Source organism: Podarcis gaigeae (genome assembly GCF_964106915.1).
Source record: "Podarcis gaigeae genome assembly, chromosome: 13".
In the NCBI taxonomy this organism is placed as follows: domain Eukaryota; kingdom Metazoa; phylum Chordata; class Lepidosauria; order Squamata; family Lacertidae; genus Podarcis; species Podarcis gaigeae.
Window position 1 is genome coordinate 24,096,268 of NC_139689.1, and position 70,819 is coordinate 24,167,086.

General features: G+C 42.4%; 4 protein-coding genes across 6 annotated transcripts; 1 reads left to right on the forward strand and 3 right to left on the reverse strand.

Moving 5' to 3' along the window:
• Positions 1 to 3,010: 3,010 nt before the first annotated feature.
• LOC310829714 (vomeronasal type-2 receptor 26-like) lies at positions 3,011 to 8,288 on the forward strand. Its single transcript, XM_083708454.1, has 4 exons — positions 3,011 to 3,913; positions 4,244 to 4,471; positions 5,287 to 5,413; positions 7,379 to 8,288. The coding sequence occupies exons 1-4, from the start codon at positions 3,032 to 3,034 to the stop codon at positions 8,275 to 8,277; spliced, it is 2,136 nt and encodes a 711-aa protein (XP_083564580.1). The 5' UTR covers positions 3,011 to 3,031; the 3' UTR covers positions 8,278 to 8,288.
• Positions 8,289 to 8,312: 24 nt separating this feature from the next.
• On the reverse strand, positions 8,313 to 27,392 carry LOC310829554 (von Willebrand factor A domain-containing protein 5A-like). 3 transcript variants are annotated; one of them, XM_083708172.1, is made up of 19 exons: positions 27,166 to 27,371; positions 26,216 to 26,341; positions 25,608 to 25,707; positions 23,872 to 24,074; positions 22,592 to 22,814; positions 20,847 to 21,019; positions 20,403 to 20,520; positions 19,702 to 19,874; positions 19,115 to 19,203; positions 17,710 to 17,854; positions 17,069 to 17,148; positions 16,650 to 16,764; positions 15,844 to 16,008; positions 14,866 to 14,969; positions 14,006 to 14,208; positions 13,119 to 13,346; positions 10,853 to 10,980; positions 9,571 to 9,694; positions 8,313 to 9,257 (listed from the first exon to the last, which is right to left on the reverse strand). In XM_083708172.1, the coding sequence occupies exons 3-19, from the start codon at positions 25,681 to 25,683 to the stop codon at positions 9,178 to 9,180; spliced, it is 2,427 nt and encodes an 808-aa protein (XP_083564298.1). In that variant the 5' UTR covers positions 25,684 to 25,707; positions 26,216 to 26,341; positions 27,166 to 27,371; the 3' UTR covers positions 8,313 to 9,177. The 3 variants fall into 3 exon arrangements, with proteins under 3 accessions (XP_083564298.1, XP_083564297.1, XP_083564299.1); XM_083708171.1 differs by lacking the exon at positions 26,216 to 26,341 and having other exon boundaries at positions 27,166 to 27,388; XM_083708173.1 differs by lacking the exons at positions 8,313 to 9,257; positions 9,571 to 9,694; positions 10,853 to 10,980; positions 26,216 to 26,341 and having other exon boundaries at positions 13,230 to 13,676; positions 27,166 to 27,392.
• An 8,814-nt stretch (positions 27,393 to 36,206) lies between these two features.
• On the reverse strand, positions 36,207 to 45,117 carry LOC310829692 (erythroblast NAD(P)(+)--arginine ADP-ribosyltransferase-like). The gene is made up of 4 exons (XM_083708427.1): positions 44,885 to 45,117; positions 41,252 to 41,960; positions 38,611 to 38,646; positions 36,207 to 37,135 (listed from the first exon to the last, which is right to left on the reverse strand). Exons 1-4 carry the CDS (start codon positions 44,954 to 44,956, stop codon positions 37,122 to 37,124), a joined length of 831 nt encoding a protein of 276 aa, XP_083564553.1. The 5' UTR covers positions 44,957 to 45,117; the 3' UTR covers positions 36,207 to 37,121.
• A 3,612-nt stretch (positions 45,118 to 48,729) lies between these two features.
• Positions 48,730 to 56,360, reverse strand: LOC310829691 (erythroblast NAD(P)(+)--arginine ADP-ribosyltransferase-like). Its single transcript, XM_083708426.1, has 4 exons — positions 56,109 to 56,360; positions 53,771 to 54,485; positions 51,131 to 51,166; positions 48,730 to 49,655 (listed from the first exon to the last, which is right to left on the reverse strand). The coding sequence occupies exons 1-4, from the start codon at positions 56,178 to 56,180 to the stop codon at positions 49,642 to 49,644; spliced, it is 837 nt and encodes a 278-aa protein (XP_083564552.1). The 5' UTR covers positions 56,181 to 56,360; the 3' UTR covers positions 48,730 to 49,641.
• Positions 56,361 to 70,819: the final 14,459 nt, after the last annotated feature.

Genomic DNA, 70,819 nt, shown 5'->3' on the forward strand with positions numbered 1-70,819 from the left:
CAAGAATACAGGGAGGAGATAACAATATGCTATTGAAAGTCACAGATTGATAAGGAGCTACTTTTAAATATAAGACTGGCACCGAAATTCCCTAGAAAACCACTTGGTAACCAAGTGTAGCAGCAGAATAAACCACAATTCAAAGAAGCCTGTACCAAAACTGGTAATATCCTCATATGTGCTGTAGATGGAAATGTACGTTTGGAGGGGACTTTTTGTCAACAAAATCATATTGGTGGTAGCTTTGCTGCTTGCAATGCTATGTCATACTGTATGCAAGACTCATTCTATTAATTGCTCCATATATAATGATCCTCATCCTATCCCTCATGAATTTTACCAGTCAGGAGATTTTGCCATTGGTGGGATTGTTTCTCAAGTCTACTTCCTTTATAACAACCTCTCCTTCTTGGAACAGCCAGAACAGGCCTTGATTGAGGAATCCATGTAAGATTTCCTTCCTTCCTTTATTCGTTCCTTCTCTCTCCTTCCCTTCCCTCCCCTCCCCTCCCCAACCTTCCCACACACACCTCCATCTCTCTCTCATTCAACAATAGTTCAGATCTCAATATCTGAGTGCATATCATTAAGACATTATTTCTTCTCCTTCATGATGCAACTCATCGAGACTACCTTACACTGGGACAATCTAGGCTTTGTGTTTGGATATTAAAGCACCATGGATTGGGGCCATCAATCAAATCTGACTCCTAAATGGGAGTATACGTATGATAAATAGGTTTTCAGGAATACTGTAGTCTTGTCCCCCACTTGTTCTTAATATTTTAAACACTGCACAGGGAAAATCATGGGAGTTTATGTTTTCTGAAAAGTAATTTCTTAATTGTCTCTCAGGCACTTTGCACTACCCTGACATAACTGAAGTATGGTTTTCAAATGCAAGTTAGTTTATGGAGGTTTGATAGTCTCCTCTTTGCAAATGGCAGATGCATTTAAGTTACACTAATATGTCCCTGCCTTTCAGGAATTAAAGGATCCATTATTTTTTGCTTGCACCTAACTGACTTGATTGTATAATATATTTCTTCATTGATTGAAATGGTTGTTATAGAGGCTTTCAGGCATGTTCAAGGCTCAATGGGTGGACAAGGGAGAGGCACACATTCAATTCCCACTCCTAATGTCCTTGCATACATCATGCCTTCCCAGTCCCCCGTTGAGTAATGTGACATGGTGCATGATTGTGAGAGGGGTTCTATTCACATTCAAGCAAACATGAATAAAATCCTCCCTCATGAGACTATAATGTTTTGTTGACCCCAAAACATTCAAATGTTTCATATAGCTTACTTTCCTCTAACTTCATTCTATTATCTCCTTGGCCTTTTGAACTTCTGTAGTATTGAGTTAAATCTCAATATCAGAAGTTTGCTGTTGAATGATGATGAAGTGTTCAAATGTATTTCTGTGGCTGATTGGCTATTGTTTTATTAAACAGGTTGTACCTATTTTTACAGTTCGCTGCCTAAGAACTACCAGCACATTCTGGCTTTAGCATTTGCTGTCAAAGAGATCAATGAGAATCCCAGCATCTTATCAAACGTCTCTCTGGGGTTCTATATCCTCAATAGCTACTTCAGTGCAAGAATGACCTATAAAGCCACCCTGAGCCTGCTTTCCAAACAACAACGGTTTGTCCCCAACTTCTGTTGTGATGATGATCAGAACAAGCTGATTGCTTTCATTGGTGGATCTATATCTGAAATCTCTGTCAATATGGCCATTATTTCAGCAATGCACAAGACTCCACAGGTAAGCTCTTGGTCTAGAGATACCACAAAAGTGTTGCACCATCTTGATCAGGGATGCTGGAGAATTCCACTCCAAGCACACATGGAAATGGAAATTCACATGTTCATTAGTATTTAGAAAGGTAAATCAGGCAAGCACATATTATCTGTATTCACAGTTCTTGTTTTCTTTTTTCTTTTTACATTATTTTTATTCATTTTCCAAATTATTACAAATCAAACCAAATTTAATTTAATACAATTTCTTAAAATCCGGTTTCCTGTTCCTGTTCCAAACATATGATCATCATCATTCCCTCGCATAGCTGCATAATTTTTTATTTAGAGTCCAGTTGAAATCCTTCACTTGCTGTTAAACCATTTGTCCAGCTGGCCATGTTTTTCACCATACGAACAGCACCTCCGTTACATCTTATTAATAAATAATCCATCTCAAATGTGTAGTTCTTCATATACATTGTTGTTCCGGACCTGGTGTGCTGGGAGAGTTAATTTCTATCTTCCATTGTTCAGTTATTTGCAGTGTTTATCTGGATGGTACAAGGTCACATTCCATTCCTTACTCTGTTAACAGACTAGCGTATGAGCTGCAGCCATAAATAACTCACAGAGTGCATATCCAAACTTCGCCATTAAAATTCCACTCTGGAGTTCTTCCTCTGAACACAGTTAAAAAGCAAGATGTTTTTTCTCAAATTCAGCCTCTTTACCACATCTGTTCAGCAGCAGTTCATTCTCTCCCCACACACAAACATACACACACATTCCTGCGACAGCACTCCTACTCCAGTCCATAAATAATTTTAAATAAAGTCCATTCAGCCTCGGTTGAGGGGGGTCATAGTAAAACCTTGTTAAATTACTTGTTGAGCATAAATCAAAAGCCTCCCCCCTCTTTTCCAAAATAACAAACAGAATAACATAGTGGCTACACACAGAAGAGAAGAGAAGAAAAAAGGAGGCCATTTGAAAACCATAAGAAAGCACAAAGCACCTTGTCCTCCCCCTTCCTTTTCCTGTTGCTGTAAGGATTCACAAGCTTCAAAGAAAACATTCAAATACCTTGAAAGAGTGTCTGCATATGTCAGTCCAGTTCAGATGTAGAACTAATTATCAATGGGTACTTCCTGGAATTCTTCAAGCAGAGGGATGAAAAGCTATAAATCACAGGTGGTCAAATGCTTGATTGCCTGCATCATACTAGATTTTGCACTTGATTGCCTACAGGACCATGGGATACAAAGACACACTTTTTTATTATGTGCAAAAAAACTTATGTTTTATTTCAGCTCACTTATGGGTCATTTCTAGCAGTACAACATAGCAAAACGCTATTTCCATTTTTGTACCAGATGGTTCCCAACGAAGCCTACCAATACATGGGAGCTGTGCGGTTACTTCAGCATTTCAGATGGACATGGGTTGGGCTCTTGGCTGTGGCAGATGACAAAGGGGACCAGTTTTTACAGACCATGGTGCCAATGCTCTCCCAGAATGGCATATGTTATGCCTTCATAGTAAGAATACCAAAATGTAATTATGTGGATAAATTGATAGAATTGCTTATACAGCAGCGGAAAAACTATGAGATTCTCATGGAGAGAAAGGTCAGTGTGTTCTTTGTATATGGAGAACCTCCATCCTTTCAGGTTATGAGAATGTTACTATTTCTAGCACCTTTCTTGTCACTGCCACCTCTGGGCAAAGTGTGGATTGTTACATCCCACTGGGATTTTGAATCACTGTCCGTTCAAAAGATCTGGGATATACAAACCTTTCATGGTTCCATATCCTTCAGCGTTCATTCAAATCAGCCATTGGGATTTCAAAAGTTCATTCAGGGGGTAAGACCTTCCTGGGCCAAAGGAGATGGTTTTATCCAGGACTTTTGGGAACAGGCATTCAGCTGCTCATTAAAGTCTAATGAACAGGAGGAGAATAAAATATGCACTGGAAAGGAGAAGATGGAGAATATTCCTGGAATTCTGTTTGAAATGGACATGACTGGCCACAGCTACAATGTCTACAATGCTGTCTATGCTGTGGCACATGCTTTGCATGCCATGTACATGCACAGCTTCAAATATAGAACAATGGAAGAAGGAAGGAAATTAGCTGTTCAGAATATACAACCCTGGCAGGTAATGACAATTAAATACAATGGCTACAGAACAGATTAGTTTAAGATCCAGAAATAAAGGCACTTCTATCTTTGCATGAAACAATTCCAGCAGTAGGGGACTGTTTGGGGATGAGGGTATTCATTTTGATAAGTAATGTTACTAATGACCTTTTCCCCATAATGGGCCAAGCATTTGTAGCCTAATAGAGAGAAACGACAGCAAGCAATAGAAAGTGAACTCATACATAGAAGAAGACCCAGACAGACTTTTAAAAATGCTAAATATTGGAATACTTGGGAGGCCTAGAATCATTATTTATCCCTTTGTCAATATACTCTTCCAAATTAGGTCCATCACTTTCTAAGTAGGGTCATATTCAATAATAGTGCTAGAGAAATTGTGCACTTTGATGGAAATGGAGAAATGGTGGCCAGTTTTGATGTTACCAATTGGATGATGTTTCCCAATGGCTCAGTGATGAGAGTAAAAGTTGGAAGGCTAGAACCTCAAGCTCCTCCAGGCAAAGAGTTAACAATTCATGATGAACAAATTCTCTGGCACCAAAGCTTTAATCAGGTGAGACTTATCTTATGAAAACATATCATTGCAGTGGAGCTTTAATTCTTCTAAAATCTCACAGAATCTCTTTATTTCATGAACAAGGCCTCATCTCAAAGATGCTTCATCATCTTGATTTATATTTCATGAGGGCAGCAACACCTTTCTGATGAACTTAAGCATTGTTCTTATTAATCAAACCCATCAGTTAATTAAATGTAAGGAATTAGTTTTTTGTTTACCTCCATGTGAAGTCCTCTACAATGCACAAGTCCCATCATTCCTGACCACTGATTGGAGTTATAGTTACGTCTAGAGGGCAGCATTTTGGCTACCTCTGACTTATAAGCACACTGTAATCTCCCTCAATCATCCAGCACTTGAGACTAACTACCTTTTGTAGTTACAGATAGGTAGCCATGTTGGTCTGCCATAGTCAAAACAAAAAAAATTCCTTCCAGTAGCACCTTAAAGACCAACTAAGTCAGTTCTTGGTATGAGCTTTCGTGTGCATGCTTCTGAAGAAGTGTGCATGCACACGAAAGCTCATACCAAGAACTGACTTAGTTGGTCTTTAAGGTGCTACTGGAAGGATTTTTTTTTGTTTTACCTTTTGTAGGTCCATGGCTTGATGCAGAGCTAATTGAATGAGAGAGATAAAGGAACTGCAGTTTTCCACCTTTCACTGATCTTTTTACTTCTGACTGGTGTAAAGACTGACAATTTTGGTGCATGGGGACCAATATCAGGTCATGTTATTTCTGTTTGCCATACACCCCATTGTGTAGAATGGATGACTGGTCTTGCTAAAAATCCTTCATGTTTCTGTACAGGCGCTACCAGTTTCTATATGCAATGACAACTGCTATCCTGGCTATAGCAGGAAGAAGAAGGAGGGAGAGAGATTTTGCTGCTATGATTGTGCTCGGTGTCCGGAAGGAAAGATCTCACACCAGAAGGGTAAGAGGAGTAATTTTATAAAATACACAGGGAACAGAACATAAAACAACATAACCTAGAGGCACAACCCTCCAAGCAGATCTTAATGGGAGGTTTCGTCTGTGTGTGTGTGTGTGTGTGTGTGTGTGTGTCTAAAAAATCTCAGACTTTAAAAATTATCAGTCAGTTTTTGAAATGGGTCTGCAAATGTACTGGAAGCTTCAAGAGAAGAGAAATATGTTCCTAATATTTACTTCTGAATAAGATATGAGCTGCCACATTTTGGAACAAGTGAAATTTCGAAATCTTCAAAGGAAACCCCTGGTGGACTGCATTGCAGTAATGCATCCTCAATGTATTGAACACATGTATTGCCATAGCCAGATAAACCTTCTTTAGGAATGGGCACAGTTGGTGTACCAGCCCAAACTGGACAAACATACGCACCCAAGGCTACAATGCCCACCTGGATGTGAAAGAGCAAAACTATTACAAAATTATAAGTAAGATTTAGCAAAGCTAAGCATGTGGTGATTGGTGCAATTTGCATAGACAGTGGGAACAACCAAATTGCATGGGCTTTCCTTTTTCATGTATAATATTCAGAACTGTGTGTATGGCTTGATGTCATCATTGAGATAGAAAGGGAATAGCATTTTTTTATTTATTATACCAAACTAATTTTGATTTGTTTATTCACATATAGCATCCCTCATAGAAGACTTTCACCTAAAGCCTTCACTTCTGTGGCTTCCCCAATAATGGGAAGTAGGTAGATGGTGATTTAGCAGTAAATCACTATATTATTTTAAAGTACATTAGTGGGAATTTTTGACTCGGTTATTTAAAAATGACAATAGAAAGGCTTTTATTCTGAACTAGACTGTTAGGATTTCTAGAATCTCTTTATTAAGAAGCAGATTTGCATTTGAATATAAAGCTGACCTTTCTCCCCCTCTTTCTCTCTTCCACCCGCAAAAAGCAAACCACTTTGCAAAATTTTCTTCAAATATTCTGCACCATATGTTGTGGCTGCCTCAATTTCCCCCACTCAGTGCTCTGGAATGATTCAAGTGGTACAGACAAAATAATGCACAGGTTGCCAAGCAGTTGATGGCCACATCTTTTTGGGCTGGTTATACAGGAAGGAAGGAAGATGCTCTAATAGGGATTAGAAGCCCAACACTGAGGGACAGGCATAAAATTTCTACTTCTGCTAGACAAATTTGGTGCAATCCTCTTCTAACTTCCCCATTACTCTGCTAGGTTATCCCAAGTATATGCAGTGTATCCCATCAACTCACCAGTAAGGTGAGACAGCAAATTTTCTTCATCTGTGAGACATGATCTTATTGCACATGTGTTCCACTGAGATAAATGTCACTTAAGTCAATACATCATTAAATGTTCATATCCATTATAAATGAATCAATGTATTCCATTCTTTGCATTCATTCCACAAGCAGAATCAAGTCAGTGTGCTTCAGAAACATCATGGATGGTCCACCATCCAGGAACTGACCAGACCCAAACTATTACAATTTCAGAAGGCTAGCTGTGCAATGTGCCTTCATACCATGCTCTGGGATTAAAGGCCTCTCCAAACTCAAATACAATAGTAATAATAATAATTAGGCATGTGAAAAGTGCTTTTTGGATGTTTAAAGTGCTCCACATACACTATCCCAATAACATCAATAACAATCTTGTAAATTATACATGAGAATTAAGACTAACAAAGAACAGCATTTCCAAGAGTCACCTTCTATGTTCATGACTTGAGAAGAGGTCTGCATCATACAAAAATTGTGTCACAGAAAACATTTAGTCATTACCAGATCTGTATGATCACCAAGCACTCTCACTTTCTCTTTGAAATTATGGGAATCCTTTCTCCTAGTGTTGGTCAATGAAATGCAACATTTAAAAATTAGGGAGGTGTTGGTTAACATTTTAAAATACTTAAACAATTCCTCCTTTTTTCAGACATGGATGCCTGTGTCAGTTGTCCAGAAGACCAATACCCCAACAACAGCCAAATTGAATGCATTCCCAAGATTCTAGTCCACCTTTCTTATAAAGAAACGTTAGGCAGCATTTTAACTATCATGGCTATTTCTTTCTCCTTGATCACAAGTTTAGTACTTGGAACTTTTATGAAGCACAAAGACACTCCCATAGTCAAAGCCAACAATGAGACCCTTACCTGCATCCTCCTCATCTCTCTCCTCCTTTGCTTCCTCTGCTCCTTACTCTTCATCGGACAACCTGGAAAGATCATCTGCCTTTTTCGACAAATTACTTTTGGCATCATCTTTTCTGTGGCTCTTTCATCTGTGTTGGCAAAAACCATCACTGTGGTTCTGGCATTCATGGCAACCAAACCAGGATCTAGAATGAGGAAATGGGTGGGGAAAGGACTCGCAAATTCTATTGTCCTTTCCTGCTCCTTTATTCAAGCAGGCATTTGTGCTCTTTGGTTATTTACATCCCCTCCATTCCCTGATAGAGACATGCACACAGTGCATGGAAAGATAATACTAGAATGTAATGAAGGTTCAGCAATCATGTTCTATTGTGTCTTGGGCTACATAGGCTTCCTGGCCATTGTCAGTTTGGTTGTGGCTTTCCTAGCCCGGAGGTTGCCAGACAGTTTCAATGAGGCCAAATTTATCACTTTCAGCATGTTGGTGTTTTGCAGTGTTTGGATAACCTTTCTTCCAACCTACTTGAGCACTAAAGGAAAATACATGGTGGCCGTGGAAATCTTCTCCATCCTGTCCTCCAGTGCTGGATTGCTTGGTTGCATATTTTTCCCTAAATGCTACATCATTGTACTGAGGCCAGAGCTGAATAACAGGGAGATACTAATAAGAAGAAAATAATAATATGATAAGGCTTATACAAATGGATAGCTCAGTTGGTTAGAGCATGGTGCTTATGACATCAAGGTTGCAAGTTCATTCCCCATATGGAAAGCTACATATTCCTGCATTGCAGGTGGCTGAACTAGATGATCCTCATGGTCCCTTCCAACTCTACCATGCTATGATTCTATTACCTGGTTTTATCTGTGTTACCTGAAAATAGTGAGGGAAGGGATGTTATGAGAATTTATGCATGAGTGCTTGCCTAGGCAAATGTTGCTGCTCAAATTCTCAAGGGGTCCTTGTATCTTGATCCTTCTCTCTCACACACACTTTTGGCTTCAGCTCATCTGCAAGATGTCCTCCTCACCTTTGACTATTAGTAAGGTAAAAACAGTGTTCAGCATAGTGTTACTATTGTCTTTTTTCCACTCAGCATCATGGGATTTGTAGCTCACCATGACATATCAATTGATAAGTCCTTTGCCTACACTTCATATGACCAAACAACATTGAGGCAAGTAACTGTTGCACTTTGCATAAAATACCTGCACACCTTTTTCTTTATTGAAACTCACCCAACCCCTAACTCAAACTGTGAACATGTTCTCCCAAAACATTTCCCACACACAATCCAGTTGCCTATTACAGTTCTCTTTCCGCTCTCTCAGTACATGTTTATGAATGGAGTGCATAGGGAACATCACTGATATTACTGCAGTAAGTTAAAGCATCTTTGAAGAACTGCTACCCTATTGAGGAAAAGAAACACATCTGAAATAAGTCCAAAAGACAGAAGGCTCATGAAAGTACAATAGGCATGCAGATGGAACAATGAGATATTCTTGAAGAGAAGAAAAAGCAAGTGCCAAAACTCCAGCGAAATATATAAGGCTTATGCTGGCAAGAGGGGGCAGTTCAGAGCCCAAAGACCTCAGCACTGACGTCACATCCCAAGAAGGTATTGCCAGCCTTCACACACTCAGCAAGTTTAGGCCCTGCAACAAAAAGGGATACAAGATGGTTATTTCAGTGTGGCACCAGCAAGCAGTTTCCTGACAGACCCTTAAGCTTTCTATCCATAGCAAACACAGTAAGAATGGCAGTAAAACTCACACTAAGAACAAAATAAATAAATCAACAATTTATGTTGCAAGCTAAATGACAAATTAAAATGCACACTTTGATTTCCTTCCTCCACCGTTCCTTTCTCTCCTTTGCCTTTGTATATCCATCACTATTGTCCTTATTATTATAGGCTGTTTGCCCCCCCCCCCTCTCTCTCTCTCACACACACACACACACACTCACCTGTGCTCTCATGGAGCCATCCCACGGCTTTTGCCTCTAATAGCTGCCAGATATCACTACGTTCTGCAAAGTGGACATGTAGCCAGAGAACGACAAGAACTGTTGTCCATGCAGTTTGGACCACCTGAAATTATGTGCAAGGGAAGGGGAGGAAAACATCAAATGATTCTCGCTCATCCTGTCAGGGACACCTCCAATGCCCGCCCCCATGGGGACCCCCACCTTGGATGGATCCAAGAATGATTTCTATCTTCAAGGGCCCATCCAGGTGAAGACGCAGAAGAGCGTATGAGCTTTCCAAAGGGGGTTTGGGCTGGGTATTCATCAGTATGCAGATGACAACCAGCTCTACCTCTCCTTTAAATCAGAACCAGCGAAGGCAGTGAAGGTCCTGTGTGAGCGCCTGGAGGCAGTTGGAGGATGGTTGGCGGCTAACAGATTGAGGTTGAATCCTGACAATACAGAAGTACTGTTTTTGGGGGACACGGAGCGGGTGGGTGTGGGGGACTCCCTGGTACTGAATGGGGTAATTGTGCCCCTGAAGGACCAGGTGCACAGCTTGGGAGTCATTTTGGACTCACGGCTGTCCATGGAGGCGCAGGTTGATTCTGTGTCCAGGGCGGCTGTCTACCAGCTCCACCTGGTACGCAGGCTAAGACCCTACCTGCCCATGGACTGTCTCACCAGAGTAGTGCATGCTCTAGTTATCTCCTGCTTGGACTACTGCAATGCTCTCTACATGGGGCTACCTTTGAAGGTGACCCAGAAACTGCAATTAATCCAGAATGCGGCAGCTAGACTGGTGACTGGGAGTGGCCGCCGGGACCACATAACACCGGTCCTGAAAGATCTGCATTGGCTCCCAGTACGTTTCAAAGTGTTGGTGCTGACCTTTAAAGCCCTAAACAGCCTCGGTCCTGTATACCTGAAAGAGCGTCTCCACCCCCATCGTTCAGCCCAGACACTGAGATCCAGCACCGAGAGCCTTCTGGCGATTCCCTCATTGTAAGAAGTGAGGTTTCAGGGAACCAGACAGAGGGCCTTCTCAGTAGTGGTGCCCTCCCTGTGGAACACCCTCCCTTCAAATGTGAAGGAAATAAGCAGCTATCCTATCTTTAAAAGACATCTGAAGGCAGCCCTGTTCAGGGAAGTTTTTAATATGTAATGCTGTACTGTTTTTAACACTTGATTGGGAGCTGCCCAGAGTGGCTGGGGAAACTCAGCCAGATGGGCAGGGTATAAATAATAAATTATTATATTATTATTATTCCAAATGTCCTACCTGAGTAGGCATTTTGCCCAGAATCTCTGCTTCACTCAGACCTAGTATGCTGAGCAGGTTGGCATCAAGGGACCAGGAACCATCAGCATTCTGCAGGGAGACTAGCCTCAGGAGAAGTGATTCATTTGCTGTTGGGGAAATAAAGAAAAAAATGCACACCTTGCAAGCATTTCCTTTATTCTTCCTCTATTCTCCAAAGGGTTTTGAAAATCCACGAAAACAAAGAAAGGTCACGATCTGTGGAATTCAGGAAATAATGTATGAAAGTGTACAGCATTGTTTACGACACCATTCTGGAACCATTTGATACATGTTGTGGGAGCCTTTGGGAAGCCTTGAATGCTGGGGCCTTAGAAGAAGAGGGATTCAGTACCACATGATTACAAAGAGAATAATTACCTCACTGCCAGCTTCCAAGGTCTGGGCATGCTAGCCAAGCTTTCAGGCTTCCCAGATCTACTTTATGCCTTAAACCAGGGGTGGGAAACTTTTTAAAGCCACACTGATACCTGCCCGACAGGTAATATATGACATCAGGTATGAGGCACATGACCATGGTTCAGACCAAATGGACAGGCCTAGTAGGTCATATTTGGCCCATGGGCCAGAGGTTCCCCACCAAATTATGCCTTGGATGGGAGCACATTTCTTTCTGTATCTGCACCCATTTGAACCATTCTTTAAGATTGGCCTCCAAGGCTCATTGACCTGGTGTCAAGTAGGGTCAAATTAGCAGGCACTACACATAGCACCTTTTCAGTGGTGGCCCCAGCTTACAGTCTCCCTCTCTGAGCACATACAGGCAAAACTCTGAATGCTGTTTGTGCCAGCTGGGAAGGAGAAGAGAGATGGGGGAGTCCAGCAAATCCATATGCATGTCTCTAGCTGGCAGCTCTACTGACCCTGATGTCTGTGAGCTTCCTTGGGATGGGGAAGAAGAGAGAAACACCAGCTGTAGCTTATTGCTACCCGTGTGTGTGTGTGTGTGTGTGTGTGTGTGTTCTGTTGCTATTGTGGATAAGGGAGAGAAGTGTATTACGGTGAATGCTATACTGCTCAGGGTGAGAGCCTGGATAATTTGGAGAGTAAGGGTAAAAGATGTTAAGTTACTCAAAAGCCTCAGGGTGAGAGTCTGTTGGCACAGAGTGAGCCCTCCTTGTGAGAGAGACAGAGAAGGGGTGACTGCCAAAGTGGGGAAATGAAGTGAGAACTGTTGCTAAGACTTTTCATTCTTTAATCTGTTTCAGTCTGTTTCTATCTAGGTATTTGGTTAAATTTGAAATATTAATTTTTACTGCTGTTTTGCTTGTTTACCTTGATAAATTGTTGTTTATTGGACCTGCTTATAATTTTTGTATCCTGTTTTTCTCTATTTATTTTCGTTACTTTGCTCCCCACTCTGGAATTGAAAAGTAAAAGTAATAAGTAAGTAAATAAGTAAATATGAGCCCTGCAGTGTCAGCTTTAAAAGCAGACCTTTCTGTTCCAAGCTGCATTTAATCTATATTTTAGTGCTCTGTATTTAACTTCTATTTTCAATTTCTCATTATTGGCTACCTTGATGTTTTAGTCCAAGTGTATTTTTAATAGATTGCGGCTTTCTAGATTAATATGTTGTGAGAGCCACCTGGATGGGCTTTGAATTAATTATAAATTATACAAATGATAAATGCAAACAGAATAAATTCCACATGAATCATAAAGAACTGAGTCATCCCCACCTGCAAAGTTCCCCTCCTTCACTTTCATAGTCCTTTCCTTCTTTCCATATATTGGAGAGATAAGGTATGTGACAGAATCTAGATTTAAGAGTGGGATTTTATTATGCATGGACACTTAAATCTTCTGCTTTTTTCCCAATAACATATTATTAATCAACAATACATGCTGCTAAATAGAGGTAAGTTATTGTCTCAACCCTCAAGCATGCTTATTTTGCATGCCCAAGCATTTGTACACCACATAGTGATTCTGAAGATCTCTGTGACTTAATCTCTGGAAGCAGCAAGTGGTCAGAGGGTGGGAAATCTCCTGTCACAGATCCTAGTCTCTTAGCAATGACTTCTAATCGGTGGCGCCTGATTTCTCCCTGCAATAGACATTATCCTTCCAAGTTCTTGGCCAAGATACTGATAAGAAGGAAAGGAGGGAGGAGAATCTGTAAATGTTAAGACTAAGAAATTCAACATGATCTGGAGTTTCTTAGCACATAAATCTAGACATGTATACAGTGCAAACTCACATCCTGTTGCAATCCTACACTTACTTGGGAGACTGGCATGGTCAAACACTGCATTTTCAGCATTAAGGAACTCTCCAGTAGTGGAATAACTTCTCCAGCCTCTGGTACTGCTGGCAAAAAGGGTGGATGCTGAGAAATAGAGCTTTGAGGAAAATTCTAAAGCTCTCAGCAAAATACTCTCGCATCTGGAAGGTTCACACTTATATTCATAACAGCATTTATCACTTTGGAGTATATCAGCCCACACAGAGCCTAAAAAGAGATAGAGTACAAGTAATACTGAAGATGATGTTTTCTACCATATCCCAGGCACAAGACAAAGAAAATAGAGCAGGGGTCAGCAACCTTTTCCAGCAGGGGGCTGGTGCACTGTCCCTCAGACCTTGTGGGGGGCCGAACTATATTTTTTTTGGGGGGGGGGATGAACAAATTCTTATGCCCCACAAAAAAACCGGAGATGCATTTTAAATAAAATCACACATTCTACTCATGTAAAAACACTCTGATTCCCGGACCATCCGCAGGCCGGATTGAGAAGGTGATTGGGCCACATCTGGCCCCTGGGCCTTAGGTTGCCTACCCCTGAAATAAAGGGACAAATAGCCACCTTAAGTGGAGAGGCCTTTGTGAGGAAGCCAGTCTACAACATTCCTTCAGCTTCTTTTACATCCATCCTACCAAACACAAAAAATTCTCTATAGTCATTCTTAGCTCTTCTCCAGCTTTCATACCATCACCAAAGCCCCTTTTATTTGTTTCAGTATAAATCTCAGGCCCCCAATCTTGAGGTTTATCTACTGTTGTCATACCACACTGCTCTGCTATTTTCCTCCAAGTCCCAGTACTTGTTGATTTCTCTGGGTCAACTTTTTCACTGTTCCCCTCCCCTATAACGCTTCAGTGCTCCGTACTATTTGGATATGGAATCTCTCTGAATTCAACAGGGGCTTGAAGCGGCTCGCCCCGTTCCATATTCACTACCACGTAAGCAGTCTGAGCACACAGCACCCCAGAGCTCAGGCTGGTCTCCAGCACCAGCTGCTGCTTTGCTGTCGATCTTGTTTCCTCCAGTTCTTTCAAAACAGCCTGAGCTGCCAGTCGGTGAACAGGAAACCTGTAGAGAGACAAAGGGTGGGGAGGAAAGTGCAAGGCATAATTTGAAGTGGAAGGTGTGATGGGTGGTGTTGGTAATGCCTTCATGGCCCACCCCTTTCTGGTATTCCCGGGGGGAGGGACAGCATTATAATAGACGGCTGCTAACTTCAAAAGTCAATTTAATTGAAGATAAAACCATGAATGGCTACTAGCCTTTATGACTGTGTACTACCTCCAGTTTCAGAGGTAATATTTAGGGAATCACAAGTGAGAAGAACGCTGTTGGACTCAGATCCTGCCTGCATGTTTCCTATAGGCATCTGAATTGCCACAGTGCTGGATTAGAAGGGCCTTTGGCATCATCTCACAGGACAATACGTTCCTAATCATTAGACAGGATGAAGCTCCTGCCTGAGTCTGCTCTGTCAACTGCGCCTCCTATCATCCCTGACCATTGGCCATCCTGACTGGTGCTGGTGGCAGAATGAGTCCAACAACAACCAGAGGGCCAAAGGTTCTTCATTCCTCCTTTCTTTATAATTTCTGTTTAATATATCTGGTCTCAAATTTTAGCTTTCAGGAACGAATACATTTTTGAAAGTTAGACAGTACTTTCCAATGCAGCTGCATGTAAAGAGCAAAGTGGGGAGGGGGGAAGCAGGGTGGGGAGTCCAACCTGTCATTCTCCTCTGCCTCAAGTCGAATGTCCATCTTCTCTGTGAAAGTCTGGCCTTGCATGCTGTACTGGAGCACAACAGAACCCTCTGGGAGGTCAGAGGTCTGCAGGAAAGAAATAAAAGCATCAGGTGAAGTAGTGTTTGACAATGGTCAGTAACCTGGGTGGTGTAAAAGGGCCATTAGCTCACAGGGACAAAGCCTAAAGAGAGACTGGCACTTTACATTCTTATTTTGGCAGACTTTAGAGAAATGAGCATAAATGTTCATGTGCAGGGCCAGCCCTGCCGTTTGGCAAACTGATGCAGTTACCTTAAAAGACAGATGGATTGGGGCAGCAATTTCTAGTTAATTTTAGGTTTAGTACAGACTACACATGGCCTTCCCCATAATGAAGAGAGAGCATCCCCATCTAAAGGTAAAGGCAAAGGTACCCCTGCCCGTACGGGCCAGTCGTGTCCGACTCTGGGGTTGCGCGCCCATCTCGCTTAAGAGGCCGGGAGCCAGCGCTGTCCAAAGACACTTCCGGGTCACGTGGCCAACGTGATGAAGCTGCAGCTAGCAAGCCAGCACCAGCGCAGCACACAGAAACGCCGCTTACCTTCCCGCTGTAAAGCGGTCCCTATTTATCTACTTGCACTTAAGGGTGCTTTCAAACTGCTAGGTGGGCAGGAGCTGGGACCGAACGATGGGAGCTCACCCCACCACGGGGATTCGAACCGCCGACCATACAATTGGCAAGTCCTAGGCGCTGAAGTTTTACCCACAGCGCCACCCGCGTCCCTAGCATCCCCATCTACTCTCAACCAATTTCCCTACGTTATACCTGGATAAGTTTAGTTTCCACAACATTATCATATCATTTTCCTCCACCACCTTTGCCCCTAACTCTGGTGCAGCTCATCACACAACACACATCACATTGATTTTGCCCACCAACTACCAGTACGTATTCCACCATTATATTGGGCCTACTTGCCTGTTGCTGCCCGCAGATCTGAGCGTACATGAGGTAGCGTTCCCCTGCAAAGATGGCCTGAGTGCTTGACCCCAGAAGCACGGCCTCAAGGCCAGGAGGCAAATGCCACTCTAGTTTAATGTGTTTCACTTCCGGCTGCAGAGAACACTTCAGAGATCGCAGTGCCTGTGAAACACAAATGATCTCACAATCAAGGGGGACGAGAGATCAAACATAGCTTGGGGAGAAAACTTATAGCAAGATCTGTTGGGATGGGCAGGGATAGGATCTGGTGGATATCTGGCTGAGCTATGTATGAGATTCCTGACACAGCTGTACCACACCAGCTTAACTGCCTCATCCTTGGCTCAGCCAAGAAATACACACATATCTCCCTCTCCTGGTTTGGGTGGGACCCAACTGGCTGAGCAGATTTTATGTGTGAGCCCTGAAAAGGGGGTTTTGGGGGTGAGACCATAGAGGGGTGTATCCCAGGCCTGCTCAGCTCAGTAATGAGACATGGCAACCAGGTGTAACTTAAGCTGGCAAAAAGGGTGGTGTAACTCAAACACCATTTTAAAAACTTGTTTTCACCCTGCCAGGTAGAAGTCCAAAAACTACCGGAGAGCCACAAGGTCTTAATCCCTGGTCTATTCTGATTGGCAGTAGCTCTCCAGAAGCTAAGACAGAAGTCTTAGCTAGAGATGGCAGAGATTGAACCTGAGGCATTCTGCATGCCCTCAACCACTGAGCTCTGGCTCTTCACCCAAGTGTTGGATGGGGTCTATCAGATCATGGTGATGAAGACAAAACACCAGGACACTCACCTTGGCCTGCATTTGCTCCTTGCTCCTAATGAATTCAGCTCTGCCACCACTTGCTTCAGCAATGCCACCTATGAAGTATGAGGAAGTCCCTTCACCAATCCCAAAGGAGAAGCATCTGTATGACAGTGGGGGAAAGGTCAATGCTCTACTCTATCCCATTGTGCATGTTTCAAGAAGTATCCACCATCAAGGCTTGCTAAACATAGTATCGTGACACTCCTCGTGGGTAAAACTGAGATTTTCTCAAGTAAGCACCACTGGGACCTGAAAAGGATGGCAGGATCCATCCCATACTTTCCTGCTTCCTCAAGTTTCCAGCCATGCTCAACCAGACTCTTCCTCCAACCCCATTTCATAGGGCTAGTTCACTTAAAATTAAATGTCAGTCACCCTACCACAATCTCATACCCTTTTCTCACCTGTGGGACTTACTGTGACTCTGAACTTCAGCAATGACCTCATCTACGTTAGATACCTCTCCATCTGTGAATACAAAGACCTGGAGAAAGATAGGGGTGTATAAAGTTAACTTGGAAGTCTGTGCATGTGCACGCGCGCGCACACACACACACACACACACACACACTTCTATCCCTTGGGGAGGAACAAAGTTGTATTTATGTTTTGAATTCCTGGTTCAGACTTGCTTGCAGTTCACAGCAACTAGGATCAATTTTCTAGCCCACTGGATACATTCCAAATCCCTCTTGAGATCATAACCTGGCTCTCTAAAATACAGTAGTATATTATTTAATTTATTTCATAACTGTATATACCACCTGCTTATAATTTTTTTAAAAAAAAATCAAACAAAGGTAATCATTTGTTGTAAGTGAATAGCCAGGGTGTTGTCATTTGAGCAGATATAATTTGGGGGGGATTACATCTCCTACCTGTCAAACAGGGATGAAACTAGCTGAGACTACTTTTTTGCCCTTGTTGTATTGGTTGAGATTATACCATGAAGAGAGGAGATAAATAAAAGGCAATGGATATGTAGCCGCATGGAACTACAATTAATTTACCGTATTTCACATACATGAAGGTGTGATGAATTTACCTGACGGGCATATCCTTCCCTACATGGCTGGCTGTAAATGGCCTTCAGTGGTTGCAGAATCTCTGTGCCACCCAAATTAGCCTGCAGGTCCAACACTCCCCGCAGGGACTCCAACATGGTCTGTTGTGTGTACTTTACACTCTTCCTGCAGAGGTCATCAGAGAGTAAAAGTAATGCGAAGGACTGCTCTCCTGTACTGTATTCTCACTTCCACACACCCATTAATCCCAGAGCTGCATACTTTATTTAACAAAGCCCAATATCAGTATAATAATTAAAAAGTGTGCTAAAAAATACACGAATTGGTGGATGCTTGGCTCCCCAGAACCTAATGAAATCAAAAGCCAACCCACTTAGTTTTGCCCGTTTCTCTCTTAAATAGATTCTGGCAACAGGTATTTTAATTAATTGTCCACTTTTAAACCACTGAATCAAATTTGCTTAATTAGTATACTATGAACAAGGTGCCTTAAAGGACAATTCTGAATAAATAGAACTGGGTGGCCTGAAGGCTGCATGCTGCCCTCGAGGTGTTTTTTAGTGGTCCTTGGAAACATTTGATCTCCCCCACCAGCCCTAATGCTACGTTCCCCAAGCCCTGCAAGTGAGGTACTGGGCTTTGGAAAAGAGATATGAGGGCTCTTTCCCAGCTTTGGAAAGGAGGTGGAGGCCCCTCTAGGACCTTTTGTTCAGCCCCCCCCCATGAAAGTGCTAAAAGCAGAGAGCAATAAGATAAACCCTACACCTTGTGGGTAGTAGTCAACTTTCTCAGAGTACACCTACTGAAATTAATGAACATGACTAAGTTAGGGTCCATTAATTTCAATGGGTCTATTCTACACCCCCATGTATGTTTTAGAGATTTTGATATTTTAGAATCTTTGGTTCCTTATACTGCAAACTACATTGAGATATTTTATATACAGTAAGCAGTATATTAGTTGACTAAATTGTTTTAACTAATTTTAATATTGTATGTTTGCATGGTTGCAACCCACCCTTGGATCTTACGATGAAGGGCAAATAAGAAATCAAATTAATAGTAGGAAGAGGAGTAAAAAAATAAAGGAACATACATTGATAAACTGGAGGCTGTGTTCAAGGCAGCCTTCTTTAACCTGGGTCCCATATATTGTTGGACTACCACTCCAATCATCCCTGGCCATTGAGAGTTGTAACCCAACAACATCTGGGAACCCAAGGTTGAAGAACACCAATTAAGGGAAGCAAAGCTGCAGAAAGCAAGAGATAGAGAAGGGAGGACAAGTGGGTGGTATTATGTAGTACTATTGTTGTTTTATGATGCATAGTATCTTTTTATGCTGTTGGTCATCCTGGGCTTCCTTTGGGAAGATGAGCAGGGTGAAAATTCAACAAAATAAATAAAAAATACTTGGTCACTTACCGGTAGAATGAGTAATAGGAGAATCCAAATGCATAGATGTTGAAGTAACATCCCAGTGGAAGACTCTTCAATAGGAAAATCAGGGTTTCCTAAGACAAAAGGTATTGTCACCCTGGGTCACCTAGCTGTCCCAAGCTAGACTGCTGACACTGTCTCAGCAATAAAGCCCTCAGTCCTAACCTAGACCCATACACTTCCATGCATCACTCTCTGCCCATCTGATCTCACCTTGCCTATAGGACCGAATTCTATTCTACCCATGAGAGTCAGGTCCCTAAATAGTCCTTATCAGCCTGTCTGGAATTACATTAAACTGGCTGCCACTCTAATTCTTGAAGCAAGAGGTACACAAAACATCCATCATAGTCAAGCAGGAAGAAAGGGATACCCCATCCCATGTATTTTCCATAAATGAGTAATGGAAAATTTCAGCTTGAAACTGGAAGTTCAGTCTGCATGCAATCTAGTCATCTATGGCTGTGAATTTAACCACCTCCCTTTAATTTCCTCTCCTGTAAAACCAACATATCATCCTCCCTTGGCTATAGGTTCTTCCAACACATCCCTTTCATTTAGCCAGGTGGCACCTTGGCACTCTGAATGCGGGTTGTGGCTTCAGAGTTCCTTCTGGTGCTGTAGCTCATGCTGCCAGAGCAATCCATCAAGAACAGGAATTCGCCTGTCGCATTCAGGCCTGGCTTTGGGGCAGGAGGACTGGGATACAGGGTAAGCAAAAGCATGGGGTCTCCCATCAGTGAACCTGTATTATGAGACAGGGAAGAAGAGATTGGAGTCAGCAGACATTTCCACCCAAGGCTGTTCCCTAGTCATTGTACTGGACAAGCTGCATTTCATGTACCCAGCCCAAGCTCTGCTCCCAAGACCTCCCTTTCCACTAGCATGGGGAAGAATTCAGTTATTTGCAATTGGTGAAACAATAAATGAACCAAAATGCAGCTATATTTCAAAATCCATACTTCTCTCAATTATGCAATGCAGTTCTCCATTTTAAAAAGTGTACAGAATGCATACATTTGGATCAATTGTGCATAAAAATGCATATTTTTTTTAGTAAAAACAGCATAGAAAAATGTATTATATGGGTGGAAATGCTTGCAAAATAAAAAGTGCATTAGAAAAACGTACTAAAAAAATTGCTGTGAGTAAAAATAATTGTAAACAAATGCAGAAAAGTGGTGAACTGAACTTACCGGTAGATAGGAAAAAAGAAACTGAGAGAAACTGAAATTGACAGATTTGCCCATCCTTAACTCTAGCCCTTGCTTACCTGGATCTGCTCCTGGCTTCCCAACCTCTAGCAGGAGACTGGGCTTACAAACCACCTCCTTGTAATATATCAGCAGCTCCACATCTCGATTAAGGCAGTATCCTTCAGTGAGGGAAATCTTTGGCAGGGGTACGATAAGCAAAAGCAAGAATTAAAACCTGGGTATGACATCATGCTAGTTCCAAAAGACTCCAGCAGCAATAGCAGCTCAGTTTTCCCTTTACAGGGAACCTATAAGGTCAAGCTGTATTCAGGCCTTCAGGAAGAAAAGCATGCTCTTTCTGAAAGCCCTTAATGCCAACGCTTCACTATAGGCTGACATAAACCCAGACCTACTCAGAGTCAACCCAGTGAGATTAATGAACCTATATTAGTCATGTTCATTAACTTCTGTAGATCTATTCTGAGTAGCATGGAATACCACCCCACCTCAGCATCCTTTACCTGGGCTGTAGTGTGGTCTTCTGTTGCATACTGCAGGGGTGTGAGGGTGCAATTTGACTTCACATGAGAGATTCCATATGGAGAATGCAGTGTAGCACTGAGGCTGAGCTTGTAGGGGAGCTCCCTCTCAGGCACTCGTGGAATGTCCTGTACGAAGCTGCTCTCTTCTGACCCTGCACAGGGACACAATCAACGCCATGAGAGAACGTGAGCAAAATGAGCTTCTCAGGTGCATACACTAAGTTCTGAAAAATTGTCCTACATCCGGGATTTCAACCAATGTGGTTGTGAGCACCTTCCTTGAGGCCCACCAAGCCCCCACCTCTCTCAATTGTAAAAAAACTGTTTTCAGGTGAGTTTTGTGTTGTTTTGTTGAGCAAGTTACCTGGTTGTGTGGGCGGGAGGTTGGCATGTATTATTTTCAGGGGCTAATTTCTGCCTCTTTGGGAAAGGAGACTCTGAGCATTGCCAGGTTTTCTTCTGTGAAACAGATATTTTGTAGTGCCCACGATAGTTTCTCCAATTTCCAGATGTTCCCTCAGGTCCATGAAGGCAGAATCCTGCCCTTGGTAGTTCCATGACACAGGCAAGTCTTAGTCTGAGAAACTGGACTGGGGGAGTTTTGGGGAAGGTATAAATAGCATTGACCAGGCTTAGGGAACTTCTGACCTGTGAGTCAAAACAAGCATAGCAGCATAGGAGCCAACTCCCAGGGGCTGAAGTCCCTCCAGTCCCCTCTCCCACAAAATATTTGAGGGGCCGGCCCTCCCCAAGTTGATAAGCATTGTCATTCAAATGATATGCATGTGCCACGTCTTGTGATCGATTATGTATGGCGGAGCTTACTCCTCCCCCCTAATGTTTTATTCAAGTTGGCATCCCTGCAACAGGAGACCATTTTGACCCACTCCCACTATCTGTCCCACACCTGACAACAGATGTGGAGCAAGAAAAGATGAGTTTGCAGAGGAACAATCAGGAGCTTAAAGCATTCTACTGCTCATTGGCAAGTAGGGCTCGCTGACAGTGCCATGATCTGATGAATACCAATGGTGTGTCTCACTGGGATCAGCTGTATGAGGGGGTCTACCAGTTTAAACTCCTTAGTGCAGGCAATGGGACTCACTGTCAGTGCCCACCCACTGATGGATACTGGAAGTGAGACCCTGTGAAGCTGTCCATTTGTAGACCAGGTTTGGATTCAAACCACACCTGCAAATGGACATTTCTTTTGACTCTGGAGACCGGCCTGCAGAGGGGAAAGATGCCCAGTTTGAAAGGGAAAGGGTCTTCTGGATGGTAGAGCCCCACTTGTGGAATACTCTCCCCAGGAAGATTCACATAGCATGGAATTGGTGGGGCTCAGATTCAAAAGCAGACTTACCAGATCTTAGCCAGGCAAAACATGACCCAGATTGGACCAATAGTCTACTTTAGAATCCACAACCCTAAGAATCCAATTACAAGGCAGTCTGAGGACAGCAGGGCTTCCCTTGTACAATTTTAAAAAACCACACACTGCCCAGGCTTGCACCCTGAGGAGGTCACTTCAGTGCTGCTAACAAAGCAGCTTGATTTCACCCCTGGAGGTGCACTCCATTGTCCTTCGAGACAGATAGATGGGAAGAAATGTGAGTAGCCATGGGACACACAGCTGCTTAACCTGGCAGCCAATTGGGACACAGCCAATCATCTTGAAAGCAGGCTTTTTGTTGGGGCAAAGATTAGCAGCTACTGGTTCTTACCCTGAAGTGCATAGCGAGGATTCAGCACAACTGGCAGGACAAAGTGTACTGCCCCATCAGGCTCGGGAGCCAGTGCCTGGACATAGCACAGTTTCAGTATGGCCTCTCCACTTGGTGGAAGATTACCCAGCATGCATTTGAAAATGTCTCTGGATTTGGGGTCCCTCACAAATAGCACGGATGATTCGAGCACGGCCAACCGATCTTCATACAATGCCTGTGCCTGAAGATGTTGAGAGACCAGAAAGAAAAAGAAAGAGATGTGAAAAGGGCAAGGAGAAATAGATGGGGTGAGGGTCACAGTGGCAGCCAGAAACTTGTCTGGAGGGGAGTTGCTGCTAATTTCACCTCAGATGCCTTTCTGATTTCTTCAATCTTATCATCAAGTCATAAAGCTCAGGCTGCTCTGCACACCATGGCTGTTGCCAGCCTGAGCTGGAGAAAGAGGCACACATGTGCAGCAGTGGCACCCCTGCATCCCCGCATGCCTCTTTCCCCAGCTCGGGCTGGCAGCATCTCGGGCTGTCCTCTTTTTTGCTCTTCACGATATGGCAACCCTACCATACTTCTTCTCTACAACAAAAAGGAGAGGGAGCTGCATGCTGTGCATTAGATGTTATTTATGTGGTTTTTAATAGTGGTTGTTTTTAGAATACAGTGGTACCTCGGGTTACATACGCTTCAGATTACATACAATTCAGGTTACAGACTCCGCTAACCCAGAAATAGTACCTCGGGTTAAGAACTTTGCTTCAGGATGAGAACAGAAATTGTGCTCTGGTGGCGCGGCGACAGTGGGAGGCCCCATTAGCTAAAGTGGTGCTTCGGGTTAAGAACAGTTTCAGGTTAAGAACAGAACTCTGGAACAAATTAAGTACTTAACCCGAGGTACCACTGTATTGTAATCATTTCTGAATTTTGTTTTTGTTTTTGTGAGTATGTTTGCCATCCTGAGCTACTTTTGGCAGGGGGGGAGGAGATAGGATTAAATTCAATCAAAAATTTAGTCAATAATTTATATATTGATTGATGGTTAATTCCCCTGTGCTGAAGTTGTTTGTTGACTGTGAGTGCATAAATTGTTGCTTGTTGCAAGTGGCAGCAAAGGGCCTAGGGAACGTTTTGTTACTGGATGACCTATAAGTGCAGTAAATCCATTTTTAAACAACGGTTTAAAACTCTTGATTTAAATGGTTTGGAGACATGCCAATCATGGCCTTCAGCATACCCAGAACCTCCATCCCCACCCCAACCTCCCACACTACCTTGAGCCCTCTCACCTGTTCCTTCTCCATGATCTGGGCCTCAATTTTTGTCTCACCCATTAGGCCCTCAAAGGCATAGACAGCAGCATCAGCATCCAAGGGAAAGACAAATTCAACCTCCAAAGGGATCTTCTCCTCATTCTTGTAATGAAGTTCAGACACAACATCTGCCACGAAGCCTTTGATCGCCACAGCTACAGAGATGCTTTGCAAGGGCACTGAGGCACAGAAACAGCAAACAGCTTTAAAAGAGGGATACATTTAAGTACATTACAAAGCAGACAGACATCCACAGCAAAAACCTACACACCCTTGCTGGAAAGGTTGTCAGAACCATTGCTTTTTTTCTGGGGAGACGCAGGGGTACGCATACCCCTAAACATTTTGTGAATCTTTGTACTTTTTTCAATTTTACTGTATTTATTTTTCCCGATTTGAACTGTAAAATAGTGATTTTCTTGAGTCAAAATGAGAGTACCCATAAACATTGTTTTAGGGGGGGGGGAGCACTGTTCAGAACAAAAATGTTTTCAATTGTTTCTGAAAATTGCAACTAGGGGGTGCATGTCACCAGGGCTGGATTTAGGTTTGATGAGGCCCTAAACTACTGAAGGTAATCGGGCCCTTTATATGTCCAGCTGTCCTTAGCCAACAACAAACTGACACTGTTTTTTGTGTTGAATATATGCTATATGGTAATATATATATCCCGTTAAGGGATGCTTTTAATGTTTGATGTATCATAATATTTTAATATTCTTTTGGAAGCCGCCCAGAGTGGCTGGGGAGGCCCAGCCAGATGGGTGGGGTATAAATAATAAATTATTATTATTATTATTATTATTATTATTATTATTATTATTATGGACCTAATAAGTATCTAAAGCCATTTGCACATAACAAAATATGGATTTTATCAAAGTAATCACTGAACTGAAATGTTGCTGTATGTAGGTTTTATTTTATTTGTTTTTTATATTATATTTTGGAAATTTATATCCAGAGGTTTTTTTCCCTTTAATTTTTTTGGGGGCCCCAAGAGAGTGGGGCCCTAAGCTATAGTTGTTTAGCTTATACATAAATCCGGCACTGCATGTCACATCTCCACAGAAGTGCCATTCCACATAATAGGAGTAGCCACATCAAAAGCCTTTCTCCCAGTTACTGTGAAGTGGGAGTCTGAGATCTTTGGAACTTAAAGAAGCAGCTCTCCCGCAGACTGCAGTGACCTACTGGAAAACTATGAGATAAGGAGGTCTCTCAAGGAACCTGGTCCTGAGCAGGCTATTTATTTGAATATTTATAAACCACACTTTCATAAAATACATCAAACCAGTTTACACCCAAAAAAATTATAAAATCAGTGTATAGATATCTTTAAAGCATAATTAGAAATATCACTAAGACAACAGTAGATACCATCTGGTTAAAAAGAAAAACTAAGCCTCCTAAGTCACAATTTACATCAGGAGACTTAGTTTGGTCAGAATTGAATATACACTTCCAGAGTTAACACTAAATACATTACTTCTGGTAAATGAGCCACTATAGACACTAGAGGGCTGTAAAAAAATTGTGTCCTGGGTTTTTTAGACTTGTCTACCCATGTACTATCTGAAACCAAAGGTGTGTCTTGGTTGTCAGATGTGAAGTTTTTTCAGCTCTCCTACCGCATTACATAAGCCAATAACCACAACTCCTGTGCACAGTTAAGCATGCACACACACATCCGAAACACGGCCCCAATCTACCTTTTTTAGGATATACTAGTCTTCTGCTTGGCATTTCTGGTGATGGAGGCCTTTCATTCCACGCGTCTTCATCCATCTTTGTTCGGGGAAGAGACCGTATCTGTGGTGAGCCAAATTAAGCAGTATGCATTGCAAGATGGATTGACTTTGCTTTGTTGATTGACATAAATGGGGGCATCTCTCTGCATACAGATATGGCAGAGTCTTTCTCCCACACAAAAACAGAAACAACACCCACATTAATTAATTTGCTAGGGCAGGCCTAGCAAACATATGTTACAATATGTACACAAAACACATACAATTCATTAAGTGTGTGCAAGGCAACATCCAGTAACAGCGAGCCTCCCTGTGATATAAAATCATAGAACTGCAGAATTGGAAGAGTCATCAGTCAAGCATGGATGGTCATGTCATACCCTTCAACATTTCTCCAATGAAAATAGGGACATCCAATTCAACAATAACAATTTTATTACGTATTTATACCCTGCCCATCTGACTGGGCTGCCCCAGCCACTCTGGGTGGCTTCCAACATATATCAAAACATAATAAAACTCTACAGGGCTGCCTTCAGATGTCTTCTAAAGGTTGTATTGTTATTTACCTTCTTGGCTCAGGGGTCGAATAACTCCATACCCTCCAACATTTTTCCAATGAAAATAAGAACATCCTAAAGAAAAGTGGGATCAAATCGGAAACTGAGGCGGCTTCTGTAAATTCAGGACTGTTCCTGGAAAACAGGGGTGGAGGGTCTATCATGTGCACCAATGTGGGGGGTGAGACTAGCATGCCTCCTCCCTCTCCTCAAGTCAAACTCTTCAATGTATTGTTTTGAATGCATAAGTAGAACCATATACTTTTGCACGTTTAATCACCAGTCTTTTCAGAGAGGAGGAAGAGGGAGAGAGCAGCTCAATCACAGGAAGAGTTAAAATGGTCTGACTGAGCACCAGTCTCCATGGCTCAAGGGATTCTTACTAAACATTCAGGAATTTCTAAGGGATGCCCAGGCAATAGGAGGAGGTAAGGGTTTCTGCTTCTTTCCATCAGTCCTATAATAATGGCTGGTGAAGGGCTTTGCCTCAATGGCAGAGAATCTGCTTTGTACACAGAAGGACCCAGATTTAATCCCCAGCTTCTGTATGTAGGGCTGGAGAAGACACCCAGCCTGAAACTCTGGAGAGCTGCTGCCAGTCAGTGTAGACAATACAGAGCTAAATGGATCAGTGGCCTCACTCAGTTTATAAGGCAGGTTCCCGCATTGGAACAAGAAAGCAGTAACTGGATGAAGGGTCTTACTGCAATGGAGGGTAAGGCACATTTCTAAGGCCCTTCCAGAGAAACTCAGAATGCAATAGTTTTGGAGACCAAGTCTAGGTCAGGGGTTGAGTTTCTCAAGAGAAGAAGCTTTGCATGACGAAGAGAATGGGGCAGTGGAGCTACATATGCAAAGGATGAGATGGTCTAGACTGCCATGAAGATTGTTTAGTGCAGCATTAATGGGAAGGACTCAGAATTCAAAGGGACTCCATGCAGGGGAATGGTTATACTCACAGAGAGGCAGAGGATCTAGTCACCCGAGGCTCCAAAGCTCTCCCTGCAACCAGACTCCAGGGATGTTGCACACTCTTTGATGCTACAGTGCTTCCTTTTTTCCTGTGACGCCATTAGCATCAGCACTGCAGCCAGTCCCGTCATCCCCACCCCCGTCTGGGAATGCCTGCCAAATGCACGCGTATAGTTCAGTCACAGTCTGCTTTCTAGAGTAATGACTGCAGCAATGTTCCAATGTCATCTGGAAAATTGCTCCCTCTCCTGGCAAACCAGCAGCTCATCACAGAAACTAAAATCCACAAAGCCCATCCTGAGCAGAGGAAGGTTTGGATGGACAGAGAAAGGAAGGAGACTAGCAGAACTGAGCTGCCTTTACAGCATTTGAAAAGGGTGGGAAGTACAGCTCTATGTCTCCTAGGTTTCCCATTGTTCTAATCTTAAACTCAGTCCCCAAAATTTCCACATCAGCTTGTGGAATAAAATTCACCAGCATTTTAGAGCAAATGCCTCCTAATATTTTCATTTTACTTCCGGGGGGGGGGGGGCAATCCAGATTAAAATGCAGGCTAGCACTGTCTGGCACTGTTTTGACAGTGCTGTCTGGGTGCTGGGGGAAACCTGCCTGTGTGAGCAGCACTGATTCCAGAAAAAGGTCCTGTCTGGAAGTGGTGTGTAACATTCAAAACGAGTTCTAATCCCAAACAGCCAAACATTGTTTTGAATAGTTGATTTTGTTTTTTAAAAAAGAAAATGAAAGTTAAGGCTGAGGCAGGCAGATTATTGACATTTCTCTTCAGCCAGGCATTTGGCTGGTTGACATTCTATGGCCTTTAAAATATGTTTGTGAAAGTGGGATTATTGGTTTGTTTTTATTCTTGCTTTTGTTTTATTATAGATCATTGTGTTCTCATTTTGTATTTTTGTGTTGTGATTTTTGGATGAAGGGCTGTATACAAATTTTAATAATAATAAGGCTGCCTGCTTTCCAGACTGAGGAAACATTTGATGAGCTTGCAGCATTATCACCCAAACAGCTCTCTCTCTCCCTCGTTAGGTTTTGAGGCAGGGGGCAAACACAAAGCCTTGGACTCTTTGCACAAAGAGCAAGTCAAACTTCCATGTCTTCTCAGCCCCAGATAAGACCAGACTGGACCCTGGCCTGCTGTTCTCCTTCCACTCAAGATGACATCACCTCCAGCCGGGGATTAGGCAGCGGCCTGCCCCCATCTTTGGGAAGCGTCTTGAGCTCATAGTTTCTATGACAACACACCTGTGCTTGGCCAGCTCTTTTCAGTAATGCAAGGAGATGCTTAACAGACTTGGCTCAGGCAATTAATTTAACAAAGAGAACCAATTCGACTATTTCCGGCAGTTCCTTCTCTCCTACAGAATCCCACCATACAGATTCTGAAGTCTCTCAGCTTCAGATTGCTGCCTTCCATGTCTTGAAAAGTGACAGAAACACCAATGGCGAGGGGCAGATCTAATGTGTTCGGTCCCCACTGCCCCCTCTTATGTGTTGGAGTTAACAAAGTAATGCTTGAATGTGGTTACAGTGGTCAATGCTGGCATGTAGAAAACAAGTTACAGTGACCTCCATGTGTGGCCATATCATATTTACTGCCATGATCAAAATGTTTCCCTTTCACACATACGCTCATAATGGTCAGGTAGAAAAAGGGACAAACAAAATGGTTATTTGTGGGGAGAGGGGATTAGATGGGACAGAAGCAGTGATGTGTGAATTTGCCTTCTTTATTCAACCCACAGAATTCAGATTGCTTTTAGCACATGGAGTCAGAGAGCACAAAGTATCCATTGCCCTCACTATGTGAGTGGCCTCACATAAAGTAAAATGAGTAAACCACCCAAGCTCAAACGCTTTGATTAAAACTTTCTAATCTGTATTGAGAAACAGCCCCAAACTCTGGTCTAACTTTGTGAGTGGCATTTACTGTAACTTGTGTTTACCTGAATGCCATTCTTGCCATTTAGTGCCGGTTCCCAAAGGGGCTCCTCCCCAAAGCGGAAACCAAGCCAAGATCCTGCAATTAGGCTTAATTGTCAGAGGCAGCACTGGCGACAGGCTCAATTAAAAGGTGTTGTCAGGTGCACAAACTAAGTTTGGAATGAACTTTGCCAAATAGCTGATTATCAGGTACGGCAACTCTCCAGTCCCTTAGACACAGCTGCTGCCTCTCAGCCATCTCCGTTTAATAATACCAACAAGCAAATGACACAGCTGGTGTCAGAAGGGAAACACAGAAGCGTTCAGGGCAGAGGAGGGGGGAGTTTCAAACTTTTTCTAGTGTGGGTGATTTCTCATGGTATACTCTGTACACAGAAACGCAGGCAAAAACATATTGCTAGACATTAACCTGGTGCAATTGTAGAAAGCAAAACTAAATAAAGGCCTTTATAGTGTGAATGAATGTTTGGGCCTGTTTGGCATTACTGTACAAATGAATTGAAACAGCAAGTGCTTTAAGCCTAATCCACACACACATAAAACCCCTCACTTGTGACTTGCTATAGCAGAGCTTTCCAGTCTTTTCATGTTGGTGACACACTTTTTAGACATGCATCATTTCGCAACACAGTAATTCAGGTTTACTAGCAAACCGGAGGTTAAACTAACCCCTTTCCAGCTCCAGGAGTAGTGCGGGGAGCGTTTCTCAACTCACCTGCACACTGCAGCAGACACACTAACGTCATGACACACAGTCTGGAAAGCTCTGTGCTATAGCTAGAGGGCTAGCAAATGTCCAATTGAATGCGTACATGGGCCAGGATTGACCTTGGCTGCAATTTAGAGGACTGCACTGTGAAATAGCAGTGGTAACATCCTCTGAGTGGTAGTGCTATACTTGTCAGGATAGGGGTGGGGTGAGGTGAGGTGGCAGCAAGGTCAGTGCAGTGGCTCCAAGTTGGTGGCAGGGCTCTGCAGGCGTGCATGCTCCTGTGGGGCTGCTGCCACCAACCTGAAGCTTTCCCAGCCTTACCACTGCTGCATCCCTTTTGGGCCTAAGGAGCATAGAACCACTGCCACAAAGAGGACACTAGTGTTGCCCGCCTGCTATGAGCTGTTGCTGCTGTGAAGGTTGCTACAGATTTGGCATCACCATTATACTAAAGCTGCCATCCTGTACACACTTACCTAGGAATAAGCTCTATTGAACTGTGTCTAGAACTACAGTGGTACCTCAGGTTACATATGCTTCAGGTTACATACGCTTCAGGTTACAGACTCTGCTAACCCAGAAATAGTACCTCATGTTAAGAACTTTGCTTCAGGATGAGAACAGAAATCGTGCAGCAGCAGCAGGAGGCCCCATTAGCTAAAGTGGTGCTTCAGGTTAAGAACAGTTTCAGGTTAAGAACAGACCTCCAGAACGAATTAAGTTCTTAACCCGAGGTACCACTGTATACCATAAGATTTCCCACCCCCTCCTCTGCTTAATACAACAGCACAGCAGAATGCATACATCTAGTTATGGTCATAATTGTCAAATATTCTACATTTCCTATGAAATCACATGCGATCTCTCTTGCTCTCTCTCCGTCTTTCTCGCAACCTAGCCAGCATTTCAGTGCCACTTGCTGTTCCCATGTTACAGAGGCCTTACAGATCTCCACTAGAAGTGGGGCATTGAGTGTCACCAGTCCTCTGCTGTGGAGATTCAGCAACCATCCTTGCTTTTCATTCTCAGGCATCTCTCCAAGACCTTATAATATAGACAGGTTTATGTAACTGTTAATGATATATATATATATATATATATATATGCAGGTTTTGGTGTCCTCGGGTGTCTTCCCGTGTAAAAGTTGGGGTGTCTAGGCGACGTTTCGACGAGGTCTCACTCGTCATCTTCAGGCTGGTGCTTTCGGCTTCTTGTTACTGGAACAGAGCGGGATCTCAATGTTTGAGTTCCTATAAATACTGTAGAGGGGGTGTGGTGTCTAGCCTCCAATGTTCTGGGCAGAGAGGAAGTTCCCAGGCTAGTGTGCCTTTTCTTCTTTTGTTCCTTAATTACTTGAGAGATACCTACTTCCATTCTAAAACCCCAGCCACCGAAAGGATCCTGAAACGAACTGAACTATCCCTAATCAGAAACGAACTACACAAGAAAAGATACCTACTAGACCAAACCAACAAAGATCTACTCACTCTTCACCTCAAACTCTGTAACAAAATCCACCCTGCACTCTGGGACAAATGCAAACAACTAGCCGTCTGGAGAGCTGAAACGGAGACCTCACATAAGACAGACACACACACCAACAAACTCCACAAACTAGAGAAACGCCAGAAGCCCGGCCACCCTCCACAGCAACCCATGAAACAAACAGTACATAACATATCAGACAGGATCCTCACCACAACTGAAACCAAAGTACTCTCCAAAGGTTTCAACTTTGCAGTCGCCCCGAGACGCATCCCCACAGAAAACATCATATGCGGAGTCGAAGCTAGCCTAACCAAATTCAACCCAGATGAAGCCAATAAAATCAGACTTGAAGTCACCAACATCCTCTGCTCCAGCAAACCACCCAGAAGCAATTTACACAAAGAAGAACAGAAAGCACTCACCAACCTGAGGAAAGACAACAACATAATCATTCTCCCAGCAGACAAAGGTAATGCCACAGTGGTGATGAACACATCGGACTACCAAGCAAAACTATCAAAGCTACTCCAAGATCCTGCCTACAAACCTATAAAAACAGATCCCACCACCTATCTGGAAAAAACCACCAAATCCAAAATAAAAGCCTCTCCTATCAGTGAAGAAATCCAGCTAAGAATCATCCCCAGAGAAAAATCATCCAGATGCCCCAAACTCTACGGCCTCCCCAAGATACACAAAGAAGGAACACCACTCAGACCAATAGTCAGCTCCATAGGCTCACCTCTACAAAATCTCGCTAAATTTCTCGCCAAGCAACTTCAGCCCTATGCAGAATCCATCTCTTCACACGTACCAAACTCCTTCCAGTTCATAGAAACAATAAAGAAGCAAAACATACATCCTAATGACCTACTTGTGAGCTTCGATGTTGTATCTCTCTTCACACAAGTGCCCATTAATGAAGCCTTGACAGCTATTCAAAACAAATACAATCCCCCCGAATACATCTTGGACCTGACCAACCACTGCCTAACCAACACGTACTTCATCCACAATGGACAAAGATACAAACAGATAGAAGGAGCACCTATGGGATCACCCCTCTCACCGGTCATCGCAAACCTGTACATGGAACACTTTGAAACCAATGCTTTAGACAAGTCAGAACACAAACCCAAACTTTGGCTCAGATATGTTGACGACACCTTTGTAATTTGGCCACACGGGAAGGAAAAACTGGATAGCTTCCTCACACATCTCAACAACTTACACCCCAAAATACAATTCACTATGGAAATAGAAGCCAACAACCAACTTCCCTTCCTTGACGTCCTAATCTACAAAAAACCTGATGGCTCCCTAGGACACACTATCTACCAGAAAAAAACACACACCAACCGCTACTTACATGCACAATCACACCACCACCCTGCACAAATAAACTCCGTAGCCAAGACTCTCATCTCCAGAACCAAACGCCTGGCTGACAAAGACCACTTGACAACTGAGTTACAGAATCTCTCAAATGTGTTAATTGCCAATGGATACCAGCAAAACAGGATTACGAAGCTAATCCAAAAGGAAACACCCCCCAAAAACCAAGACACAGAAGAAAACAATGGCATGGCCCTCCTTCCTTATATCAAGGGCACTACAGATAAAATTAGCAAAATCCTCCATAAACACAATATCAAAACAGCCTTTTGCACCAACCAAAAAATAGCCAATATCCTCAGAAACCCCAAGGATAAAATCCAGTTGGAAAACCAAGGGATCTATGAAATACCCTGCAAAGTCTGCCCAGCCACGTACATTGGACAAACAAACAGACGAATAAATGCACGTATCGCAGAACACAAGAATGCCGTCAAAAAAGAAGAAAAAACTTCCTCTCTTTTCCAACACATGAAAGAAACAGGACACGAAATTAATTTTGCAGATTCCAAATTGCTCTTTAACACGGAACATCACCACAAGAGAATAATCATGGAAGCCATCGAGATAGAGAAACACCCTCACAACATGAACAAGCGTGACGACACATCCCGCTTGCCAGACATCTGGAAATTAGCCCTCCCCACAAAAACTGACACCAGATCCAGAGGCACACAGAACGCCAACACCAATCAACCACACCAGACCCAAACCCAGACCCTCTCCACAGATGAATTACTGACACCATCCAGTAGCCAATCCATGGTGGCACCTCCGGATGCTGCACCCCCCTGCAATCCCTACACAGATCTGGCTGACACAAGCCACAAAACCACAGCTCGCCCCTATACACGAAGCCAAGCCAAAGCACAACTAAGTGCAATACAGCCATCTTCTCAGGAAAACTCTTCACAAAGTTCAAGAGGTCAAGACACAAAGACTTTAGCAACTAATCCACACCTAATGACCCACCTAAGTGGTACTCAGGATATCACTCAAGAAATCACTCAAGGTATCTCTCAAGTAATTAAGGAACAAAAGAAGAAAAGGCACACTAGCCTGGGAACTTCCTCTCTGCCCAGAACATTGGAGGCTAGACACCACACCCCCTCTACAGTATTTATAGGAACTCAAACATTGAGATCCCGCTCTGTTCCAGTAACAAGAAGCCGAAAGCACCAGCCTGAAGATGACGAGTGAGACCTCGTCGAAACGTCGCCTAGACACCCCAACTTTTACACGGGAAGACACCCGAGGACACCAAAACCTGCATTCCTGTACCCGTGAAAATCTACGAAAGCAAATATATATATATATATATATATCAGCTACTCATTTTAATGGTCTTTTTTTACCATTTTATGATGTTTTTCATTTTATTGTATGTATTGTATGTACCATGATATACAGTGGTACCTCGGTTTACAGATGCTTCAGGTTACAGACGCTTCAGGTTACAGACTCCACTAACCCAGAAATAGTACCTCAGGTTAAGAACTTTGCTTCAGGATGAGATCAGAAATCGCTAAAGTGGTACCTCAGGTTAAGAACAGTTTCAGGTTAAGAACGGACCTCTGGAACGAATTAAGTACTTAAACTGAGGTACCACTGTATTTATCAACTGGTGATATTTAAATAGTTTTCTAAATAAATAAATATATTGCTTCATTCTCACAGCCTCCAAACTTCCCTCCCATCTATAATACATCAGCAATCCTCTTTCACCATATAGTTTATTAATCATATCTTGACTCAGTCTCACCATGTATCTATTTATTATATTAATATATTATTGTTCCACCCTTCTTCACCCATGGAGCTCAATACATAAGAATTATCCCTTTCTTTCTTTCTTTTTTTTTACTTCTGTGTGAGGGCAGTTAGGCCCCAGGACAAAAGAGATTTGCTTGCCTTGATAAACAGTCTACATTTATTGCACATAGTTACAATATACTTGTCATTTGTACTGATGTACAATTATTTAGGTGTTCCATTTTGCATTGACTTCTACATGTGTGGATAGGCTTGCCTAAACAAACCTGTTTTAAGCAGGCGCTAAAAAGAATACAGCAAAAGCCTAGTGTCAATAAGCAGGTGGGTCCAAAATACAGGTGCTGGTGTGGCACAATAAAAATATCTATTCCTTCTAAGTGTATCATTGTGCTTCCATAGGAACTGATTGTTAGAGCATTTTCCTTCCCGCCCCCCTTTTTTTTTTGACTGGCCAATAAATACCTGAAATACCTAAGAATGGTGTGATGCCTATGTGAAGGGAGACTGCAGTTTTGAGACAATGGCTAAGGAGAACTGAATTAGGGTACTGTAAGCTAACATGGGTGGTGCTGTGGGTTAAACCACAGAGCCTAGGGCTTGTCGATCAGAATATTGGCAGTTCGAATCCCCGCGGTGGAGTGAGCTCCCCTTGCTCGGTCCCTGCCAACCTAGCAGTTCGAAAGCATGCAAAAGTACAAATAGATCAATAGGTACCACTCCGGTGGGAAGGTAACCAGCGTTTCCATGCGCTGCTCTGGTTCGCCAGAAGCGGCTTAGTCATGCTGGCCACATGACCTGGAAGCTGTACGCCGGCTCCCTCGGCCAATAAAGCGAGATGAGCGCCGCAACCCCTGAGTTGTCCGTGACTGGACCTAATGGTCAGGGGTCCCTTTACCTTTAAGCTAACAAAATTTGGGAGGCTGTCTGACGTGGTAGGTAGTATTAGAATTTGGCTGTTGAAGTTGCTCAGCTGTTATATTTGTAAATTAACATAAGAATTACAAAATGCAAATAAGCCTCCAATGACTCCTTTGCTAAAGGAACCAAATGTAAGCATCATGCCCCTGGAATTTCTCAACACTCAGAAAATAGCATTGAGTGTAACAATACACCTTTTAAAAAATAAAGGTCTTACATTGCATTTCCTCTGGAAAGGCCAACTATAACCTCAGGACAATTCCAAAAGAAGCCCTGTTTCACCCACATGCAATATAATATTCTTTCTTCTGAAGCCTCTCGATACTGTTTGTGGTTAAAAAAAACCAAAAACCCAAAAAAACAGAGGAGACAGGTTGTGTATACCCAGGTAGGTCTTTTTAGTAAGCAAAATTCCAAACAGAGAGATAGCTCAAGTTACTACATCTCATTGAGGAAAATTCTCTCTTCCTACCCTGTATACCAGTCTGTTCCCTCAGTACTGGCAAAAGCCTTGTTTTCTTATCCACCACCAAATGGAGTTAAATACCGCTGCCTGTAGGGTTTTGAATGCTCTATTTTATTTGTTGCCCGGGTATTTTTTTCACAATTGTAACATAGGCAAACATCTACCTCCTAAAAATCCCAGTGATATAACAGTAGGGATTATGAATTATGCCCCCCAAACCCTCCAAAGGAAAACCCTTCTCACACTTTTTACTCCTTTAAGAGGCATAGCAGCAACAGGTATTTTCAAATTGCAGAGACCAAAAATAACACCAGTTTAAGTTGTCTTTAAAAGTGTTTTTTATTATGTGGTTATATCAAAACCCTGACAGATAATTCAGAAAATTATTTCATACACATCAGATTAAGTGGTTTTACAAATCGAAGCCCCAAAGTCAAGCTGTGCAGGAGATTATTATGCAAAGCAAAAGAAAATCAGAAGAAAATCAGTGTACAATTCTATACCTGCTTAGTCCCATTTAACTCAATGGGATTTACCTCTGTAAACAGATATACTATATATAGAGAGAGGATATGTAGCTATAGGATTGTGCTGTTAATCTGCTTTAGCTGGTCTTCAATATTTTATGCACATGTATTTAGATTAAGGCTCAGCCAAAAATTATCTGGTTTGAAACTGGGGTTAGGGGGAGAGAACATTTCCACCACTTGCCACATGGCCCAAGGGGAAAACATAAGTCATTGTCATGTATTTTCATTCCCAGAGAATGTTGGGGGGGGGGGGCAGAGGGAAAACTTTTCGCTGCCAGCCATACAGAGGGGCATTGCAACAAGCAGTGCATTTTTCAGGGGGGAGTCTAGTGTATGCAGTACCGCCACCTCTCTTTTTTTGTTTTTGTTTAAAAGTGTAACACTTACTGCAAGAACTTCATGGTGAGTACTGGCACCTATTTTTCTAGAAAAAAAAAGTACTGGCCACAAATAAGACCTACATCCCCCACTCCCTTTGCCCTCTTTTTGCAATTCTCAAATAGTGATGAAATATCTCTCCCCTCCCCCCATTTTGCTACCTGTAAAAGGGAAAATAAAATTGCTGTGGAACATTTGGGGCCAGCATTCCTTCAGATTCTTGACCCTCCATCTACAAATATAGACAATGTGGAAAGGCCACAGAGATTCTTGCAAAGCGTTAATTCTTGGCAGGCCACAACCTGACATCCCTGGGATGATGAGGTTTCAGAAATACAGCACTGTGGAGGAAAAGACAGAAGATGCATTCAAAAGTTAGTAGGGCACACCCTGATGTGGTTTCAGTCTCACATTGCAAAGCTTTAGGGTTAGCAGAGAATGTGGCTAGTCCACCTACAAACTAAAATAATGTAGCTCTTGCTCCATGACAAGAGCTATTCTACATGTTAGAAAGGGGGGAATTGTGTGCAACTAATGTGGAAAATAAAGGTGCACTTATTGAGCATTAGAAAACCTGATGATGGAGGAATGCCCTGAGGGAAACAATGGGAAAATGCACTGGAATATGCTCTTAACCTGCCTGTAAGTGACTTCAGCAATGAAGTGTGGACTATTATAAACTATTTCTCTCCTCTCCTCCCTCTCTATCTGATGGCAGAGAGTCTGCAGCGAGGAGGAAGATTGGAGACTGCTGCCTGAAGCAATGGCTTCATGAGTTTTTTATGGTGAGTTTGAAAATGGAGACTATTGCTGTTATTATTTACCCTTCCTTGAAAAACAAATATTAAACTCTAGCTACTGTGAAATGTGGTGTTTGTCATAAACATAAGATTCAGAGGAGTCGAACAGTAAAAGCTGGGAGTTTGTAGGCCCTCCTTCCTTGGAGGTTTCTAAGCAGAGGTTGGATGGCCATCTGTCATGGATGCTTTAGTTGAGCAGGAAGTTGGACTAGATGACCCTTGGAGCCAACTCTACAATTCTGTGATTCTAGAATGGCAAAGTGTGGAGATGCATTTCCACAAGTACACAAGAAGAATGCAATCTGCTCTTGAGAAACGTGACATATCCCTCTAACAAAAGAACAACATGGGTTAAGATACAAGCCACATTCACACCATACATTCTTAAGCACCGTGATACCATTTTGAACAGTTGTGGCTTCCCCCAAGGAATTTGTGAAGCGTAGTTTGTTAGGGGTGCTGATAGTTGTCAGGACACTTCCATCCCCTACCCAGAGCTACAATTCCCAGAGAGGTTTAATCTCTCTTCCCAGGGAATGCTAGGAACTGTAGCTGAGGCCCTCGTGCCAAATGTGACTCTGTGGATCTCTTTATCCAGTCCTCCCTGGGCCACATTCCTCACCAGCCCTGCTCATGAGTGCTTTGGCCTTCCTGGAATGTGTACTTGAACTGGGCTGCTGGTACCTCTTGCTTGTCTGATGGAGGATCGAGAAGTATGGTTATGGGTTTTTTGCATGGTTGGAATGGAGCCAAGTGAACAAAAGTAAGAGTCTCATCCATTGCAGCATGGCCCACTTACGTTCTTGAACCCTCCCATCACTGGCATGCGGCTCTAGAAGATTTCCCAGGAGGAATGTGGCCCCACGGCCCCCACCTATAACTATCTTCTTTTGCAGGCTAACCTTTCTTGTGCTGAGGAATCTAGGGATTCCAAAAACCACTCCATATAGATCCATTTTAGTCATCCCCTCCACCACCAACACCAAGTTTTAATTCCATCTCAGGCTGTCACATACCTTGATGTCCAGGACAGGCTTGCTTATTATCCCAACCTATAGAATAGAGAGAGAGAAGTATTTTTCCCCCTTTAAACAACCATTCTCCCAATTCCCATCTTATAGTCTGAGAACCTTAGAAGGGGCAAAGTTCTGTCTTTCTGTCTCTCCAATTTGTCTAGTTCAGTGTTTCCCAAAGTGGGTGATACTGCCCCTTGAGGGGTGCTAGAACAATCCGGTGGGGGTGGTAGTAGCCTCAGGTTGGTGAATAAAAATAAGGGAGCTGTGGAAGGATAAAGAAAGAAGATAAGAAAATTTTGAAAAACTCTTCAGACATGTTTCATCTGTTGTTAGTGATGCCGACCACCAGGTCAACACCTCCCCTGAATCCGGCGGTCGTGCTGGAGGTGAGGGGTTTGGATGAACCCTTTTTGGCCTTATCCAGGCCCAGGATGCAGATCATGGCTTGCCTGCCTATTGGACCAATGGCAGGTGGTCTGTGACACCAGCCCCACCCCATGGGCTTTTAAATGCTTAAAGAAGGTAGATTTCCAGAGGCCACTAGTAAAACAATTTCTGAAAAGGAGGCAGTAGGCCAAAAAAGTGGGAACCTCTGGTCTAGTTCATAATGGGAGGAGGATTTTAGAACTGATTATATACCCTATACAGAAAAGAAAACATGTTTTCCCCTCATCCATTTAGGATGGTATTGGATGAAGAAAAAAATCACACATCCAATTGCTTCATGAGATTTACTTCTGCCCTCCCACCCAACTACACCAAACCCAACCCAGACAGGGAGGGATGGGGAATTAGAACTGGTGCCCCACAAAATGAAAAGCCCAATGTGGTTAAAAAAGTAAAGTACCTAGGGGTAAACATAACAGCAAAAAATTTGAGTCTTTTTAAGGATAATTATGGAAAATGTTGGTCAGAAATTAAGAGAGACTTAGATAGTTGGACAAAATTGAAACTTTCTTTGTTAGGCCGAATTGCTGCTATCAAGATGAATGTATTGCCAAAAATGTTGTTTTTGTTTCAAACACTACAGATTGTGGACAAGACGGAGTGCTTCCGGAAGTGGCAGAGAGACATTTCTAAGTTTGTCTGGCAGGGCAAAAAGCCCAGAATTAAGTTTAAGATATTAACTGATGCGAAAGAAAGAGGGGGCTTTGCCCTGCCAGACCTAAAGTTGTACTATGAGGCCGCAGCTTTCTGCTGGCTAAAAGATTGGCTACTTCTCGAAGACACTGATGTATTGGATGTGGAAGGTTTTAACAATGCTTTTGGTTGGCATGCATATTTATGGTATGACAAGGTTAAGATCAATAAGGCCTTTAAGAACCGTATTGTCAGAAAAGCAGTGTTTAATGTCTGGACAAAATATAAAGACTTATTGGAAAATAAAACTCCAAGGTGGCTTTCACCGCTGGAAGCTAAGGCCCGAAAAAGACCCAATATGGAGGCCAAATGGCCAAAATATTGGGAAATATTAGAAAAAGATGGAGACAATTGGAAATTGCAGAGTTTGGAGAAAATGAAGGATAAAGTGCGAGACTGGTTACACTACGCTCAGATTAATGAAGTTTTTAAAAATGACAAAAAGTTAGGGTTCCAGGTGGAGAAATCGAAATTGGAAACAGAACTGCTAGAACCTAAGACTAAGGTACTTTCAAGAATGTATAACTTGCTGTTAAAATGGAATACACAAGATGAAATGGTTAAATCGGCTATGATAAAGTGGGCACAGGACATAGGGCATAATATCATGTTTGAGGACTGGGAAAGGTTGTGGACCAACGGGCTGAACTTCACTGCATGTAATGCTTTGAAGGAAAATGTAATGAAAATGATATATAGATGGTACATGACCCCAGTTAAACTTGCCAAAATATACCATTTGTCTGATAACAAATGTTGGAAATGTAAAGAAAATGATGGAACATTCTTTCACCTCTGGTGGACTTGCCCTAGAGTGAAGGCCTTCTGGGAAATGATATATAATGAGCTGAAAAAGGTATTTAAGTATACCTTCACTAAGAAACCAGAGGCCTTCCTTTTGGGTATTGTCGACCAGAAGGTGTTAAAGAAGGATCGAACATTTTTTATGTATGCAACAAGGGCAGCAAGGATACTCATCGCTAAGCACTGGAAAACTCAAGATCTACCCACACTGGAAGAGTGGCAGATGCAACTGATAGACTATATGGAACTAGCCGAGATGACCGGCAGAATCCGAGACCTGGGAGAAGAGAAGGTTGAAGAAGATTGGAAGAATTTTAAGATTTATTTTAAAAAGCATTGTAATTTGGCTGAATGTTAAGATGGAGGCTAGATCATAAATAATTGACCACCACTAAATTAGATGCAATTAGGATGATAAGTGAGATTCAGGAAAAATCATAAACTTTTGGGAGAACTATTAGATTATATTCTAAATGAATGGGACATAAGAATGTAAACAAGATGATAAATTGCGGGCAAGAATTGACAATGATGCAAGTGGGAGCGGAAGACGTGAGGGAGTCCAAAGAAGTTAAGAAATTATGTTATGATATATGTTACATTGTTTATTATATTTGCACTTATGTTTAAAAATCTTAATAAAAATTTATTAAAAAAAAACACAAAATGAAAAGCCCAGTAACTTCCATTTGGTTACCTTTCCCCTCAAAAGCACAGTTGTGGTAGCTGCAAGTCCCCACTGACTTGGCATCTACGGTCTGGCCATCTGGGGTGTCTTCAACTGACATGACCTTGAAAATCTCATAAGGAGGGACCAACATCTCCTCTTCTTTCGCAAGTGACATCTCACTTATATCAATCCCCTCGCAGGTGAACAATTCGAAAAAGGTTACAGTCTGAAACGCTTTGGCCACCTTCAAGTTCTCTGATGTGGAAGTGAACTGCCCAAACCTGAAGAGGTCATTGATGGAAAACTTCACATCTGTGCCCCTGTAGACCTTAACACATTTGTGATCCTTTCGTTTGAATGACAGGGTTGCCTGAGTTAAGAGGAAATGCAGGGACTTGAAAGGGTAGGCCTCATATTCTTCAGGCCCTTTTCCTGCTGTGCGGGTGGCAGCATTGAACTCCATGTAGAGTGAAGGCCCAGTGTATGCCCAGATAGCCACTTCAGAGAGCTCTTCCATATTCTTGGGGTATAACTTGGACTGCTTCTCCTGCCAATTAAACAGTCCTTCCTCCCATGCTTCCTTATAGATCTCAGACATATTCAGCTCACTTAGAATGAGAGATGTCAGGATGCTCTGCATGCTCGCCAGGCAGCCTTCATACTTGTCATCGAGGGAGTAATGTGCCATGTTCAATATCGGTTGGGATCTATTTGTTGACATTTCACTGGAGCCAGCCTGGAGCAAATTGATAATTGCATCATATGAGTCATATGCCCTCTAAGAAAACATTTACGACAGTTTGCTGTTCACAACACAAGGCTCCCAATCCATTGTAAAGACAAGAGGGTGCATCCTATGCATTGTTGGCTGAATGGTGAATCACCTCCACCACATGGCCTCACCTCAAGCAGAGAATGGATGAGCTTAAAGTGTTCAAACAGGCTGGCCTCATTTGAATCAGGAGCAGGAGACCAGAATGGGCTTTGGAAAGGGTAATATACAGAGGAGAGCAGGAGCCTTAGCCTCTCCTTGTTTGTAATTTACATGCGCTGTACATCATTACTTAACGGGATGGAGCATTATTAAAAACCCCATGATCCCTGGAAGGTAATAATGCATCACACACAGCCAAGGAGAGGTCTTGCATGCATATCATGTTTAGGAACTGTAGATTATATTTGGAGACACATTGACGGGTCTCTATGGTGTTGCCTCAGCTTTGGAACTCCCTGCCCCTTTAAATCCAGCTGATGTCTACATTGTCTTCCATTAAACACCAGCTTGGAGCATGGTTTTTTGTGATTGCTGTTGAGGTTCACCTGTGATATACTTTGGCCATATATTTTTATGGGTTTTATAGATGTGATTTGATTAATTTACTGAAGTTGTGTACTTCATCTGGAGATCTTCAGATTAAAAGAACAATACAAATGCTTTAAACAAATAAAGAATGTGCAGTCAAGGAGATACCTTGTTGCTGCTCTGTTTTTCCAAATTATGTGCCCTGCATGTAATTTCCTGCCAAGAATCAGGGACTTGTAATCCAGCACGTCGATGTGTATTACATTAGGAAATGATGTGTGACGCACCAGGTACAGCTGAGGTTAGACTTCTCATCTTCTCACCCACCCTCCACTATCAACCCCTATATCTCCCTTCTCTGATAAAAGTGGGGGCATGGCAGCATCATGGGTGGTAAATATTTGACTTGGAAAAAAGTCCCGTTAGACAGCCTGCTCATTCCTAACAACACCACCCAGACAGCTTCAAAAAAACAAAACAAAGGTTATTGTCTTAGTTTGGTCAGTAGGCATATAATGCAAAAAAAGAAAGAGGCGTTGTAGCACCCTGCTTGTGGTTAACGCTTAGCTGGAATGAAATATTCAACGCAGCAATAGAGAAATTAAAATAATAATTTATTTGTCAGACAAATAAATGAGAGGCACAGTGGTATGGTTACCAAGCTCTGGCCTGGCCTCCTGCCATTCTGGCCAGCACTTATATTTCCTTAATCCAGCCCCCTTGCTCCTCCTGTGGCTGCCTCTGTCCAATCAGCCTGGTTGAAATTCCTATTGGCTGTTTGCTAGAACCAATCACAAAAGATACACCCACTTCCTTCTGTCCTTTTATGGAACACAAAGAGCTATATATTCTTCCATCTATAAATGACAAATAAGTAGTAATATATCTTACATGTGTCTCAACAAGGAATCTTAATTACCAGCTCACCTCTTGCCCTCCTTGCCCTATTGCCTTCCAAAACAGATAGTTAATCTTGAATTTTTATCTTCAACAGATGTCAAGGATCTTGAGTTCACATCAACATTGAAAGATCTCCTTCATTTGAAGGTTTCTAAACAAAAAGCCTGACAACTATATATCAGGAGTGCTCTATGGCGTCTCCTGTCTGGCAGGGGGCTAGGCTGGTGGCTGACTTAATTTCAGGATAGTTAAAACTCTTACAACTATATGAAATAAGAATCTAGCATTTCTTAAATCCTTTGCATAATTACATTTAAGCCAATATATTTAATACATTATCATAGGTAGCCTTTTAAAAGGAATAAGGCCTTTGTAAAGTAAAAAAGGAACTCAGTAAAAAAAACAGCTTCAAAAGAAGCCTCTTCAGTTTACACCCCTCCTTTCACCCCTCCTTTCCAGCCAGCTGCTTTCCCATTAGCTCTTCCCAACATTTATTGCCCTTTAACTCTCTCAGTTTAAAAAAAAGAAACAGCTTTAAAAGATTTCCTTAAAATGCTCTCTTTTTCTGCCAGCTAGATGCCTCTCCATTGCTCTTGGCCTTTTTAACCTTAGGAAGAAGATATGGCTCATTTTACTGGGAGGCACATGGTATCATTTTATTATTTACTCATTCCTAATTATGTTTATCTCTGCTTTTTTATCTTCTGTAACATGTAGGATCAGTGTCTGCTCTCAGCCTGTAATTTCCCTTTTTACGACTTTGAGAATTGTTTTCTGCTATAAATCAGGGGGCCCCTTGTCTAGGAGGAAAAAACATTGCCAAGGCCTTTTAGGCAGCTGGTCTTTTGCCTGGCATGAAACATTTGAAAATCTTTAAGATACAGGCCCTGATTGAAATATATAAGCTTTGATAAAAAATGCAGGCTTATGATTAGATGCCTCAGCGTGAGACATATAACCTGAGTCAGCTCACAACTGCATACTCCATTCTCTTTCTAAATTCTGTTTGTCTCTCAATTTCACCATCTTTAAGAATCAGTTGTGAGTAAAACAGAATAAGACTCTGGAAGAGCAAGCATTTGATCACATATTAATCCAATGGCAAGATATAGGGAACTTTTGCTGAACCCATGGACCTTCTTGCAAGGCCTAAGTGCCCATAGCCATCTCCTTAGCACTGCCAAGATTTACCACAGTAGATTCCTTCCAAACTTGGGGCAACCCTTGGGTTAGAGAAAGCCTAGCTTTCTCTAATTCAGGAGTGGGGGATCTTTGGCCCTCCAGATGTTGCTGAACTACAACTCCCATCAGTCCAAGCAAATATGGCCTGTAGCCAGGAATGATGGGAGTTGTAGTTCAGCAACATATGAGGGGCCAAAGGTTCTCTGCACCTCCTCTAATTAGTCATTCTTTGTTCATCGATAGCCACACAAAGCAGGGAAGGACATAGGACTTACCTCGGCAGTCCCTTGAGCAGATGACACAATGAAAGCAACTAGCAGAAATGTAACATGCTGTGGGTTCTCCATCCTGATGCCCCACAGTATGTCCACAGTTGTACAAGAACTGTGTCAGGTAATGTGAGTTGACTGGAGCAGTGGATATCTTTGAGGCTTTCACCTATCTGGAAATCCTGACCCAAACTGAAGGGACAGTATTGTGACAAATGAGGATCTTCCCTCTTTGCCTTCCAAATGTAGCTTCATGGTGCTATAAAGCCACAGTACAGCTCATATGACACAAGTTAGAGCCGTTAGGAAGATTACAAGATAGGTAGAGCATGTGTGCTGATAAAGCCACTTCCTCATGACATGTTGACATTGTATATTATCTCAGTGGTCTCTGACCATGTGCTTGTCCATTTTTTCAGAAGTACGTGATGCTGCTCCCTAAAATGGCTCCTTTGCACCATAAAGGCTGAGGCCTACTCCAAGTTAATGCAAGCAAAATGGTAATGAGGTAGCAAATCATTTCTTTCAATTAGCCAGTCCATCAATCAATACCTTTATTATGGTCATAAGACCCATTCAGGTCAAAATACATAAAGCAAATAGCAGTACACAAAATATGCAGTTTCTCCAATTTAGCTAAGATAGTCAGCCTCATATGGGCATGCCAGTTAGGAAAGGTTAAGTCACCTGTTTGGTGATCTGTTGGACCTGATAAACAATGCATTGCCAGTCTTTCATCCAGAAACCCTAGCAAATTAGTCAGAAGAGGGTAAATTATATGACATGTCACATTGGAATAAAACTTACTATATAATCTCATGAACTCCCACTTTATTGGGGCACAATCAATTTGGAAATGGAATATTCAAAAATTTCCTGATTTGTTTATTTATATAGGCTTATAGACAGCACAATAAACAAAGTATCTTGGTGGTGAGCATCACAGTCATAAAGCAGCATCAGAATGCTTAGTAAACATCCTGACAGGGATACACAATAACTGAACTTTGCTTCAGGATGAGAACAGAAATCATGCAGCGGCAGCAGGAGGCCCCATTAGCTAAAGTGGTGCTTCAGGTTAAGAACAGTTTCAGGTAAAGAACAGACCTCCAGAACGAATTAAGTTATTAACCCAAGGTACCACTGTATACCATAAGATTTCCCACCCCCTCCTCTGCTTAATACAACAGCACAGCAGAATGCATACATCTAGTTATGGTCATAATTGTCAAATATTCTACATTTCCTATGAAATCACATGCGATCTCTCTTGCTCTCTTTCTGTCTTTCTTGCAACCTAGCCAGCATTTCAGTGCCACTTGCTGTTCCCATGTTACAGAGGCCTTACAGATCTCCACTAGAAGTGGGGCATTGAGTGTCACCAGTCCTCTGCTGTGGAGATTCAGCAACCATCCTTGCTTTTCATTCTCAGGCATCTCTCCAAGACCTTATAATATAGACAGGTTTATGTAACTGTTAATGATATATATACAATAAAATATATATATCAGCTACTCATTTTAATGGTCTTTTTTACCATTTTATGATGTTTTCCATTTTATTGTATGTATTGTTGCCCAGTACCATGATATACAGTGGTACCTCGGTTTACAGATGCTTCAGGTTACAGGCGCTTCAGGTTACAGACTCCACTAACCCAGAAATAGTACCTCAGGTTAAGAACTTTGCTTCAGGATGAGATCAGAAATCGCATGACGGCGGCAGCGGGAGGCCCCATTAGCTAAAGTGGTACCTCAGGTTAAGAACAGTTTCAGGTTAAGAATGGACCTCTGGAACGAATTAAGTACTTAAACTGAGGTACCACTGTATTTATCAACTGGGGATATTTAAATAGTTTTCTAAATAAATAAATATATTGCTTCATTCTCACAGCCTCCAAACCTCCCTCCCATCTATAATACATCAGCAATCCTCTTTCACCATATAGTTTATTAATCATATCTTGACTCAGTCTCTCCATGTATCTATTTATTATATTAATATATTAGTGTTCCACCCTTCTTCACCCATGGAGCTCAATACATAAGAATTATCCCTTTCTTTTTTTTACTTCTGTGTGAGGGCAGTTAGGCCCCGGGACAAAAGAGATGTGCTTGCCTTGATAAACAGTCTACATTTATTGCACATAGTTACAATATACTTGTCATTTGTACTGGTGTACAATTATTTAGGTGTTCCATTTTGCATTGACTTCTACATGTGTGGATAGGCTTGCCTAAACAAACCTGTTTTAAGCAGGCGCTGAAAAGAATACAGCAAAAGCCTAGTGTCAATAAGCAGGTGGGTCCAAAATACAGGTGCTGGTGTGGCACAATAAAAATAGCTATTCCTTCTAAGTGTATCATTGTGCTTCCATAGGAACTGATTGTTAGAGCATTTTCCTTCCCCCCCCCTTTTTTTTTTTTTTGACTAGCCAATAAATACCTGAAATACCTAAGAATGGTGTGATGTCTATGTTAAGGGAGACTGCAGTTTTGAGACAATGGCTAAGGAGAACTGAATTAGGGTACTGTAAGCTAACATGGGTGGTGCTGTGGGTTAAACCACAGAGCCTAGGGCTTGTCGATCAGAATATTGGCGGTTCGAATCCCCGCGATGGAGTGAGCTCCCCTTGCTCGGTCCCTGCCAACCTAGCAGTTCGAAAGCATGCAAAAGTGCAAATAGATCAATAGGTACCGCTCCGGTGGGAAGGTAACCAGCGTTTCCATGCGCTGCTCTGGTTCGCCAGAAGCGGCTTAGTCATGCTGGCCACATGACCTGGAAGCTGTACGCCGGCTCCCTCGGCCAATAAAGCGAGATGAGCGCCGCAACCCCTGAGTTGTCCGTGACTGGACCTAATGGTCAGGGGTCCCTTTACCTTTAAACTAACAAAATTTGGGAGGCTGTCTGACGTGGTAGGTAGTATTAGAATTTGGCTGTTGGAGTTGCTCAGCTGTTATATTTGTAAATTAACATAAGAATTACAAAATGCAAATAAGCCTCCAATGACTCCTTTGCTAAAGGAACCAAATGTAAGCATCATGCCCCTGGAATTTCTCAACACTTAGAAAATAGCACTGAGCGTAACAATACAATTTTTTAAAAATAAAGGTCTTACATTACATTTCCTCTCGAAAGGCCAACTATAACCTCAGGACAATTCCAAAAGAAGCCCTGTTTCAACCACATGCAATCTTCTGAAGCCTCTCAATACTGTTTGTGGTTAAAAAAAACAAAACCCAAAAAAAGCAGAGAGGGGACAGGTTGTGTATACCCAGGTAGGTCTTTTTAGTAAGCAAAATTCCAAACAGAGAGATAGCTCAAATTACTACATCTCATTGAGGAAAATTCTCCCTTCCTACCCTGTATACCTGTCTGTTCCCTCAGTACTGGCAAAAGGCTTGTTTTCTCCATTTCCAAATGGAGTTAAATACCTCTGACTGTAGAGTTTCGAATGCTCTATTTTATTTGTTGCCCGGGTATTTTTTTTCACAATTGTAACATAGGCGAGCATCTACCTTCTGAAAATCCCAGTGAGATAACAGCAGTGGCGTAGCGTGGGGGGTGCAGGGGGGGCCGCCCGCACCGGGCACAACATCTGGGGGTTAGGGTTAGGGGGCACAAATCCACGTGTTAGGGCGCACAAATCCACGGGTTAGGGGGCACAAATTACTTGCCTTGCCCCGGGTGCTGACAACCCACGCTACGCCACTGGATAACAGTAGGGATTATGAATTATGCCCCCCAAACCCTCCAAAGGAAAACCCTTCTCACACTTTTTACTCCTTTAAGAGGCATAGCAGCAACAGGTATTTTCAAATTGCAGAGACCAAAAATAACACCAGTTTAAGTTGTCTTTAAAAGTGTTTTTTATTATGTGGTTATATCAAAACCCTGACAGATAATTCAGAAAATTATTTCATACACATCAGATTAAGTGGTTTTACAAATCGAAGCCCCAAAGTCAAGCTGTGCAGGAGATTATTATGCAAAGCAAAAGAAAATCAGAAGAAAATCAGTGTACAATTCTATACCTGCTTAGTCCCATTTAACTCAATGGGATTTACCTCTGTAAACAGATATACTATATATAGAGAGAGGATATGTAGCTATAGGATTGTGCTGTTAATCTGCTTTAGCTGGTCTTCAATATTTTATGCACATGTATTTAGATTAAGGCTCAGCCAAAAATTATCTGGTTTGAAACTGGGGTTAGGGGGAGAGAACATTTCCACCACTTGCCACATGGCCCAAGGGGAAAATATAAGTCATTGTCATGTATTTTCATTCCCAGAGAATGTTGGGGGGGGGGCAGAGGGAAAAATTTTCGCTGCCAGCCATACAGAGGGGCATTGCAACAAGCAGTGCATTTTTCAGGGGGGAGTCTAGTATATGCAGTACCGCCACCTCTCTTTTTTTGTTTTTGTTAAAAAGTGTAACACTTACTGCAAGAACTTCATGGTGAGTACTGGCACCTATTTTTCTAGAAAAAAAAGTACTGGCCACAAATAAGACCTACATCCCCCACTCCCTTTGCCCTCTTTTTGCAATTCTCAAATAGTGATGAAATATCTCTCCCCTCCCCCCATTTTGCTACCTGTAAAAGGGAAAATAAAATTGCTGTGGAACATTTGGGGCCAGCATTCCTTCAGATTCTTGACCCTCCATCTACAAATATAGACAATGTGGAAAGGCCACAGAGATTCTTGCAAAGCGTTAATTCTTGGCAGGCCACAACCTGACATCCCTGGGATGATGAGGTTTCAGAAATACAGCACTGTGGAGGAAAAGACAGAAGATGCATTCAAAAGTTAGTAGGGCACACCCTGATGTGGTTTCAGTCTCACATTGCAAAGCTTTAGGGTTAGCAGAGAATGTGGCTAGTCCACCTACAAACTAAAATAATGTAGCTCTTGCTCCATGACAAGAGCTATTCTACATGTTAGAAAGGGGGGAATTGTGTGCAACTAATGTGGAAAATAAAGGTGCACTTATTGAGCATTAGAAAACCTGATGATGGAGGAATGCCCTGAGGGAAACAATGGGAAAATGCACTGGAATATGCTCTTAACCTGCCTGTAAGTGACTTCAGCAATGAAGTGTGGACTATTATAAACTATTTCTCTCCTCTCCTCCCTCTCTATCTGATGGCAGAGAGTCTGCAGCGAGGAGGAAGATTGGAGACTGCTGCCTGAAGCAATGGCTTCATGAGTTTTTTATGGTGAGTTTGAAAATGGAGACTATTGCTGTTATTATTTACCCTTCCTTGAAAAACAAATATTAAACTCTAGCTACTGTGAAATGTGGTGTTTGTCATAAACATAAGATTCAGAGGAGTCGAACAGTAAAAGCTGGGAGTTTGTAGGCCCTCCTTCCTTGGAGGTTTCTAAGCAGAGGTTGGATGGCCATCTGTCATGGATGCTTTAGTTGAGCAGGAAGTTGGACTAGATGACCCTTGGAGCCAACTCTACAATTCTGTGATTCTAGAATGGCAAAGTGTGGAGATGCATTTCCACAAGTACACAAGAAGAATGCAATCTGCTCTTGAGAAACGTGACATATCCCTCTAACAAAAGAACAACATGGGTTAAGATACAAGCCACATTCACACCATACATTCTTAAGCACCGTGATACCATTTTGAACAGTTGTGGCTTCCCCCAAGGAATTTGTGAAGCGTAGTTTGTTAGGGGTGCTGATAGTTGTCAGGACACTTCCATCCCCTACCCAGAGCTACAATTCCCAGAGAGGTTTAATCTCTCTTCCCAGGGAATGCTAGGAACTGTAGCTGAGGCCCTCGTGCCAAATGTGACTCTGTGGATCTCTTTATCCAGTCCTCCCTGGGCCACATTCCTCACCAGCCCTGCTCATGAGTGCTTTGGCCTTCCTGGAATGTGTACTTGAACTGGGCTGCTGGTACCTCTTGCTTGTCTGATGGAGGATCGAGAAGTATGGTTATGGGTTTTTTGCATGGTTGGAATGGAGCCAAGTGAACAAAAGTAAGAGTCTCATCCATTGCAGCATGGCCCACTTACGTTCTTGAACCCTCCCATCACTGGCATGCGGCTCTAGAAGATTTCCCAGGAGGAATGTGGCCCCACGGCCCCCACCTATAACTATCTTCTTTTGCAGGCTAACCTTTCTTGTGCTGAGGAATCTAGGGATTCCAAAAACCACTCCATATAGATCCATTTTAGTCATCCCCTCCACCACCAACACCAAGTTTTAATTCCATCTCAGGCTGTCACATACCTTGATGTCCAGGACAGGCTTGCTTATTATCCCAACCTATAGAATAGAGAGAGAGAAGTATTTTTCCCCCTTTAAACAACCATTCTCCCAATTCCCATCTTATAGTCTGAGAACCTTAGAAGGGGCAAAATTCTGTCTTTCTGTCTCTCCAATTTGTCTAGTTCAGTGTTTCCCAAAGTGGGTGATACTGCCCCTTGAGGGGTGCTAGAACAATCCGGTGGGGGTGGTAGTAGCCTCAGGTTGGTGAATAAAAATAAGGGAGCTGTGGAAGGATAAAGAAAGAAGATAAGAAAATTTTGAAAAACTCTTCAGACATGTTTCATCTGTTGTTAGTGATGCCGACCACCAGGTCAACACCTCCCCTGAATCCGGCGGTCGTGCTGGAGGTGAGGGGTTTGGATGAACCCTTTTTGGCCTTATCCAGGCCCAGGATGCAGATCATGGCTTGCCTGCCTATTGGACCAATGGCAGGTGGTCTGTGACACCAGCCCCACCCCATGGGCTTTTAAATGCTTAAAGAAGGTAGATTTCCAGAGGCCACTAGTAAAACAATTTCTGAAAAGGAGGCAGTAGGCCAAAAAAGTGGGAACCTCTGGTCTAGTTCATAATGGGAGGAGGATTTTAGAACTGATTATATACCCTATACAGAAAAGAAAACATGTTTTCCCCTCATCCATTTAGGATGGTATTGGATGAAGAAAAAAATCACACATCCAATTGCTTCATGAGATTTACTTCTGCCCTCCCACCCAACTACACCAAACCCAACCCAGACAGGGAGGGATGGGGAATTAGAACTGGTGCCCCACAAAATGAAAAGCCCAATGTGGTTAAAAAAGTAAAGTACCTAGGGGTAAACATAACAGCAAAAAATTTGAGTCTTTTTAAGGATAATTATGGAAAATGTTGGTCAGAAATTAAGAGAGACTTAGATAGTTGGACAAAATTGAAACTTTCTTTGTTAGGCCGAATTGCTGCTATCAAGATGAATGTATTGCCAAAAATGTTGTTTTTGTTTCAAACACTACAGATTGTGGACAAGACGGAGTGCTTCCGGAAGTGGCAGAGAGACATTTCTAAGTTTGTCTGGCAGGGCAAAAAGCCCAGAATTAAGTTTAAGATATTAACTGATGCGAAAGAAAGAGGGGGCTTTGCCCTGCCAGACCTAAAGTTGTACTATGAGGCCGCAGCTTTCTGCTGGCTAAAAGATTGGCTACTTCTCGAAGACACTGATGTATTGGATGTGGAAGGTTTTAACAATGCTTTTGGTTGGCATGCATATTTATGGTATGACAAGGTTAAGATCAATAAGGCCTTTAAGAACCATATTGTCAGAAAAGCAGTGTTTAATGTCTGGACAAAATATAAAGACTTATTGGAAAATAAAACTCCAAGGTGGCTTTCACCGCTGGAAGCTAAGGCCCGAAAAAGACCCAATATGGAGGCCAAATGGCCAAAATATTGGGAAATATTAGAAAAAGATGGAGACAATTGGAAATTGCAGAGTTTGGAGAAAATGAAGGATAAAGTGCGAGATTGGTTACACTACGCTCAGATTAATGAAGTTTTTAAAAATGACAAAAAGTTAGGGTTCCAAGTGGAGAAATCGAAATTGGAAACAGAACTGTTAGAACCTAAGACTAAGGTACTTTCAAGAATGTATAACTTGCTGTTAAAATGGAATACACAAGATGAAATGGTTAAATCGGCTATGATAAAGTGGGCACAGGACATAGGGCATAATATCATGTTTGAGGACTGGGAAAGGTTGTGGACCAACGGGCTGAACTTCACTGCATGTAATGCTTTGAAGGAAAATGTAATGAAAATGATATATAGATGGTACATGACCCCAGTTAAACTTGCCAAAATATACCATTTGTCTGATAACAAATGTTGGAAATGTAAAGAAAATGATGGAACATTCTTTCACCTCTGGTGGACTTGCCCTAGAGTGAAGGCCTTCTGGGAAATGATATATAATGAGCTGAAAAAGGTATTTAAGTATACCTTCACTAAGAAACCAGAGGTCTTCCTTTTGGGTATTGTCGACCAGAAGGTGTTAAAGAAGGATCGAACATTTTTTATGTATGCAACAAGGGCAGCAAGGATACTCATCGCTAAGCACTGGAAAACTCAAGATCTACCCACACTGGAAGAGTGGCAGATGCAACTGATAGACTATATGGAACTAGCCGAGATGACCGGCAGAATCCGAGACCTGGGAGAAGAGAAGGTTGAAGAAGATTGGAAGAATTTTAAGATTTATTTAAAAAAGCATTGTAATTTGGCTGAATGTTAAGATGGAGGCTAGATCATAAATAATTGACCACCACTAAATTAGATGCAATTAGGATGATAAGTGAGATTCAGGAAAAATCATAAACTTTTGGGAGAACTATTAGATTATATTCTAAATGAATGGGACATAAGAATGTAAACAAGATGATAAATTGCGGGCAAGAATTGACAATGATGCAAGTGGGAGCGGAAGACGTGAGGGAGTCCAAAGAAGTTAAGAAATTATGTTATGATATATGTTACATTGTTTATTATATTTGCACTTATGTTTAAAAATCTTAATAAAAATTTATTTTAAAAAACACAAAATGAAAAGCCCAGTAACTTCCATTTGGTTACCTTTCCCCTCAAAAGCACAGTTGTGGTAGCTGCAAGTCCCCACTGACTTGGCATCTACGGTCTGGCCATTTTGGGTGTCTTCAACTGACGTGACCTTGAAAATCTCATAGGGAGGGACCAACACCTCCTCTTCTTTAAAAAGTGACATCTCACTTATATCAATCCCCTCGCAGGTGAACAATTTGAAAAAGGTTACAGTCTGAAACACTTCGGCCACATTCGAGTTCTCTGATGTGGAAGTGAACTGCCCAAACCTGAAGAGGTCATTGATGGAAAACTTCACACCAGTGCCCCTGTAGACCTTAACACATTTGTGGTCCTTTCGTTTGAATGACAGGGTTGCCTGAGTTAAGAGGAAATGCAGGGACTTGAAAGGGTAGGCCTCATATTCCTTAGGCCCTTTTCCTGCTGTGCGGGTGGCAGCATTGAACTCCATGTAGAGTGAAGGGTATGCTCCAGTGTATGCCCAGATAGCCACTTCAGAGAGCTCTTCCATATTCTTGGGGTATAACTTGGACTGCTTCTCCTGCCAATTAAACAGTCCTTCCTCCCATGCTTCCTTATAGATCTCAGACATATTCAGCTCACTTAGAATGAGAGATGTCAGGATGCTCTGCATGCTCGCCAGGCAGCCTTCATACTTGTCATCGAGGGAGTAATGTGCCATGTTCAATATCGGTTGGGATCTATTTGTTGACATTTCACTGGAGCCAGCCTGGAGCAAATTGATAATTGCATCATATGAGTCATATGCCCTCTAAGAAAACATTTACGACAGTTTGCTGTTCACAACACAAGGCTCCCAATCCATTGTAAAGACAAGAGGATGCATCCTATGCATTGTTGGCTGAATGGTGAATCACCTCCACCACATGGCCTCACCTCAAGCAGAGAATGGATGAGCTTAAAGTGTTCAAACAGGCTGGCCTCATTTGAATCAGGAGCAGGAGACCAGAATGGGCTTTGGAAAGGGTAATATGCAGAGGAGAGCAGGAGCCGGAGCCTCTCCTTGTTTGTAATTTACATGCGCTGTACATCATTACTTAATGGGATGCAGCATTATTAAAAACCCCATGATCCCTGGAAGGTAATAATGCACATCACACATCACACACAGCCAAGAAGAGGTCTTGCATGCATATCATGTTTAGGAACTGAAGATTATATTTGGAGACACATTGACGGGTCTCTGTGGTGGTGCCTCAGCTTTGGAACTCCCTGCCCCTTGAAATCCAGCTGATGTCTACATTGTCTTCCATTAAACACCAGCTTGGAGCATGGTTTTTTGTGATTGCTGTTGAGGTTCACCTGTGATATACTTTGGCCATTTATTTTTATGGGTTTTATAGATGTGATTTGATTAATTTACTGAAATTGTGTACTTCATCTGGAGATCTTCAGATTAAAGGAGAAATACATATGCTTTAAACAAATAAAGAATGTGCAGTCAAGGAGATACCATGTTGCTGCTCTGTTTTTCCAAATTATGTGCCCTGCATGTAATTTCCTGCCAAGAATCAGGGACTTGTAATCCAGCACGGTGATGTGTATTACATTAGGAAATGATGTGTGACGCACCAGGTACAGCTGAGGTTAGACTTCTCATCTTCTCACCCACCCTCCACTATCAACCCCTATATCTCCCTTCTCTGATAAAAGTGGGGGCATGACAGCATCATGGGTGGTGAATATTTGACTTGGAAAAAAGTCCCGTTAGACAGCCTGCTCATTCCTAACAACACCACCCAGACAGCTTCAAAAAAACAAAACAAAGGTTATTGTCTTAGTTTGGTCAGTAGGCATATAATGCAAAAAAAGAAAGAGGCGTGAGACATATAACCTGAGACAGCTCACAACTGCATACTCCATTCTCTTTCTAAATTCTGTTTGTCTCTCAATTTCACCATCTTTAAGAATCAGTTGTGAGTAAAACAGAATAAGACTCTGGAAGGGCAAGCATTTGATCACATATTAATCCAATGGCAAGATATAGGGAACTTTTGCTGAAACCATGGACCTTCTCGGAAGGCCTAAGTGCCCATAGCCATCTCCTTAGCACTGCCAAGATTTACCACAGTAGATTCCTTCCAAACTTGGGGCAACCCTTGGGTTAGAGAAAGCTTAGCTTTCTCTAATTCAGGAGTGGGGGATCTTCTGCCCTCCAGATGTTGCTGAACTACAACTCTCATCAGTCCAAGCAAATATGGCCTGTAGCCAGGAATGATGGCAGTTTTAGTTCAGCAACATATGAGGGGCCAAAGGTTCTCTGCACCTCCTCTAATTAGTCATTCTTTGTTCATCGATAGCCACACAAAGCAGGGAAGGACATAGGACTTACCTCGGCCATCCCTTGAGCAGATGACACAATGAAAGCAACTAGCAGAAATGTAACATGCTGTGGGTTCTCCATCCTGATGCCCCACAGTATGTCCACAGTTGTACAAGAACTGTGTCAGGTAATGTGAGTTGACTGGAGCAGTGGATATCTTTGAGGCTTTCGCCTACCTGGAAATCCTGACCCAAACTGAAGGGACAGTATTGTGACAAATGAGGATCTTCCCTCTTTGCCTTCCAAATGTAGCTTCATGGTGCTATAAAGCCACAGTACAGCTCATATGACACAAGTTAGAGCCGTTAGGAAGATTACAAGATAGGTAGAGCATGTGTGCTGATAAAGCCACTTCCTCATGACATGGGGACATTGCCTATTATCTCAGAGGTCTCTGACCATGTGCTTGTCCATTTTTTCAGAAATACTTGATGCTGCTCCCTAAAATGGCTCCTTTGCACCATCAAGGCTGAGGCCTACTCCAAGTTAATGCAAGCAAAATGGTAATGAGGTAGCAAGTCATTTCTTTCAATTAGCCAGTCCGTCAATCAATACCTTTATTATGGTCATAAGACCCATTCAGGTCAAAATACATAAAGCAAATAGCAGTACACAAAATATGCAATTTCTCCAATTTAGCTAAGATAGTCAGCCTCATATGGGCATGCCAGTTAGGAAAGGTTAAGTCACCTGTTTGGTGATCTGTTGGACCTGATAAACAATGCATTGTCATTCTTTCATCCAGACAGCCTAGCAAACTAGTCAGAAGAGGGTATATTATATGACATGTCACATTGGAATAAAGCTTACTATATGATCTCAGGAACTCCCACCTTATAGGGGAACAATCAATTTGGAAATTTAATATTCAAAAATCTGCTTATTTATTTGTTTATATAGGCTTATACACGGCACAATAAACAAAGTATCTCGGTGGTGAGCATCACAGTCATAAGGCAGCATCAGAATGCTTAGTAAACATCTTGACAGGGATACACAATAACTGGTGGTTGAGCTATATAAACAGAATTGTTTTAAATGGGCTTTTGAAACAAACTACTGATGGTGCCTGCTTAACATTAATAGGCAAAGACTTCCACAATCTAGGTGCACTACAGACACACTAAATACCCCATTTTTTGTAGAAGCGAAGGGAATGCAATGTGGTATCCTTAATAGTAATTAATAGGTTTTCTCCCTTGGCATTTTGGTATAAGAATTGCAGTGTTTCCATGTATCATGTGGTTCACTGGCGATAAAAAGTTTACATTTCAGGTGGAAGTTACTGTTGTGGAATCACCTTGTTAAATACAAACATAGGGGAGGCAGGTGCACTCTGTGCATGCTCATGGGATATATTTCTGACACTTGTAATTCTTAATCATATCTCCACCGGGTCAAGTTAAACACCTTAGGCTGTGTCACACTTTGACGTAGAATATTGCCTGCATGTTTTCTTTCTCAGTCAGTGAACTTTTAAAAACAAACAAATCATGCATTGGTTGGCATATATAGTTGTATCGCATTAGATCAGGCATCCCCAACCTGCGGCCCTCCAGATGTTTCGGCCTACAACTCCCATGATTCCTAGCTAACAGGACCAGTGGTCAGGGATGATGGGAATTATAGTCCAAAACATCTGGAGGGCCAAAGGTTGGGGATGCCTGCATTATATTAAGTCCTCCATTTTACATGTGCCTTATCACAAATTTATTCTTGTCATTTATTGGTCCATGACTTTGTTATTTCTCTTGTGTGGTGATTTTAACACTGATTTTCCAGGGTCTACCTTATCCCACAACACAACACAACACAGGATTGCTATGTTTGCATGTATTGGATGCTCTCTCTCTCTCTCTCTCTCTCTCTCTCTCACACACACACACACACACACACATGCCTCTGGTAACACCTCCAAATCTGTTAACATATCAGCGCATCATCTCATGGGGTGCATAGTGGGTAGTGATTTTAAAACGGTCACTGAGATGGACAGATTGCCACTATCATTTAAGCCATTATGCTTACCCGTTCCTCCTCCTTCTGTTTCCTTTGTTGATTTCTATCCTGGGGGGGGGGGGGGGAATTGAAGGGCAAAGTAGAAATCTAAATTTTCCCCCTAGAAACTTACAGTGGAAGTAGCTAAACTGTGGCTGACCAGATGTTGCTGGACTATGACTTGCATTAGCCCCAGCCAACATGTTCAGGAATGAAGAGAGTGATAGTCCAGCAACTCTTTGGTTCCTTGGGCACAACTGCTGCCTCTCACACACTTTGTTTAATAACATCCACTGGCAAGCATCACAGCTGGTAACAGACGGCAGCCATAGAAACAATCAGGACAGAGCTGAATGGTGTGGAGAAAATGGAGGGGATCAAACAAGATGTGCATACAAGGCCAGTTCCAGCTTTGAGGGGACCATCAGCCAAGTGCTCACAAATACCTGCAGTGACACTATGTCAGGGACATTGTGTGACATTGAAATGGTGGCTTGCAAACTCAGATACCGGAACAAGTGTCAGTGCCAGGGGGCTGGGCCTGCGTGCACTTGTTTGTTAAAGAATTGCTGGCCCATTTGAGTATAACAGGGGATGGAGGAAATCTATCAAAGGGGGCACTAAGGAATGACACTAACTCCACCTTTCCCACTCATTCTTCAACCACCTTACCTTGCCACTGCTTTGGGATGCTTTAGTCATTTTCCCTCAGCCCAGGCAGCAATGTTCTAAGGAGCACCAAGTTGTTTGTGTCTATTGACAATTTTATATTTCCCAGTGTTGCTCTAAAGCAGAGGTGAGGGATCCTGTGTCCAGGGGCGCCAACTATAGGGGCTTCACCCACAATTTTGTTGTTGTGGATGCTCAGCACCCACACTGCAGCCCCCCCCCCAACTTCCAAGGTCTTGCAAGGTCTCAGAACCTGACTTCCAGTGGCACCAGAAGTCAGGTTCCAAGGCCAGGGGGCAGGCGTGACGTCATGACGTCATGTCGTAATGTGATGTCACACCCACTGGCCACCCATAACCTGTGGCCCTCCAGGTGACTGCAATTCCCATCAGCCCCAGTCAACCTGGGCTGTCCAAATAGCATTGGGCCTGTCAGGTACAGTCTTCTTCTGGTCAATATTGTCCCTTGAATTGGCCAGTGGCAGCCTCTACCTGACAAGCCAAATGCTATTTGAATGAAGAAAATTTCAGAAGGTGGAGAAGGAATCCTACCGCAAAGGCCAGAACTCTGGAGATTTGATTAGGTACCCTATCATTGTCAAAATTACTGTTCTCGTGTTGACCACCTGATGTCAGTAAATTATTCGCAAGGCCAACATTATCCACACCTGAAGGATGCTATTTAAAAAAAGCCTGTTGTTTAGAACCAAATCCAGGGCATTTTGTGTGGTCCTTTCCCCTTTATATTTTAGGCTTGATTTTTTCAAGTTGATACCCCCGTGGTCTATAACACAGAAATACATACCTGTGACTCAAGCACATTTGATTACATCTGTAGGTGCAAAGCTATCAGTGAGAATCGTTTCAAAAGGCACCTGCACTGGGCCTAAACATCCAGTCATCCTGAGTGGAAAATGTGAAAAGGTGAAGAGAATTTGCTGTGTTGAGGCATTGACTGACAAGAGGTAACAAAATGGAAACAAAGGCACTACAGCAGGCAGAAGAGACTCTTAACTGGCCAGTCTTTCCTTCTATAACCTGACAAAACTGATGCAGGACAGATAATATTTCATAGATGGAAACATGGGGCTTCACATAAGGAAGGGATGTTTTGCCTTCCAGAGGGCGCTGCCACTCATGTTGCTGCTTTTTCTGCTGTGCCATAGTATATACAATGCACATTCTATTAATTGCAGCATATACACCGACCCAATCCCTATACCTCATGAATTTTATCACTCAGGAGACCTTGTAATCGGCGACATTGCTGCTCACATCTTCTTCTTTTATGAGACTCTCTCTTTCAAGGAACAGCCAAGACAGACTATGATTGACAAACCGGTGTAAGGAAATACTTTCTCCCTTCGTTTTCTTTCTGTAAAAATGTTCCACTCTTGATATCTGAGAGCAGAAAATCATTTAAGCACTATGGTACTTGAGAAACACTTGGTCTGGCCTTCAGGGTGAAAAGTAGTGTTCCAGGGGACATTTAGTTTGTTATGTCATTTTATTTTACCTGTCCTGCTTTTTTCCTGTACCATCTGGCACATTTTAAGAAGAATTTCTCTTACAGACCCTGTGCATTTTTAAGGGGCTGATGCAGAAAAGCCTGTCTTTGATGCACCATTCTTGCACTTTAAGAACATTGACGAAATGGAGTGTGTCCAGAGGAGGGCAAACAGGATGGTGAGAGGTTATTGCATAGGCCTTATAGTAAAACAAAACACTGCACCACTAGAGACCTGCCTCTCCACACATTCCCTGGAACACTGCCCCCCCCATGGACCCCTCTCTCTTGTGTCACGTCCTCTCCACTCTGAGCCACACAGGGCTCCCTGACCTTACCTAACCAGCATCTGTTTTGCTGGGAACACTCGAAAGAGCTGGGTATTTTTAGCCTGAAGCATAGGAACAAGCACAAAAATAATTGAAAAAAATAATTGAAAAAATTCAAATAGTTTGTGTGCACTGCATAATGTGATCAATTACCTGTCTCTCCCCCCACCCCACTCATATCTTATTGAAGTTGGCACCTCTGGCCAGAAGAAGAGAAGATTATAGGGAAGCATGACAGCTGACTTCAAGTATCTGAAAGACTTTCATTCCCTGTAGCTCAAAGGGCAGGCTCAAATTTGTAGAGAAGTAAACTTTTGGTTGAATACTAGTCGAAACCTCCTAACGATAAAGGCTGTCTGATACTGTAATCAAATATCTTATGTGCACTGGGCAGTAGGCTGAGTTAAATTATTTCCAGGGTCTCTCAACTCCTTCCTCTAACTGTGTCTCCTCCATTTATTCATTAATTTCAGAACATTAAAAAAGGAGTTGTGAAATTACATGGTGGGTGTGGGTGTGGATGTGTAGCATGCTATTGTAGTAAGTTAAGTGCCCTCAAACAGATAGAAAACAGTAAGTAACTATTTCCATGGCATTGTTAGCTGCCAGCTGCCACAGGACAAAAAAGCTATTAAAAGCACAGTTAAAGCAGGCACATCAAAAGTTCGCAACTCTACTGTTCTGCAAAAGCCTTCAAGTACATTTTTAAACATTGTTTGGCTAAACCTCTAGTAATTCTCATTGCAGTTCAGTGCCAAAGAAATACCAGCACATCTTGGCCTTGGCATTTGCCATAAAAGAGATCAATGAGAATCCCAGCCTCTTACCAAATGTCACTTTGGGCTTCCATGTCCTCAACAGCTACTACGTTGCAAAGACAACTTTTAAAGCCACCCTCAGCCTGCTTTCCACACCACATAGGTTTGTTCCCAACTTCAAGTGTGATACTCAGAACCATTTAATTGCTGCCATTGGAGGGCTTGTTTCTGAAACCACTGCCAATATGGCCACCATCTATACCACCTACAAGACTCCACAGGTAGGCCATATGCAAAAGCTATGGATATTTCTCAACTGTGGCACATAATCCAGTCATCCAATGATAAAATTAATTATTAAGATGTTTATTCATTTCCCTGGAATTGTGACTGAAATGACCCTGGTCACTCTGGTAGATGATCTACACCAGAATTACAACAGAGGGGAATGAGACCTTATGATCCCCAGTTTTTTCTGGTGCAGCAGTCACAGAAGGTGGTGCTGGGAAACCACTCTTCCAAACCCATGGACCTATGGGTGTTACAAGGATCAGTTTTGTCTCCCGGGATTTTACAAATTTACATGAAGCCTTAAGGACCACCTTCTTCCATGAACCTGTTTGAACAATACATTGAACACTGGAGACTCTGATTCAGGCCTCCTCATTGCAGGATGAGCGGCAGATGGACCTGAGGCAAAGCTCCTTTTCTCATATGGCATCAAAGCCCTGGAATGGCTTCCCAAAGCAGAGGTCCTAGCTGGTGGTTAAAGGGAATGTAAACCTCAAAATGCAAGGTTGATCTTCAAGGAGTAGAAAATTATCAATCTGTAGTTGTAGATTCTGACCTGAATGGCTGAATTTTGTATTCTTCAAGACACATAAAAAGAAAAGGTAGCTGTGTTGGGAAGGCGGGGACCTTCATTCTCCATGACCGAAGGTCTCACAGGGGCAAGACCTACCCAAGAAGTATAGCTGTGCTCATGAGGCCTGACACTGCTGTGCAGATCCTGTTTTTTCTCATAATAAAGAGTTCACTTCTTTCATGTGATTTACGGCTAGTTTGCTCCTGATACAAACTGGATTTTTGCAGTTTTATCTTTTATAAAATGTGTTGGGAGGACTTTTCCCTGAAAGTACTTTAAATAAACAAGCCTTCATTTTAAAAAAGAAGCCAGTTTTTATCTTTTATGTAGCAGAGCAGAGCATAGATGATTGAAAACGAATAAGGAAACATGTTCTTGGAACGCAACTGAAAGATTCTAACCTATTTCTTTCAGCTAACTTATGGATCATTTTCTCCAGTCCAAGGTGACAAAACACTATTCCCTTTCTTGAACCAGATGGTCCCAAATGAAGCCTACCAGTACAGAGGGATTGCCCGCTTACTTAAGCATTTTGCATGGACCTGGATTGGACTCGTTGCTGTGGATGATGACAATGGAGAAAACTTTTTGCAGACAGTGATGCCCATGCTTTCCCACAACGGCATCTGCTATGCTTTCATATTAAGAACTCCAAAGCGAACTTACATGCAAGAAATGTTAGAGTCATTGGTAACTCTGCTAGATCAATATCCAGTCCTCACGGACAGGAAAGTCAATGTTTGTCTCGTATATGGAGAACCTCCAGCTATGCAAGTTTTGAGAATGCTGTTGTTTACAGCAGAAATGTCTGACTTGCCACCTCTGGGTAAAGTATGGGTTGTTACATCTCAGTGGGAATTTGCTTCTATATCCGCTCAAAGGATTTGGGATACAACCCCCTTCCATGGTGCTTTATCCTTCACAGTTCACTCCAATGAGCCACCAGGATTCCAAACATTTCTTCAAATTGTAAGACCTTCCTGGTCTAAAGAAGATGGGTTCATCCATGATTTCTGGGAGCAAGCATTTGGCTGTAGGTTGAAACATTCTGATGAGTACAGTCAAGCCTGCACTGAGGAGGAGAAGCTGGAGAGCATCCCTGCAGTTTTGTTTGAAATGAACATGATTGGCCATAGCTACAATGTCTACAATTCTGTCTATGCTGTGGCACATGCATTGCATGCCACATATGTATCCAGATCCAAAAGCGGGAGCTTAAAAAAAGGACAGAGGCTGATGTTTCAGAAGGTACAGCCATGGGAGGTAACTGAACACACATTTGTACTTTAAAAAGAAGTAGGGTGGAATATTATCTAGACAAGGACGGAACTCTGATCTCAAGCTCTGCACAAAATAAATCCTCCAAAATCATGCTAACAAATTTTCCAAATTAATGTGTTTAACTAATGTCAGTTTAATGATCAAATTGCTGTTGTTCTTGTAATACAATTAAGGAAAACTATATGAAGGTTTTCTATAGATGGTATCTAACACCAAGCAGACTTGGCTTAATGTATTAAAAAAAAAACCTCAGATAAATGTTGGAAATGCAGTTAAGTGGTGGGTACAACATACCACATTTGGTGGACATGCAGAAAGATGAGGGAGTTTGGGGATCTAATTTATAACGAATTAAAAAGGATGTTTAAAATCTCATTCCCCCCCAAAAACCCAGAAACATTCCTATTGGGAATTGTGGGAAATGAGATTCCAAAAGATTTAAAGAAAGTATTCATGTACAACACCACCACAGCAAGAGTTGTGATTGCACAGAACTGGAAAAGGGAATGTTTACCGAACAAAAAGATTGGTTGGTCAAATTAATGGAGTACGCGGAGATGGGCAAGTTGACTGTGCAGATAAAAGATCAAACAAAACAAAAAATTAAAAAAGATTGGAACATATTCAAACAATATTTGAAAGATTATCATGGGGAAATTGAAATTTTGACTGGTTTAGAATAACTTCTGTAAGAAAAAATACTAAAATATAGTGGAGAAACAGGAAAACAAACTCATAGACGTGTTAAGAGAGGCATTCAAATAAGGAAAACTGAGGACCCAAGCAAGAAAGGGAGGGAAGTCAAGTATAAAAGGAATATGAATGAATCAAGCAATTAAGCACAAGTTTTTGTTTTTATTTTCTTTATTATTATTTAGAAATACATGTTTAGCCATAGGAAAGCTGACATGTTATAATGTAATTCTATGAATGTAAATTAAAATAAACCAATAAAGATGATTTGCGCATATATATATATATATATATATATATATATATATATATATATTTGCTGTTGTTCATACTTTCATCTCAAGCCAGTGTTCTAGCAAAATAAAATAATTTAGGTTTAGCTAAGCCAGGACTTTATATAAACTTCACTGTGAAGATTTCAACAAGTTCTTCCTTTATTTTCTTGTTCATCCTAGATTAATCACTTTTTGAGAAGCATTTTGTTCAACAACAGTGCTGGAGACACTATACAGTTTGATGAAAATAGAGAATTAGTTGCTGGTTTTGATGTTACAAACTGGGTGACTTTCCCAAATAGCTCTTTTGTTAGAGTAAAAGTTGGACAACTGGAACCTCAAGCTCCTGCAGGCAAAGAACTAATCATTAATGATGAGCAGATTGTCTGGCATAGGAACTTTGATCACGTAAGACATAGCTGCAAATGTTTTTAATCTACCGAATAAATGCAGAAAGTTCTGTTTGGCCAATTCAGTCGTCTTCTTGAGGCTTGATTTCTGCTGTGTATCAGTTGTGAAACCATAGCTCCTGCACTTGTTTGTAAAAGAAGTAAAAGAACATGAGATGCGTTAACTCAATAATGTTGGCATTGGACTAATTGAAGCAGTGAGGTTCTTAGATCACAATGAAACAAACACCTCCTCATGATTTGTTTTCTTGATGCTAATTACCATTTTGTTTATGGACAGGAACTGCCACTTTCTGTGTGCAATGACAACTGCTATCCTGGTTACAGAAGGAAAGAGAAGGAGGGAGAGAAATTTTGCTGCTATGATTGTGCTCCATGTCCAGAAGGGATGATTTCTGTCCAGAAGGGTAGGAGAAATAATGCACACTGGTTAAAAACAAAAATGGCATAACCTAATATTCTGGTTGTTAGAGTGGTATCAAGGCTATTATTAATTAGACAACTTGTCTTTGAGTGCAAGTTTTTTGTTCCACAAATTGCCAGTGTGTGTCTGGGGATGAAGTACAAATTGCAACCCTGGTGTGGGGTTGTTGGGACTTTAACCTTTTGCTTCCTGCTGCTTTCCTGATCTGGATCAGACTCTTATGCCTGAAATTTGCACTCAAGGTGGATGCAGAACCAATAATAAATGAAATCCACTAATTCACTGTGGAGAACGTAGCTGCATAATGGGATAATGTTGATAGCATCAAAATGAAAACTTAGACCCTTGTCCTGGACCAGCATCTAGAACATAAGGGTACATGAAACACCTGGGATCCTGAGAGTGATCTATTTCAGGATCTGGTGCCTTTGACACTAAATGTGAAAGTAACCCCAAATGTGTGTTATCAGCTGACTGTACATTTTTTCACGCCTACCCTTTCCGCCATCTACATTCCCCTCCCCCATCTTGAATTTTATACTGAAAACCTGTCAATGCAGAAACCCTTCTTTCTCTCAGGGCTCTGTAAAGAGCCAGGCAGTTCATCTATGCCAAATAAATCAGGATGCTAATGAAAGATGCTTCAAATTATAACATTCATTTTTATAATGTATTTTTTTCCTGTAAATATTATTATTAAAAAAAAAACATTAACACAACATTTTGAAGGCAGCAGCTCTGTCAAAGACATACAATTTACATTTACATCTAGTTTGTATTGGTTGTACGTCATATAGCAGCTGCTCCTTCAGTTATTCATTTTGATGATGTTAAACAAAGTCTTGAAATATTTCTCTTCCTGTTTTCAGATGTAGATGTCTGTGAAAGTTGTCCAGAAGATCAGCATCCAAATGTTGACCAAAATCAATGCATTCCCAAAGTTCTAAGCTACCTGTCTTATAAAGAAACATTAGGGATCATCTTAGCTATCTTGGCTGCTTCTTTTTCTTTGGTCACATCTTTAGTGCTTGGGACTTTTATTAAGCACAGGGACACTCCCATAGTCAAAGCCAACAACCGAACCCTCACCTACATCCTCCTTATCTCCCTCCTCCTTTGCTTCCTCTGCTCCTTGCTCTTCATTGGACAGCCTGGACACGTGACCTGCCTTCTCCGGCAAATGGCTTTTGGCATTATCTTTTCTGTGGCCCTTTCCTCAGTGTTGGCAAAGACCATCACTGTGGTTCTGGCATTCATGGCAACCAAACCAGGAGCCAGGATGAGGAAATGGGTAGGGAAAAGGCTGACAAACTCAGTTGTCTTTTCTGGCTCCTTTATTCAAGCTGGCATTTGTATGATTTGGTTAAGTACTTCTCCACCATTTCCAGATACAGACCTGCATTCACTGAGTGGGACAATCTTAGCAGAATGTAATGAGGGATCAGCTTCCATGTTTTACTATGTCCTGGGCTATATGGGCTTCCTTGCAGTTGTCAGCCTCACTGTGGCTTTTCTAGCCAGGAAGCTACCTGACAGTTTCAATGAAGCTAAGTTCATCACTTTCAGCATGTTGGTTTTTTGCAGTGTTTGGTTGTCCTTTGTTCCAACCTACCTGAGCACCAAAGGAAAATACATGGTGGCTGTGGAGATCTTCTCCATCTTATGCTCCAGTGCTGGTTTACTAGGTTGCATTTTCACCCCAAAATGCTACATCATTGTGCTGAAGCCAGAGCTTAACAACAGAGAGCAACTAATAAGAAGAAAATAATCAACGAATATGTATGCACCTCCCTTCTCCATTTGTTTATAGTTTGGAGAAACAATTTCCAAAGACTGCAGATCCTGTGGTTCATTGTGGAAAACCTTCATGGTCAAAGAAGTGATAAGAAGTACTGTAAGATAGGGCTGCCGTATTTCAAACAGTGAAAAATTGTTGAGCTTTTTGGCAATGTTTTTGAGCTTTTGGGGGGGAAATCGCTTGCAAAACTGCTGGTTTTGAGCTATTTTTATGGGAAAACGGTGATGCCAACATGGGTTGCCATTCGCCTGATTTTTCCCAGACATTTTCCTGGTTTCCAACCACACACTGCTGCCAACTGCCGTATTTCAGATATGTTTGGGAAATTCCGAAAATATGGCAACCCTAAAGTAAGAAAATCTATCAAGAACAAAAACTGCATGCATTTGAGAAAGTATATGAGCATGAAACTGACTTGTGCTGTAGTCAGGGCCACCCCAACACGTTTTGTTGTTCGAGGTAGAACAGCAAATGATACCCCCCACCCCCCACAAAGTCAGGATGCACAGTACCCAAGGCTGACCAAGGTTTTTTGACACCTCTGATAGAAACCCAGCAAGGACCTTTCCCTGCATGTGAAAACACAATAAATATCAGTTTAAGTACAGTGGAACCTTTACTCACGACCACAATCCATTCCATAGGCCCGTCCGGAAGTCAAAACGGGTCACTGGGAGAGGCGCTGTTGTGTGCAGGTGCGGGCGACGATTGTCTACTTCTGCGCATGTGCGAACGGCAATTGCCGCTCCTGCACATGCACAAAGAGTGGCAAACCCACCAGTTACTTCCAGGATTGCCGCGGACGTTGGGCGAAATGGATGCTAGCGGAGGCGGATGTAAGAAGAGGTTTGACTATATAACAATTTGTTTTTCATGGGTTTGTAGTCAGTTTCCTGCTTTGGCCAGCTGCTTCAATTCAGCCTTTCTACATATCATTTTAGACACTGAACACTGTTTGTGAACTAGGCATCATATAGATTCACCTGACCACATAGCTGAAACTGCTTGCCAGTTTGCAGAGCTGCAGTCCTAGCTTTCCAACACCAGTGCCGCCATCCACGGGTTACTGGCGGTGTGGGAGGAGGTGGGAGAGCTGAGAGTGGCATTGTGGTGTTTCCCCACTGCTCCTAACTGACCACACAAGTGCATGTGCCCGCCACCCCACCCATGTCCATTCCATGGCTATTGTTTCTGCTTGAAGTTGAATTGTCTACTGGACCCCCCCCCCCAACCCTGAAGCTACTGTTCAACTTCGGACCTTGCCTTTCAACCCTACTCCTCAGGAAGTGTTTTGGTGTGCTGAAGAGAGAACCAGATGCTTTCTATTGTGGTACCATTTGCACAAGTAAACAAACGAACTGCAGCAAGCTCAGTCCTTCTGTGGTTAAATGGTACAGTATTGTTCCTCTTTTGCAGCGGGAGGGGGCAAGAGGGGGATTTGGCTGATTTTTATCTCTGTAATGACTAAGCAAGAGTGTAAGATAGCAAAGATACAGAGTGTATTCAAGGAGCAAAGCAAACTTTATGCTCATTTGGGGGTCTTCCCCCCTTTTTTAGTGTGCTGGGGGATTTCTGCAGTTGGAAAACCTGCTTTTTAAAAAAACCAGGTATAAAACATTTCCTGCACTTGGAAAACTAGGTGTCTAGGTGGAAAAGCAGGCTAGAACACTATCCTCCAACCTCTAACTCACTCTAAGGATGGGAAAATGGTTAGTGTATGTAGGAGTGTTCAGTCATGTGAGCAATTAATTCATATGTAACTTTTCCTGGATTTCATGTGCTCTGGCATTCAAACTGTTAACAGAGAATGCAAAAGAGTTGACAACTCACCCCACTACTCCCCTGAAAACTAATTCCCTGAACTTTCTTAATTAACAAAAAAGATTCAGTGAGTGAATTTTCTCCAGTGGGACCAAAACTGGTGCTGACTGGGAAATGTTGAGCTGGCTAACAATGCCCTTTGGAGATGTTAGAAAGCTGTCTTCTCCATGCTGATAAATTATGGTAAATATTACACTGAGGGCTTGGAAAACAGCTCTTGCTGGGATAGATGGTAACATTTCCCACTGTAACATTGGTCACAGAAGCATCGCATCGCATATGGAGTTGTGCTAAGGAGCCGTTCAGCTGAAAAGAAGGTAGAAGGCTTCCATTGCTATGGCATTCTGCTAGGGCAGTCTTCCATAATCTGGTCTCCTCCTCCAAATGTTGTTGGGCTCCAACTCCCATCAACCCCAGCCAGCATGGCCAAAGTTCAGGAATGATAGGAGTCAGAGTCCAGGCTAGGGGGCTTTTTTTAAAACAAGAACTGCACATATCTGCAGGTTCAGAAAGCCAGGGTAATGTAGTGGTTAGAGTGTTGGACTAGGACCTAAGAGAGCCATGTTCAAATCTCCATTCAGAGCTGATTCAGCTTTCCCCACTCTTTGTCTCCATGTTAGTTTGGTTTTCTTTGGAGGGGACCCCATATAGCAGGCAAGAAATCACATTCTATTTGGGTTTGAATTTTAAAATTTCAGATTAGCATCCTAAAGGCACAGAAACTCTGAATGCATGTACCATCAACACTATTATACTATTTTCAACAATAAATCAAAACAGCTTAGTATTGCTATACAGTCATATCTCGTGTTGCTTTGTGGTCTTACGGACTTTCAGCTTACGAATGCAGCAAACCCGGAAGTGTTTACTTCCAGGTTTGTCGCCTGTGTACGCGCAGAAGCGCTCGGTCGTGCTGCGCACATGCGCTGAAGAGGCGCTCTAGTTGCGGACTTTTTGGGATACGAACAGCACCCCGAAACTGCTTAAGTCGACAACTAGAGGTACCACTGTAGCTGCTAAGGGGCTTTATAGATTTAATATTCTCCTATAGAACCTCACAGGGACACAGGGTGGCACTATGGATTAAACTACAGAGTCTAGGACTTGCCAATCAGAAGATCGGTGGTTCGAATCCCCACGACGGGGTGAGTTCCCGTTGCTCGGTCCCAGTTTCTGCCAACCTAGCAGTTTGAAAGCACGTCAAAGTGCAAGTAGATAAATAGGTACCACTCTGGCGGGAAGGTAAACGGCGTTCCTGTGCACTGCTCTGGTTTGCCAGAAGCGGCTTAGTCATGCTGGCCACATGACCCAGAAGCTGTACGCTGGCTCCCTCGGCCAATAAAGCGAGATGAGCACCGCAACCCCAGAGTCGGTCACAACTGGACCTAATGTTCAGGGGTCCCTTTACCTTTACCTTATGGAACCTCACAGCAAGATATGTAGATGAGTGACATATTTATTCCAGTACATTATAAAAATGCTCCATTTCTCAATAAATTGATTGTCTGCCTGTAAGGCAGGACACGACTCTTGATTTCCCCAGTAAACTAAATTAACCTGTATACAGGAAGGAAAAAAGATAACAAATGGCTCAGCTCTACCTAGATAGAATTCATCAGGGGTTTTGAGTAAGAATGAGTAAGATTTTTATTTAGGAGAAAGGTCATATTTGATTGGCAGAGAATACGTTTTACACGCAAAAGATCCTTGGCATCATTAAAGTAAGATGTTTTAGCACTGAAATGTCAAATGGAACCAATTCCACTCCCATCCCAAGTCAAAAGCTGGCATTCTTGGGCAGCCAAGGTTCCATATTTATTGTCCTGTTGAGTTCTGAGGAAGTAGATCCAAAGCTTCATATTGATTTATTATTCCTAAGGCTGGCCTTAATAG

What these genes read in the sequence shown, in the direction of transcription:
- LOC310829691 (XM_083708426.1), bottom strand. Translation starts at nt 56,180, where the DNA reads ATGGAGAACCCACAGCATGTTACATTTCTGCTAGTTGCTTTCATTGTG. An exon ending in CTGCTCAAGGGATGGCCGAG is followed by an intron (nt 54,486 to 56,108) that starts GTAAGTCCTATG and finishes AATTTGCTCCAG; the next exon opens with GCTGGCTCCAGTGAAATGTC. An exon ending in CTGTGCTTTTGAGGGGAAAG is followed by an intron (nt 51,167 to 53,770) that starts GTAACCAAATGG and finishes TCTATTCTATAG; the next exon opens with GTTGGGATAATAAGCAAGCC.
- LOC310829554 (XM_083708171.1), bottom strand. Translation starts at nt 25,683, where the DNA reads ATGGATGAAGACGCGTGGAATGAAAGGCCTCCATCACCAGAAATGCCA. An exon ending in AAGACCACACTACAGCCCAG is followed by an intron (nt 20,521 to 20,846) that starts GTAAAGGATGCT and finishes CCCCTGCCAAAG; the next exon opens with ATTTCCCTCACTGAAGGATA. An exon ending in TGACCATGCCAGTCTCCCAA is followed by an intron (nt 10,981 to 13,118) that starts GTAAGTGTAGGA and finishes TTTCCCCAACAG; the next exon opens with CAAATGAATCACTTCTCCTG.
- LOC310829692 (XM_083708427.1), bottom strand. Translation starts at nt 44,956, where the DNA reads ATGGAGAACCCACAGCATGTTACATTTCTGCTAGTTGCTTTCATTGTG. An exon ending in CTGCTCAAGGGACTGCCGAG is followed by an intron (nt 41,961 to 44,884) that starts GTAAGTCCTATG and finishes AATTTGCTCCAG; the next exon opens with GCTGGCTCCAGTGAAATGTC. An exon ending in CTGTGCTTTTGAGGGGAAAG is followed by an intron (nt 38,647 to 41,251) that starts GTAACCAAATGG and finishes TCTATTCTATAG; the next exon opens with GTTGGGATAATAAGCAAGCC.
- LOC310829714 (XM_083708454.1), top strand. Translation starts at nt 3,032, where the DNA reads ATGTGCAAAAAAACTTATGTTTTATTTCAGCTCACTTATGGGTCATTT. An exon ending in GGCACCAAAGCTTTAATCAG is followed by an intron (nt 4,472 to 5,286) that starts GTGAGACTTATC and finishes GTTTCTGTACAG; the next exon opens with GCGCTACCAGTTTCTATATG. An exon ending in AAAGATCTCACACCAGAAGG is followed by an intron (nt 5,414 to 7,378) that starts GTAAGAGGAGTA and finishes TCCTTTTTTCAG; the next exon opens with ACATGGATGCCTGTGTCAGT.